The sequence below is a fragment of the Idiotropiscis lumnitzeri genome, chromosome 10, assembly GCF_059441095.1.
Source record: "Idiotropiscis lumnitzeri isolate Australia: NSW breed Sydney's pygmy pipehorse chromosome 10, RoL_Ilum_1.0, whole genome shotgun sequence".
Taxonomy (NCBI): domain Eukaryota; kingdom Metazoa; phylum Chordata; class Actinopteri; order Syngnathiformes; family Syngnathidae; genus Idiotropiscis; species Idiotropiscis lumnitzeri.
The window spans coordinates 3,251,394-3,323,482 of NC_142400.1; the positions used below are offsets into that span (position 1 = coordinate 3,251,394).

General features: G+C 44.2%; 1 protein-coding gene and 1 long non-coding RNA gene across 2 annotated transcripts; one reads left to right on the forward strand and one right to left on the reverse strand.

Moving 5' to 3' along the window:
* Positions 1-5,882: 5,882 nt before the first annotated feature.
* pou3f1 (POU class 3 homeobox 1) lies at positions 5,883-8,574 on the reverse strand. The gene has a single exon (XM_088306797.1). The coding sequence runs from the start codon at positions 8,535-8,537 to the stop codon at positions 7,353-7,355; it is 1,185 nt and encodes a 394-aa protein (XP_088162923.1). The 5' UTR covers positions 8,538-8,574; the 3' UTR covers positions 5,883-7,352.
* A 1,738-nt stretch (positions 8,575-10,312) lies between these two features.
* LOC148328635 (uncharacterized) lies at positions 10,313-37,764 on the forward strand. Its single transcript, XR_015845548.1, has 3 exons — positions 10,313-10,568; positions 17,568-17,622; positions 37,573-37,764. It is a non-coding gene; the product is annotated as an uncharacterized LOC148328635 (long non-coding RNA).
* Positions 37,765-72,089: the final 34,325 nt, after the last annotated feature.

A 72,089-nucleotide genomic window follows, 5' to 3' on the forward strand; every position in this document is an offset into this window, starting at 1 on the left:
ACAATTTCAACCTCATGACATTTGAATTGACCCCTTTTGTTTCCCCAAAAAATGAACAAAATTCAAATGACAAATGTAGATCACAATTTTGTTCAATTTACACAAAATTTTCCACCCCAAAATGTCAAACCTCTCCTGCCTTTTTTTTTTTTTTTAATTGATGATGTTATGCCAATGAGTCCAAGACCCAAATCCCAAGAAATCCTCTGAACTGATATCTTGGCCCATTTTAAGGTCATCGGAAGAAAAAGTCCAAAGCTTGAGTCAACACACGAGCCCAGAGGTGCTCCAGGCGGGGCAGGGATGTCGACAAAAGCGACAATGCTCTCCAAAGACTTTCGTAATGAGCCGAGCCCAATTAAAAAGAGCCTCCCCTCCTTCACCTCCTCCTCCTCCTCCTTTTATCGTCCCGGCTGAACGTCCTTCTGTCTGCTCTCCTCCAGCGCCTTGTTATTGATCACCTTTAACCCGCGTGTCAAAACTAGCATTTAGGCTCATCCCTGGGGCTGAGCGTGTGTCGATGGCACCCTGCCCCATAAATCATTACTGGGAGGGGCCGGCCTGACTTTCACACACACACGGAGCCCAACCCCACACCCGGCGGGGTCGAGGGTCATCGACGGTCTCATGGATTAACGCCCAGACAACCCCCCCCGCTTAGCCCCTCACCCTGCGTCCAACCTGCTTCTAATCCCTCGTGGGCCCCGCCGGTGGGACCTTTTTGATTTTTAAACAAGACAAAAGGTCGATTTCTTCTGTTAAAGTACGTGACTGTTCTTGGTCTTTTCACCGAACATTGGAAATATGTCTTGTCGCGAATTAATGTGAAGTTCTAGATCCAAATTGTCGGCAGGTTTGGGTTTAGCGCAGGGGTTTGCGATTGGGGGTGTACGAGAGGAAGGTGAAGCCATTTGTCTCTACACACCAATCCGATCTCGGCACAAAACGACGGAAGAACACACCGCAAAAGCCGACGGAGACGCCAACCACTCCAGACCTTCTGCGCATGTGTGAGATGTAGTTCTCCCTCCCTGCCATCGGGGGCGCTAGTCACTGCGTCGCCTTCGACGGTGATGTCCAAAACTGGTGGTCTTTCGGCATGAGAGTGATTAATTCGTCTTTGCTCTCTTCTCTCCAGGGGCCGTAATGTCCCCCCAAAAAATAAAAAAAATAATTTAAATAAAAATAAATAAATAAAATAAATAAATAAAATAAAATTAAATAAATAAAATAAAAATAAATAAATAAATAAATATATATATTCTGCCATGTTCTTTTCGACGCACCAATTAACTCTGCAACCTTGTGCAGGCAAGTCCGAAACGCTTTGTCAGCTGCGCCGTGTGGTTGTCGAAGTCTTAAAAGGTCCTAATGCGACGGCGACTAATCATAAAGCAATCCTTATTATGTTTCGACTTTGTTGACGTGACGTATTCTGTCTGAGGTGGCAAAAGTATTCACATTTAAGGACTTTCCATAAAGTGGAATTTTTATTTAAAAATAAAAAAAATAAATAAAAAATGTCGCAGCCACGTCAGACTTGCTCATCCGGACGCTAAGCGCTAAGCTAACTTGCGCTGCAGCGACAAGTCAGTCCACCCAACCGCAAGCAGCTACGGGCTCTCCTCTAAGTCACTAATCCTCGTCTCGGAAGCGGCAAATACAGCGCTATCGCTAAAGGCGGACAAGTAGCTCAGCATATGCAAACCCACCGAGCACCTGACGAGAACATGCGAAGCTAGAGAAGCTAATGCTAATCATGAAATGCAGAGTGGCAAAAGAGCAGCTACATAATAAGCACGCTTGAAAACCGGAAATGAATCGGCTACAGCTGACGTCAGCCTTTTAAGGTCAAACGTAATTGACATTTATTTTAGCAACTATTATACACATAGGAGGGAAACATGCAGGATGGTTGCCCTCGAGGACTGGCGTTTAAAACGGAGATATTCTCACCAGCATATATTCTTTATCCTCTGCAAAAAAAAAAGACTAACATTACTGCAGTTGTGAAACTCTTCATTTATGCATGACTGCGCAACACCACCCCCTGGTGGCTGAGGTGCGCGCACCAGAAGAGCGCAATAACAATCAACACTAAAAAAATGAAAAGTGCAATTTTTCTCACAAAAAATGCATCCATGAATTCAATTTAAAAAAAAATGTCTTTCCTGGAAATATTTATAGATTTTTTTTTTTTCCCATTGCAAATCTAACGGGTGTCAATTATTCACGAATTTTCACGATTTCACTGGTTGGTCTGATTCATATTGCAAAAAAAAAAAAAAGGTTGATTATTATATTAGTTTGTTGTTTATTACGTCATCATCGCTCTGCAAGCCGAACGATAACCTCCACGAGCAATGCGATCTAAAACGTGGTCAGCGCTCTTGCTTAGCCGGCCCGAACTGCGTCTATTTCCCCGACACTAGAATGTCCCGTAAAAGTAAAAGTGTGTGCAGCTGCCGGGAGGCAAGACGGCGAGATATAACCGTTAGTCACTCTTGACAGACACCTGAGGCGGTATAAAATGTCCCTCAAAGGCGTGGAAGAGGCAGACGGGAGCGCCTCTTCTTCAAACAAGAGGGGGGGGGGCAACTTTGTGAAGATGCACTTGTGTGTCCCCCCCCCCAACCCTCCTTGCGCTCTTACAGGAGGCCCGTGCACATGAAGGCGAGAGAAGGGGCGGGGCAGGCCCACACGGCTACAAGGCCCGCTATCATAAATAACACAAGAGCGTTCGGGTCTCCATTCTCGCCGTCTCCTCCGGTTCACCGCCGGAGTGTTTCATATGGTAACGAGGTGTTTCTCCGTGTGGCCACATTGTTGCCCACCTTTTCAAGTGGCTCCGAGGAGGAAAACCTTGAGGTAGGGGGAAGACAGGGAATTTTTGATGAAAAAAAAAATGGCATTATTCCACTTTTCTTTCTTTTTTTTCCTGGAAGCCTCTTACCTTCCTTGCTGTGGGACTTGAACATTTATGACATAAATGGTAAAAAGGAGAACTTAGGGAGGGATCTTTCCCCACTCCTTTCAGTTGAGATCACATCAATCGTGTTCCAGAAGTCACCCGTGCAATCGATCACCATCGATTCAGCGGCATCGTTTCAGAACGTCTGACTCACAGTTTCGGGTTCGAATTCTCACTCAGGCCCCCCTGTGCCGATTTTCCACCTTCTCCACGGGCCTGCAACGGGTTTTTGCGACGGTGGTTTTACGGTGTAACGTCAACTGTCACCACTAGATGGCAGACTGGTCTTTATTGTGCGTAAATTGGGTCTTTTACTAGCCTATAATATTTTTTTGGTCATTTTCCATTTTTATATGTATGAAAAACATAGTACCTGGATAATATTCCGATTTTGAGTGAGTTGATTTTTGCAACTCTCCCATGTTATAAAGTGGGGACTTTTAATGCGGAGCAGCACATGCACGTAATAACGTGAATGTGTGTATAACGTATATCAGATTTTAAGACTTTAATAAACGTTAGGCATGACACGCAACGAATCGAGCAAGGCGACTGAAAAAAATAATACGGTGTGACGCGCTGAAAAGGGGAAGACGGTGAGCCCGGATTAGGTTTCGAGGCTTCACATGCAATTTACTGTTTTGTATTTGGGTTGAATGAACCACAAAACATGGCGCAATTGTCACGAAAAAAGTAGCTTGCCATCAAGAGAGGAAACGGACGAGGATAAAATCACGTTACGGCTGTTGGGAATTTTTGTATGTTCATGATTGCCTTGGTTTCAAAATCAGAACAAATTGGTTTCTGTGTAACTGTTCAAACTTGAACAATTTCAAAGCTGTAAATGTTGACGTCTAAAACTCGTACAGTACGCTTTGACCGACTCTGAATACATAAACACGGCCTTAAAACGCGAGGATGATTTGGAATCATGCGAATCCCAAGCAGGTAGCGGCGCTCCCCATTTTTCTCCATATTTCCATAATTGCCGGCATTGTCGCGTCATTAATAGGAGGCAATGGCGCGTAATACGCTTAATGTTATTTATCTGTCGGCGGATAGCTGGATGCTGCTAATCCTCGTTCATTTGCTGTGGATCAATGCAAATCCGCCAGTGTGAGTGAAATAACACCCCCCCCCACCCCCCCACCCCTTCTGCACAGCCAATGGTTCCTGATGTATTTTCCCACCATTAACCAGTCATAATCCCCGCTAATCATCACTAATCCACATCTCCTCTGCATACGAGATGACAATGCTTCCCCAGGCCCAAGGGTGGCGCTCGTGAGCAGCTTGACTGCACTCATGCGATGGAGGAAGGGGGGGGGGCGGCTGGTCAGCAAGCAGTTTGCTGTTGTGTGATGAGTTGTAGTCTTGTCAAATTCATTTCATTGTTTCGTGGAAGTTGCGTCGCAGGTACAGAACAGAAATTGCATAATGTCACTATCTTTTTCTCTCTCTATCGTAACACATGACTCGCTGTGTCCCTGATGGGACAAGATGAGAAGTTGCAACAACATGGGTATAAAATATTTAACAAGATGTTTTATCTGATATTTTGTCCTTCACACTTAGTTGCTTTCAATTAAGCCAACGCCATATTTTGTCCAAATATAATTATGAAATATTCAAGCAATCATACAAACAGCAATGTTAAATATTTTGCCCGAATTAGGCAACCATTAGAAATTTATATATATTCTTTTACAATTTACATATTAAATCGTGATATATATCCTCCCTGTGTATTTATAAAACTAACTATAAAAAAGTAAAACATTTTCCGACTGACTTTTCTCTCATTTTGTAGCGCAAGCACACGAACATGTCCAGCATTTGAAATGCTTCCAAAAGATTGTGGCGTCGTAAGCGTGCAGTAACAAAGTCCTACCAGTTGGGGTCGCCTGTGGTTCACTCTTGAGAGTTTGGCCTGCTGCTCCCTGGTCGAGTTTGGACCACTTGAGCTTCTGCAAAAAAAAAAAAAAACACACACACACACTAAAACCCTCCTTTTCCATTTTGACGCTTTACAATCACTGTGTAATAAAGAAAAACTAACTAGTATATATTTTTGTTCCACGTTTACGAACAGAAACGATACAGAAAACGGGGCAAAAATGATTCATAAAAAAAAAGCTTTGAGAAGCTGTTGGCGCGATGAACACGGGAAATATAAAGAAGAAATCCCTCTCTCGTTTTTTTTAAAATAATAATAATAATCTGCTACAAGCGCGTGTGTGTCTTCCGAGAAACATAAACCTGAAAATAAAACGCATATGCCAAGATGAAATATGCTTTTGTTTTATTTGCAGCCAAACGCTAAACCGAAAAAAAAAATGCATTTTTGACAGGGAGCGTTTTTGTGCAATATTTGACCAAGTCAAATTGTGAGTCACAAATTTTAATTTTGATTGTATGCAACGATTGTATTCGGAAGTTTTCTTAATGCAGAATGAATTGCATCCAGGTTTGTGGAAGTCGCAGTGCAGCGCTTTAAGAAGCATTTCGAGCAAGGATTGAAATTCATTGAAGGGCAAATAATAGCACTGAAAGGCCGAGATTTGTTTCAACCTTTAAGGCCTTATTTTAAGGCTTGTAGAAAAGAACAAAAAAAAAACTCGATTCGGGTTTTCCTGTCTTTTGAAGACATTTCTGCAGAGACTTTTACGTCAGATTATAAAACACAATTACACACAAATGTGAAATATTTTATGCACTTTTAAAAAGCGCCTAGTTGTACTACTCGATACGAGAAAAACGAAAATTCGATATCATGATCGCAAAAGTTCAGACTGGATGGCTGACGTCAAATCAGAATCATGACAACACATTATTTTGAAAAGACTCGATCGTGTCGTTGAAATGCGGCCTGCAGACAAAAGAAAAGACAGCGACACCAACAGAGCACTTTTCTTGTATATACGTTTTTATGTAAGTAATAAAATATTACTATAACATAAATAGAAATGCGACTTTGCAGTCTACATTTTCAGAGCAATCAACGTACAACCAATGAAGAAAGGAGAGTGAAATCATCCACTGCAACAAATATATAAAAAAAGAAAACAACAACAGAGCTAAAACAAACAAACAAAATAACACGTTGAAGAAATAATAAATATATATTTATAAATGAGTCATCAATAAATCAAAAATCATATTAAAATATCTTCTGGGATATTATTAGTAAGTGTACAAAACTGCCCGGAAAAGAAAGAAACAAAAACATATTTCAGAACAAATACAAGTTTTACATATTGGACATATTTACACATTTTCTCTAAAATCACCTTTTTTTTTTTAAACATTTTTTTCATTTTTTTTTAAATAATTGTCATGTTTTTTCTTGGGGGGGAAAAATCCCTCAACTGTCTGGTGAATAGAACTGCTATTTTTTTTGTTTTTGTTTTGCTTTTGGGACTGCTTTATGACACACAAAGACGTCAAATAAATATGATTTTAAAAGTAGAACAACAACAAACCCAAAAAAATCCATTGGCCGCGTTGCCTTCAGGGCCCCGCGGCTTTTTAAGTTTCACAGAAAGTCATGTTTTGATATTGGGGGGCACTGAAAGTTACCTGAGTTGCTCCAACTTCGCGTGGTGGTGGTTGGGGGGGGGGTCAATATCAGTGGAAGTGTTGCATAAACAACAAAAAAAAGTAAGTGCTCCATGCAAAGAAAGAGAAAAAAAATCGAGGGCAAAAAATCCACAATAAAAGGGGTGAAATGCTTTCTTTTAGCGTCTGCATTAGAAATTGCGACGTGTGGTTTAAAAAATAAAAATAAGGCGTGCAAGCAGAACATGTTCGTCCTGGTGCATTTGGAATAATTAATTGGCCACCGTTTTCCGCCCAAATTTGGACCCCGATGAGCTCCCGTCACGACTGCAAATTTCCGAAGCCCCCACAAAAAACACGACAGTGCACACTCGGGTTAAAAGGTTTGAAAAATTAAAAGAAAAATGACAAAACAAATAACAACAATGAAAAAAATGTTCATTCAGTGCTGACTTTTCATCTCCAGTGTTTTTTTTTCGTTTGTTTTTGCAGGCGTGTGGTGCGTTCACGGTCCCAAAAAAGGGGGAGGAGATGCTGATTCTCCTTACATCTCCTCCGTTATAATTTTGGTAAATAAATCTTTGTCTCGCTTTAAATTGAATATTTGTCACTAGATGTGTGTGTGTGTTTTTTTTAAACATTTGTCCCCAATGCTAAGTTAAAAAAACTGCACACCACGTCCCTCCCCCCCAAAAGTCTCGTCGAGGAAACATAAATAGTGTAAACTCCACGAAGTCCCTTTTATTTGTCTACAAAGGAGCCTGGTGGCGGGGTCGCAGGGGTGTTGGGGGGCCGGGAAGGGGGGGGGGGTCTGTCAAATGAGTCACTGCACGGGGCTGTGTAGCGAGCGGTGCAGCGGGGGGGTCTCCGCTTGGGAATATACGTCCTCCATGTTGGGGTGCGGGACCCCCACGGGCGTCATGCGCTTCTCCTTCTGTCTCCGGTTGCAAAACCAAACGCGCACCACCTCCTTCTCCAGCTGCAGCGTGCTGGCTAAAGTGCTGATCTCGTGCGCCGACGGCTTGGGGCACTTGAGGAAGTGGTTCTCCAGCGCCCCCTTGACGCCCACCTCGATGGAGGTGCGCTTCTTGCGCTTGCGGCCCTGCGCGGCGATCTTGTCCAGGTTGGTGGGGCTGCCCGTGTTGGAGTCGGTCTCCTCCAGCCACTTGTTCAGCAGCGGCTTCAGTTTGCACATGTTCTTGAAGCTCAGCTGCAGCGCCTCGAACCGGCAGATGGTGGTCTGCGAGAACACGTTGCCGTACAGGGTCCCCAGGGCCAGGCCCACGTCCGCCTGCGTGAAGCCCAACTTGATCCGCCGCTGCTTGAACTGCTTGGCGAACTGCTCCAGGTCGTCGGAGCTGGGCGCGTCCTCGTCCGAGTGGTCCTGGTGGTGGCCGAACGCCTGCTGCGGGGACTCCATGTGGCCGTCGTGCACCCCCGCCGCCGCCGCGTCGTCATGGAGCGGCTCGCGCATGCCGTGGTGCAGGGCGCCCGGCTGGGGGCTGCCCAGCATGGCGTTCAGGTTCGTGTATCCCGGCTGCGAGTAGACCAGAGCCTGGTGGCCGCCGCCGCCGCCCCCGCCGCCGCCTCCGCCGCCACCGCCGCCCGACGCGGGCGACAGCGGGGACAGGTGGTGCGCGCTGGCCGGAGCCCAGGCGCCGTGATGCGCGCCCGGCGTCTGCTGGTGCACCAGGTGGGATCTGTGGTGGAAGCCGGCGGCCGCCAGGTCCTCGCGGCTCGCCCCCACCACGCCGCCTTTGTGCTCCTGCTGGCCGAGGTGCGTGCCGCTGGACCAGTCGCTGTTAGACGTGGGCAGCCACTGGTGGTGCGTCAGGCTCATCGGGTGTCCCGTGTTGGTGGCCGCCAGCCCCTGCAGGTACTCGTGGTGCATCATTTTCTGCACCTCCCGGTAGGTTGTCCCCTGGTGCATGCGGTCCGAGTCCGGGTGCATGAGCGGGTTGGACGGCAAGGAGTTATTCCGCGGGATGTACTGAGCTGTTGTCGCCATGGCTCCGACTCGGAGAAGTGACGGGCGCCTTGGAGGTCTGTGGGCTTTAGAGCCCCGGACGGCGTCGGCGGAGGCTCTGGGAGGTCTTGGGCCGGCGCGAGGACACGCCTCCAAGAGGAGAGCATTGGCTCCGCTCCGACGGAGGCCCGCGGGGACGCGCTCGATAGGCGGAGGAGAAGAGGGGGACGCGCTCGCTCGCGCGCGCGCGCGCTTTTCTCTCGCGTTCGTGTGCCGGCGTGCGTGCGCGTGTCTTCACCTTAAAAGTCCAAACGTTTTTGTTTTAACGACATTAATTTTAATAACGCTACAGAGAGCGCCATTGATGCTTTATGTACACATCACGTGCACCTTAGCGAGTTCATTATAATGCCACTTTGCACATTATTTATCCATTTATTTTTTTTTTTTCCACAATACGTGCACATTCTCCCAACTCTAAGAGTATTTCCCTTACACCAATAATTCTTCAAGCCTGGTCTCATGCTTCAGAGTCGAGATGAATCCTTTCATTTGATTTTTATTCACATCAAAAGAGATTATGAGCAAAGCAGAAGGCTTCTTATATTGAAATACAATTAAATACGACAAATATGGAGCAGAGGGGAACACACACACACACACACACACACACCCACACACACATTTCATCTTTACCTTAAAAGTCCAGTGGTGTTTATTCCATTAATTGTTCAGATTGAATACCTCTGACTTTTGACACATTTTCACATTTGCAAGCATCTTAACGGCATTGTCTTCTGTTGATTTCAATGCTGCTAAAGCGTAAAGATAAAAACAAATGTATTGTGTTGCTGTGCAAATTCCATCCAAGCAACCATCCCATCCATTCATGTGTGTTACATCGCATCGCTCTGCCTCACACCCGGAAGACTGTCACTTTTTCCCCTCTCCCGAGGTAACAATGTGTTCAAATATATTCAATATTTTTCGTAGAAATCTATTTGGACCCTCTGGTGTTGCTAAATTAGGCAAAGCACAAACAAACATTTTCTAGGTAGTTTTGAAAACAAACCTATGATTTTTAAATTTTTATAGTAAAATAAAATCTCTGTACTGTCCCACTGTCATCCTCCACCAATGACGACATCCAAAGTGTTTGTAAAAAAAATAAATAAATAAATATTGAGCAGAACACGAGTTCCACTGGCACACTGTAATGAACATAACGCCCGCCCACCTTTCAGTGACACTGCCAGTTTGTTGAGGTTGCGCAACATCATACTAAGCTGTTCCGATAACATTCCGACGCTTGATTCGATCACTCGAGGCCTTCATTTCGAATATCTCGCTCATGATTTCCAGTCTTATGTCATCTCGACATCTGCTTGAATTTAACATCCTGGAGTACAACAATTAAATTAAATATTTTTGGTGTGTGTGTGTGTTTTAGCATCATACACACACCTTGACCTCAATGTACACACAGCTATCTTGACAACACACACATACAGCCATTTCACACACACACTCAGTGGCCCTCTCACACACACACACACACACACACACACACACACACACACACGCATTTCTCGTCTCCTTCCCCTGCTTGATCTGATTATTTTTCCCTTCACGTTTTGTCCCAATAGCAAATTACCAATTCTATGAATTGCAAAGCAGCCTCCGAGACGCTGAGGGGGTACACACACACACCCACACACACACGCACACGCACATATAGAGAGAGAGAGCAAGTGAGAGAGTGAGTGAGGGGGCTGTGTGAGGGTGGGGGGGCTGCAAAGATTGAAAGGGATCTTTTGCAAACACAATCACGTTCTTAAATGGAAATGCGGGGCTTTAAACAAATCTTACATCTCTGGCGTTGCATTCGCCTTAAAAGTCGGCAATGGGCCGCATGTTTCCCTCCTCGCGCTCCTCCTTCCGGACGCCTAAGTGCTGCCATTTAAATCTCTTCTTTTTTTTTCTTCTTCTTTACGTACGTCCACGTTCGGGTGTTGTCGATTTATTTACAGCAGCGATGAAGAGCGCCCGCGTCATTTTTGGAGACTTTGAAAGGTAAGACTGAGGTTGTTCGTCTGGTGAGTCCACATGTGGGAGAAAGTGGGTGGGTTGGGGGGGCGAACAAGGAGGGGAGGGGGGTGGGGGTGTGATGGTCACAGGTGCTCGGCGTCATCGTTTGGCAAAAGGCGTGGTTTATGGCCACCCTGTCGTGAGCTTGCGGTGAAGTTTGTAAAATGACAATTTGCACATTTGAAATGTTAGGGTTGGCGATGTTTTGAGTTTTTTTTGTGCAAATATTTGTAAAGTGCTCGCCGTCATCATCTGCTGAACGGCGTGATTTTTGGCCACCCGTCCGTCTCGCATGAGAGACATTTTCATTCCTGTTTGCGCACCGAATTCCAATTATGTTGAAGTTTTTCATTGAAACTATTTTTTATTTTTTTTCATGAATTCAATTTTTAGCGTCTATACCCGTCAATGGCAGTGAATGAGTTAAGTATTTTTATTTTTTTTAAACTCATTATGAATTCAATTTTTAGCGTCTATACCCGTCAATGGCAGTGAATGAGTTAAGTATTTTTTTTTTTTAAATTTAATTGAACTATTTTGTCTTTCTTGCATCTCCCCGTCTGAAGTCACTCCGTGTTGTTGCGCGAATTCAGGATAATTTTTGGGGAAACGAGTGCTTGAGTAGTTGGTAGTTGCGCTTTTTTCAGAATTTTTTCTAACTTGACTGAAATTTGTAAATTATATATGGATTAAATGTGTTAAGTAAAACCATTGAAAAAATATTATTAATTATTCAAAAATATTTTACAAATGTAACCGTATTTTTAAAGACATTTTAATTCAATTTAATTGATCTGTCACAGCGAGTACAACGATGAAGCTCTTGCATGCCATTTTCATGAGCTTGTGGAGTTTATGGTCTGGCGAATGGCGTGATTTATGGCCACCGCATCCTTCCTGACAGTACATTTTGCACAGTGCTGATTGACAATGTTGCGTCTCTCTCGCACATTCGACTCACTTTTTCTTTTTTAACTCCCTTTTGAATTTACATAATGTAATTTTTCACAGCTTTTTAGGATTTTTCAATTATTTATTCATTTTGTGAGCTTCTGTGTTTTTTCTGGGGGGGGGGGGTCATTTGTCGCCCCCACCCTTGCGGACCGTCTATAAAAAGCACGCCACACAGAGTCACTCTTGTGTGTGGAAGGAAAAGCCACATCCAGATGCTCAGCAGAGGGGTGGGGTGGTGGTGGTAGGGGGGGGGGGGTCGTGAGGTTGGGGTGTTTTGTGGAGGAATGATGGCCCCCCCAGTACCCTGCGTGCATTTTTGCCGTGTCCAACTACGTCTCCATGGTGCGCGCCATGAAAGGGAGCCCACAGAAGTGGATGACAGGCCATGTGCATCGTGGATGTGGGATGAATCTGGGAGATGATGAGCAGAAAAAAAAGGAGAGGGGAGGGGGGGCTTGGGGGGGGGCTTCTGTTCTTGGGGAGTGACTAGTCGACCCCCACACACACAATATGAAGCTCTTCTTTGTTGGGTCAAATTCTCCACAGTGTCAATTTATCAATTTATAGTTTCTTGCATGACATGACTTGACATCAGGTCAACATGCAGGATGTGAGCAAAACAGAAGGGGAGGGAAATGGCGGAGTCACTGACCGGACAGCGTCAAAGTTCTCCACCCTCCACCTACGAGTGTTTCGGGATACAAGCCATAGTTTGAGTTGTGAGCAAGAATTTGACAATCACGGTGGTGGCAGTGAACTTTGCAACAAGCAGGAGCTCGTCAACAATTACATTTGCAGTTGAAGATTCAATGCAAAAAAAAAAAAAAATTAAAGAGGGAGTCAAGTCAAAAACGGATTTGACCAAAATCTATTCTACGCATCCTAGCAAGTCTAAACACAATATTCTAAGCAATTTTGCATTTATGAAATATGAATTGAGCAGTAAAAGTCCATTTTCAGTTGACAGACGTGACAAAATGGCCGCTTGCTGAGATGGATAAAATCAAGTCGATTTTGCTGCTTAATTTATATTCCACAAAGGCAATATCAATCAGTGGGCCTGCATAAAACAGATTACTGACAAGAAAAGTCGTGACATAAAACTTATGAAAGTCCATTAGCGTAATGCTAACGCACAATGCAAACTTCCACGGACGAGCATAAAAAACTAGCATCAGTGTTTTGGTCGTTCCAAACCTTTGAGCTTGTGTTTCCTAACCAGAGGTACACAAGCACATTGCACGGGGTACGTGGAAATAATTATGTTTTTTTTCCCCAAGATGATAAGTAAATATTCTCAGTCATTTCATAAAATGGCGTTCAACTTGATTCCCGATTGATTTATAAAACTAAGGCATGGTTTTTTTTCTTTTTAATCTTTTGATTTCTTTTTAAAACGCGTATCTATTATATATTAATTTTCAAGGCAACATAGTTATTCATATTTATTTAATTGGAGTTAAAAATAAGGCCATGATGAGAAATAAATGTTAACATTTTCAGATAATCCAGCTGTTGTGTTTTACTTTTTAAGTCTAAGTGAGGATTTACAAAAGACAATAAATGGTTGGGAAATGCTGCTTTAAGCAACGGATTTTTGAACACAAATGCTACAGCAACAAATGTAGACAGGCAATGTCACAATACTCACAGGCATATCCTCTTTATCCTCTGCGAGAAAGAATCACTCGAAAAACAGTCGAGTCAAAACTTTCCGGTCGTTCTGCACAAACAACACATTTTTTTTTTAAAACACAAAATTGCATGATTTTTTTTTTTGCACATTTTGTAAAAATTAAACAATAAACTGGAGGTTGCAATTTTATTTTATTTTATTTTTATGAATGTAAGTCAAGGCACAACAATGAAAATAATCCCAAAACACCAATATATTTGATTTCGTAATGTTCAGGTTTATTTGCGACACAAAAATAGCAATAAAAAGTGTTTTCAATGCCCAAATTAATCATTTAATGCCAGCCGTTTTCACTGGAGGAAACCCCTCGATCCCAGCGTTTTTCTGGATTTTGACTGATTTTGCATGGCCAACAGAATATTGTGTTCTAATGCTATAAAAACACGGCGCTAAGTTGGAAAAAAAAAAAGAAAAAGAAAAAAAAAGGGCTTAAACGTGTAAATACGTCTTTGGGAGGCGGGCACTACGTTTTTGGAAATTGTATGTTTTATGGATTGAATGAGTTAAAAAAAAACAAAAAAAAACGTTTTTGACTTATTCCACCCTCACCTCAAGGACAAAAATAGGCAAACATGATCGGAAGTGATTTTTTTTTTTCCTCAATACTTTCCACAGGTAAATCCAAAGTATTACTTTTGTTCAAAGGCTCTCATTAGATATTTAACGTGAAGCGCCCACCCCCTCCCAAACCACCCAATCCCACAGGGGACGTTTCCGTTCCATGTTTACATTTTTTAAATTCTCCAATAGATAATTGCGTGTGCCTGTTCTTTGATAGACATGCATAATAGGCCCCCAAATATGCAAAAAAAAAAAAAGTCTGTTTGCACGTCCACTTTTTTGAAGACCAAATATGCGCTTTTCAGGTAACTTTTCTTTCCTCTCTCTTTTTTTTTTTTTTTTTGACTAATGAACTCCGGCTACTCTGCCAGCATTCCCTCGAGAGCTGCATAGTGGGAGAAGGGGGAGCACATTGAGGTGGTGTTGGTGTGTGTGTGTGTGTGTGTGTGCTTCCCTCGTGGTGGGTATGCAAGGTGCGAGTTTTCTTCCTCTAACTCTCCACTAATTAGACGGGGTCTGAACACACCACCATGAATATTCATGCCAGGCACCGGCGCGCAATTAGTCGTCAGAGTTCCCAACTTGAAGCTCCAAACAAGGAGGCGGCCGACTCGCAACGGAACAGGCACCCGTGATGACTAAACCGCCCGCCCCCCCTTCAACCAAGCCCGTGCTCCAGAACTCTTTGAGCTGCACTGCCACTCGGAATGCTTATGTCTGCGACTCCCCTTCTCGACGCGACCACCCACCCGAGTCCACTTCATGTAAACCAACATGTTGGGAATAGGGCTAATCCAATTAAGCACCTCCAAATGGGGCCAAATTCCTATTTGGACATTCAGATGTATTTATCGCAATATTTAATGCGACACACTCCTGTTTGAAATCTTGAATAACGATAAGCCCTTATATTACAGTTATGAATGCAGAATGAGTGCGCTTAATTAATAGCCGAGTGGTTCCCCATTGAAGACTTGGTCTGTCGCTGAGAAGGCCGTTGCTGACCAAAACAGCAGCACCTACAAGAAGCTCAAACGTGTGTGAAATGTTGCAAACAACGTATGAACTGACGTATGAACACATGTACAGCAAATAATTAAATGCCGAGTCCATGGAAACTCAGCGTACAGTGGATGGAAAAAGTCTACACACCCCTGTTCAAAGGCCAGGTTTTTGTAATGAGGATAAATCTTTTCAAAACTTTTTTTCAACTACTTGTGTGAAATGGGAGGCAACATACACCTGCCAGCATTTGAAGCATCTCGGATTCAACAGAAAGTTTAGTTGTTCTAGTAGGCTTTTTTTTGCTTTTGATTAAATAATCCCCCCAAATGAGGTAAACCTACAATAAACTCCACAAAACTACATATTTTTTCAAAATGGTTCTAAATGATATTTCCTCTTTTCTAGGAAATCTAAAAACGAAAATTCACAGAAAATTTCGACTTTAAACCCGTGATTCGTTTTGACTATTTTTTTTTTCCAGAATCATTCTACTAAATCCCCCCTGATAATGCAGGCCAATAAATTCCTACAAAGCCTCACTCTCCACACTCTCTAAAGCCCCCCCCACCCCGTCCCCGTCCCCGTCCCCCCGAAGCCTTCCCGAGGTCCACTTGTGACGCGGCTTGCATGTCCATCCTCTCTGTGCCGTGAAGGCGCAATCCTCTACTTTGAATTCAAGGTGATTCTTATCCTCGACCCCCTCCTGGCCCGACGTGCTCGCCTCTTGCCTCCATAAAGACATGTTTATGTATGTGTGCGCGCGTGTGTTTGTGTGTGCGCAGAGGGGAACATGCAAAGTTTTTTTTTTTTTTTTAAGGGTCGGGTGAAGATAAGCAGAGGAATTTCAGGCCGGTGAATATGGATTGGGTCTCTACTTATAGAGAACAGCACTGATAGAGAGGTAAACAGCTCCTGGCCAAGGAAGTGGGAAGACAAGTGTGTGTGTTCGCGCTTGCGTGTGTCCGTGCGTGTGTGCCGTGTGTGTACGTGAAACACTTTGAGGCCAAACTTAACATCCATTGCTCTCTTTCTTGTTCATTTGCCGGCTTTATTTTTTTTCACGAAAGCACCGAAGGCTAGAGGTACTTGTGGGTTAGTTTGTGAGTAGGACTGCGGAAAACACATTTCCAATCAACTGCCTCGATGGGCTGCTGTCGAAGAGCATAGGGCAAGTAAACAGTACAAGGAAAAGTTTATGTGGGACTATTCTGAACCTGGAAAAAAAAATAAATAAATCATAAATATTGGGATCGTCCGTACTATCCTCCAAATAATGAATGCCCAATCTGTTTGCTGGCTAGACGGGCTGCTGTACCAATTGTAACAGGAAGAAATTCAGAATCAGAATCAGAAATCCCTTTATTGTCCAAAATTGGTAAGTTTGGCATTCGGAACAAAATATATAGCAAAAATCTGCACTTGTTGGTAATCGGTAGGGACTCGCTATCTCGTTTAGCCCCAAATTGTTTGTCGCCTAAACAGGCAGCTGGACGAACTGAAAATACACAAGACAACAGATACGGTTGGGTTGGGACTATTTTGAACCATAAGAATAACAAATACATTCAAACTAAATATTGAACTCATCTCTACGTGACAGTGACGAGGAAAGCCCCCCCCCCCCCACCCCCCATCTTGTCCCAAATTGTTTGCAGGCTAAACAGGCTGCCGAATAACTTGAATGAAATGTCGACTGGAAATGAGGAAAGTTTGGAAAGATGCTATTCAGGAAAAGAAAAGAGAAACAAAACTAAACTCATAAGTATTGCAATAGTCCGAACTTGCTGGTGACCAAGGAAGACCAGGAACCCAAATAATTGGGCTGCCTAGACGGCCTGCTGTACGAATTGAATGGGAACATAGACAGGCTAGGAGAAAAGTTACAATTAATATTTGAAACATCTCAACTTGGCAGTGACCGTAACCCCACAAACTGATTAGGCTGTAGATTTTGTGTTGCCTAGACGGGCTACACTAGGAATTAAATCGGAAAAGTAAACTGGAAAAGGGAAAAGTTTTCTGCTGGAATATTCTTAACGACAAAAAAACAAGAGACTTTGTAAGTATAAGAATATTCCACACGTGGAAGTTACCAGGAGAGGCAACCCAACTAATTAAGACACAAATTGTCTACTGCCTAGATGGGCTGGTGTAGACATTGAAAAAGGAAGTGAATTGAACAAGGGAAAAATTAGCGTAGTACTATTCTGAAGGAAAAAAAATGAAATGATTAAAAAAAAAAAACAAAAAAAACAACATTTTTTATGCATTGAAAGTGCAACGCTACCAAATTATGAGCTGCATAGATGGGTTGCTATATAAATCGAAAGAGGAGTTATGACTTTCACAACATAAAAAAGAAGAACAAAACACCTTGTTATTGCAATATTTTCGACTTGTCTGAGGCCTCGCCTGCGACCGAATTACGTTTAACATTGATTGCTGCTTAGAAAGGCTGCTGTAGAAATTGAAATCAGAAGTAAACAGGGCAAGAGACAAGCTGGGTGTGGGATCATTTTGAACCAAAAACTAACAAAGCTTGTCATAAATATCCCAATAACAATAATCAGAACAATAATATTATCTCTCACGCAAACGGGTTGTGCTACCTAGACAGGTCTGGTCCTGGGTTGTAGCGTGTTGTCTAGCATGTACGCATTGGCCTTTAGAGCTCACCATCTGTTTTTTGTCATCTTCATTCAACTTTCTCGCTCCACTGATGTAACCCGGTGTCCATTTTTCTCGCTCTCCCTCTTTCCCGCTGACAGATCCCGCCAGGCGGATCCACTGACATGTCGAAAACCACGACAGGACACAACGGGAGTGAGTCGACGCCCATCACGTATCTTGTCAAAATATGCGTGCTGGCACCGCGCCTGCAGCTCCATCGCAAACATTCACCCATTTCCTTTTCGGACGTGTGCGTTTGCTTGGTGTATTCTCATGTTGCAAATGTAGAGTCGTTAACTATTTACTTGATTCCTCAAAGCGGCGAGTCGCCACGCGGACGCATTTTCTTTTTCTCGGAGCCCAGAAAAATTTAAATGGGAAGCAAAAAGGACGTCAGAAACGTTCACTCCAAAGAATAAAAAACTAAATAAAATAAAATAAAGCTACTGGATTGTGTTAAAATGGTCTCCACTTGGCAGCGACCATAAATTAAAAAAAAACCCAAAAAACAACTGATTTCCATTTTACTGCCTAGACGGGCCGCTGTAGAACTTGAAACAGGAAGTTGACAGTACAAGAGACGAGGACTCAAGTTATATTGCAATGTGCCACTTCTGGCAGTAACTAGGAGAGGCCTTCCATTTCATTAAACTTGGAATTATTTGCTGCCTAAACGGGCTGCAGTAGAAACACAAAATCCACAGGAAAAATCACTTTCTATGGCATGGGACTATTCAGAATTTTAACAAAAAACTTGTAACTATGGCAGCAGTATGTCGTCGCCAATGACCCAGGAGGACCCCCAACGAAAAGAGAAATCTTTTTTTTCTTTTTTTGAAGTAAAACAAATATTGCAGTAGTCTATGCTTGTCAGGCCGCTGCAAAGGCCTCAACTGAATATGCACCAACATGCTTAAACGGGTTGCTGTAGAAATTGAAACAGGACGTAAACAGGAAAAAAGTTTGATAAGAGACGATGTTACACACACAAAAAAACTAAAGAAAAACTCCGCGATTTGGAAAAATTCTTTGCTGCATAGACAGGCTGCTGTTGAAATTGAAACAGAACAAGAGAAAAAACATTTTTAATTCAAATCAATAAAGCAAGTTCCGCTAGTCTCGACTTGACACTAAGATTCAGACAACTGCTGACCACGGGAGGTTAACCAACCAATCAAGACCTAAAATATTTGCCACCTAAACGGGCCGCACTGAAAGTGAACAAAACCACAAGGCAATTCTGAAAAATAGAACAAAACTCACTATTGTAAAAGTCTTTACTCGGCAGTGACCGGAAGAGCTTGACGCCCCCCCCCCACACACACACAATTAAATCAGCCCCAAATTGTTTGCTGCCTAAACGGGCTACTGTAGAATTATGAAGAATACACATTTAAACATTTATTATTATTGCATTTATTTAGTTTATTATTATTATTATTATTTTTTTTTTTATAAATATACAAGCCGGGTTTTTAGATGTTTTCAGTTGAAAACTTTAGTGGCGTAAAAAGTTAGCCTAGCGACGTGTTTGGCCGCCCAGGTGAGCGTCTCATCTCCAAAGACCCTCAGACCCTCCCGTGGAGCAGCTGCTGGCTTTTATCCCACTTGATTGCTCTCTTGGCCCGCCGCACAACATAACACAACACACACACACACACACACACACACACACACGCAAACTCACTCGAGAGGACTTCCACGCTAAGGCCCCTGCCGCAAAGTTATTAATGAGCTGTTTAATTTTAATTAGATAGTAATTCATGTTAATGCCTGCTTAATGGAGCCAAATAATTCCCCTCGGTCACTCGGGGTCTTTATGCTTCGTTTAGCAGCCCCTGCAGTTATCCGCTGGCTTTTGTTTTTTTTTTTTGGAATATCACCCCCCTCAAGAGTGATGAAACGGAAACAACGGGAAACATACTGAGGCCAGTTTTGCGTGCATATGTTCTTCGCCCCGTTTCTCATCGAGTCATTTTCCGAGCGCTCAGACTGTAAATTCCAGAAATGAAAGGTCGAACCCGGGACTGAATGCTAATGGGGAGGTGAAAGCCGTCAGGTCTGAAGTGCGGGCAACAAGGCTGAGGTTAAGACCTTTTGTCCAACTGCCCCCCCCCCCCCCCCACACACACACACACATCACCTTGCGGAACACAGCGCAGCTCACCTTGGGTTGGACCCCGTAACTGTGTGTGTTGGTCATTCGTGCAGTGGGGCCAGTTAGTGGCTCCAGACGGGCTTTTCGTTGAGGACTGACCAGTCTGAGTGCTTCCTGAGCCCGAGCAGGCGGCGAGGCCCCCCCCCCCTCCTATCGAGGTCAAAACACATGAACGCTAGTTATGGGCATGATGAGTTCATGTATCTATTTTCTGGGGGGTGGGGGCTAGTTGTTGAATGAGAATGAATGAAGGCTAAAACTGATTGGACTCGTTAGCAGGCACAATTTTTTTGCTGCCTTGACGGGCTGTTTTCAAACGTCAAGACAATTTACAATTTTTACAAGAAAAATGAAGTGGAGACACACACTGTAATTTGCCATCGCTGCCCTCAAAGTGACATGACGGCCCGGATTTGGCCCCCGGGCCTTGAGTTTGACACCCGTGATCTAGGCAATTATGCGATCAGGCTTATAAAAATATCAGTGTTAATGTTGATGTTCTGCTGGACAGAAGCAAAATTTGAATCCAATTTTTAAAAATTTTATCGGAAACCATCGTTTTCAGTGAAACCAACCGAAGTTCTGATGATGATTACCGAAGAGTTGAAAAGCCGAGAAATCATTTTTTTTCTTGTTAAATAACTCTGAAATAATTAATAAATAAATTAAATTTAAATAAATAAAAATATATAAATAAATAAATAAAAATAAATAAATATAAATATAAATAAAAAAATAAATATAAATTAATAAATATAAATTGTATTATAACAGAACACAATATTCCGTGGGGCTTGAAAGATCCGTCAAAATTCTCAAAAAGGGCCAGCAATATGAGAAACTCTGCTTCAAAACTGTCCGACAGTGAATTAGTTGAAAACCAATTCATTTCAATGAAAAAAAAAAAAAAATGGAATGAATATATCAAAGTCCCGACTGAACTACGTTATTCCCTCCCCCCCCAATGATTGATCAAGTCCATGTCGAGATGCGTTCGGAGCACGCTCGTCCGATTAGGCGCTCTGCTCCGACCTCCAGCAATCTCACGAGACCAGATTTATTTTGCGCCATCTCCTTCTTCTTTGTCCCCCCCGCCGCCCCACGACTTCCTTACGCTGCTGTTTTAGCGGGCTCTCTCCTCTTGCTCCCTCCACCTCCTTCGGCTCACAGCAGGTGCCCGTCCTCGGCTAACATTTGTTATCTCTAATCCTGCAGGTTGGCCGCACAAAAAGAGCGTAGTAAACTGTCTCTCAGACCTAATCCCACTACTTTTTTTTTTTTTGATGCCCCCCCCCCCCCAAACCCCCTCGTCCTCCCGCCACTATCTTTCTTTTTGGGGGACTGCTTGGGGTGGAGAGGCACTTCACTTGTGATTGCCGCTTTTTTTTTTTTCAGGGGGGGTGTCGTCCTTCTTTTCCTTGTTCTTCATACCTCACATTTTCCCCTTCTCGGCCTTCTCCCCGTATCATTTACAGTCATTTTCTGGCAATTAAAACAGGAGCGCCCGCCGCTGCAGGATTTTCGCCCGCAGTGCCAACGCGCGCCTGGCGCTGATGAATAATTCGCCCGCTAAAAAAAAAAAAATGGAGAGAGCTAGCCTTTCTTTCATGTGAGCCCTTTGTTGATTTACCATTAAAAGGCGCAATGTGGGAGGGAGGGGAGGGAATGGGGGGAGTATGAGAAGTGAGGAGGGGGGGCAGAAAGCACAAAATGAGGATGGGGCAGATAAAGTGCACACACACACACACACTCGCTTCAGGGTCAAAAATATTTCAATCTCTTGTCACTTTGTACATTTTTTTTTTCAGGTTTCGATTCATGTTGCGCAGGATCGACTTCATTTCCCTTACCGATCGTCATCTTTTTACCATGAACTAAATGTGTATTTCCTCGTCATCTCTTGCCCTCGTGATATTTGCTAAACGATAAAAAAAAAAAAAAATAATCTATGAGGCCACAGGAGCTACTTAAGTTTCTGCGCGCTAAATTTCGGAGAGATCATTTTACGCTAAAATTATTATATTTGGAACAAAATAATCACATTTGAGAGTCAAATATTCAGCATGGAATACATTTATTGTGAGAATTTTTTCGCTGAATATTTGACTCTCAAATTTTTATTATTGCAAGTATTGAGGGACCAAAAAAAAAAAAAAAAAAAAAACCTTCTCATGTACCTTTTGCGACCGAATCTCCCTCCCGCACCCCAAAAACATTTGTTCAGTTCATGAAAGACTCAACATTGTCATTTCGTAGGAACGTGAGTCGAAAATGCGTCTTTGGAAAGAATTGCCCTGTGATTGGCTGGGAGGGTGGACCCCGCTTCTCTCACCAAGGTGTCCCTAATTTTATGACTGCAGATTTACTGTCAATTTTTTTAACCACACTTTGTAAGCAGCTGCGGTTGTTTTTCAAGTGCTCACAACCGAGTTGCGCGGTCTCGTGCGATAAACTGAAAACGATCCCCGGTGGAAGCCGCTTCTCTCGCCGAGCTGTCCCTGAAGTTGTCTCTGGCGAGTTATGACTCACGGGCCTCTTCCAGGCGCTGCACTGACGCGACTTTTGCCCCCGCCAACTTATGTATGTGTCTCTCACTTGTATGAGCGTGAGCATATTGACGATTGAACTGACACACACACACACACGCACACACACATTTGTGAGTAAACACTAGTTTGTCACACTGTCACACTCGCACAAGCACACAGTCACGCACCGAGGGGATAATGGTGGCCGGAGGCGGTCGTAAGGCTCGCTTTTGCCCCCCCCACCCTCGGCCAATGTCTCTGAGGCAGAAAGTGCACTCGGGTCCTCGCTGTCTGTTACATTTGATCACCGTCACCCAGCTGAGACGGACAGTGCACGGCTCAGCTGACGGCAAACGCACACACACACGTGCACGTTCATACACACACACACACACACACGCGCGCACGCACATTCAGAAACTGTGCCAGAGGATATTACACACGGCGTCTGACACCTCTAAATAAGTGTTTACTCTGTGTAGGTCAGAGTGTTTGGCTTCACAGCTTAGGCGGAACTGCGTGCGCGTGCGTGTGTGTGCGCGTGCGTGTGTGCAGCCGTATGAAACGCATCCAAAATCATCATCATCCGTGTTCATGCCTGTCTTCCTCATTAACTTTTGAGTAAAAATAGCGCTCCCTTTAAATCCATGTCGTCACTGTTTGTTGACGTAGACTATATTGACGCCCCCCCCCACCATGCCGCGCGCACCCCCGCACCACCTCACAGTGTTATGAAGGCTAAAAGTTCGAAATAAATGAAAAAAAAAAAATAAATTGAATGACCTTCACTTATCTCGTAATATTGGTTGCATTCATTTAGACATTTTTCTCAGTGAAGTTCATTCAAATATATTTGTGGATTTATTTGATTTATTAGTTTTTTTTATGAAATATTTGCTTAATTTGTTGAAAATTTACAAATTCATTAAAAGGATGAAAATTAATTGGTTCATTAATAATCAAATTAAATATAAAGGATGGATTTTAAACATGACAATTAGTTTCTAATCAGAATTTTTTTTTAATACACATTTGAAAATTTTTTTTTCTTCTATGAATGACCGGGCCCATCCGCCCATTTGCACGTTTGCAAAGTTTGCAACGCCTTGCAAAGACTAAATAATTCTCATGCACGACAAGGCATTAGCTGCGAAGGGTGCAAAAGGAGGGTCAACTCATAATGTGGCAAACCGCCATTCCCCTGACCTCAACCCTATTGAGAAGGCAAATTCTTGCATCGTCAAATGAGTAAATTTTTTTTTTGTTGTTGAATTATCTGTATTGCGTGGACATAAAAAAAAAAACAACAAAAAAAACATTTGCGTCGTTCAGAGCACATTGTACTTTGTACGTGCGTGTTTGCCCGACATGCATGTTAAACGTCGGGACGCGTGCTGTCGCTCAGTGGCGTCTGCGAGGAGCTTTTTAATAAGCCGGGGCGGGGGGAAAAAAAAAAAAAAAAAAAAAAAGGAGACGAGGGGGTACAGTAAATCCTCAAATCTGAGCACGTCCATCTCGGGGACCCGAGGGTGCCGCGCTATGATTGACAGGCCCCCTTTCACCGGCGCAGTAGGACGGATGGGGGGGGACGGGGGGACGGATTAGGACCGTCTCGCCCTAAAGGGCCATTGTGGCTGCACGTCTCTCAGCTGCTTTGCCGTGCAGGAGGGGCCTCGTGTGTGTGTGTGTGTGTGTGTGTGTGTGTGTGTCTTAATTCCTAATTCTCGTGAAATTAATTTTTTTTTTTTATTTGACTCAATTTTACTTACAGGGCCCTTTAAAATAAAACAAGCGCATCTGAAACAAAGTGCTTTAGATTACATCCAATAAAAATCCCAAATAAAATTTCCAACATGCTGCAATTTCAAAACAATGTTTGCGATTATTGACATCGCAGTGGCATTCGGTGCCTGAGGAGCAGCTGATCAGCTGACCCAAGGTGGCAGGCGGGAGCGTAGGGATGCGGCAGTTCAGAGAGGTAAGGCGAGGAGAGACCAATCTGAGAATGAAAGTGGAGATATCTGAATGGCGCTGGCTGACTCCAAAGTTAGCTGCATTAAAGTTATCCAGCCAAGATGACTCCAAATATAACACTAAAAACGTGAAAGTGTGCTTAAGTCTTGAGGCACGGCTAATTTAGTTAGAATTAAAATAATTTTTAAAAAAAGTTTCGAGGCCACGCTAGCATTTGTATCTCAAATCATGCAAAGGCGTACATCCATTCAAGCCTCCCCCATAAAACCAAAATGTTGCAATCTGTTTTTCGTCTATAACATAAAAAGCAACTAAACTCAGGAAATTCCATGAATATTAATTATTTTTTTCCAACAGCTTAAATCAAGGGTGTGCAAACTTTTTGATTGGCGGGCCACAATGGCTTCTAAAATTTGACAGAGGGGCCGGACGAGTGTTTTGGTAACCTCACCTCATTGGAGAAAAATAAATACATTTAATTCTAAATGAAAGTGAACGAAAGTGCTACAACAATATAAATGTCTTTGACACGCCAGAGTATTTAGAAAATAAAACATGAACAAGGTTTATTCATTTCAATTTTTTTCAAGTTCGGCGGGCCGGATTTAAACGCTTGAAGGGGCCACATGAGGCCCCCGGGCCGTAGTTTGCACACACCTGGCTTAAACGATACTGTACGTGAGTATTTTGCCGGTCTACATGTACTGGTGCACCATTTGTATCCCAATAGCCATCGCTTGAGGGATTACAACATCAGAACGCGGATGCTATTTGTTAGCCTGTCTATGGCAGTTTGCTTTGTTTGTTAGCTTTAACGTAATCGGATTTAACGTCTTAATTTGACGTTTCGTTTGACTGCAACTGGGAGTCGGAATAAATAACTTGAAGCCTTGAAATGAGTTGATTTGAATTTCATACCGCCATGCAGCGCTCACATCTCAAATTTTTGCTCTTAAATCAAACCCCCCAGAAAAGAAAATCTGCCGAATGACAGCCTATATCCTGAAAAAAATTTGAGTTTTGGTTCACTTGTGTGTCTCGTCACGGCGATCAGACGTTAATTTCAATGTCTGGTTGCTAGGCGACGCATGCGAGGGAGTCGCCTCATCACTGAGGTACACGCCGCTCGTATGACCTTTCCACTCGCCCCCCCACCCGGAGCTCAGCATCCGCTTCCAAAAGGTGCGCCCCCTTTGGGGGGGGGCGAGACCCCTGGCTGGCCTCGCGGTGCTGCTGGCACCGAGCGTTGCCAGAGGAGAAGCCTTGCCAGAGGGCTCGCCGGCCTCCCGCTGAGAAGTCTCGCAGGCAATTAGACGTCTGCGGCGAGGAGCGGCAAAAAAAAAAAAAAAACCAGAGCGGGGCATTTGTGTTGACGTGTAAACATGTTTCGGGTTCAAAGCAGCGTATCGTATTTTATCACTGCAGGTAGCTAGAGGAGCCAAAAATTGTACTCAAGTAAAAGTACGGTCACTTTAGAAGAATACAGCTCAAGGAACGAGAGTAAAAAGTCAAGAAGAGAAAACGACTCAAGAACCGAGTAACTGTTTTTTTTTTTTTTTAACTAACTCATTTACTGCCATTGACGGCTAAAGACGTCAAAGATCCATTTGATCAGAGTTAAGTCTGACAATTATCAGGTTAACGGCACTCTTATCGCCGGTGTGTCATTTTGATTTTCCCTCAATGCCAACTGCAGCTGGCCCGCTCTCGTTGGGAGCCATCGTCGACAACACCACCCGACTGTATCGATAACGCGCCCCCCCCCCCACCCCGACGAGTCCTTGGGAGGAAGAGCGTGCCCTCCCGTGTCACTTTTCGGGCCGCCCGCTTGTCTGTCTTTCTTTCTTTCCCTCCTCTGCATCTCCGCGTGATGAAAGGGACGCTCTGATCGCTTCGACAACAAAGAGCACGGCCGCCGCTGTTTGGATGATCCTCTCCTTTCTTCTCTCCGCCTCCATCTTCACCCCCCCCCTCTCTGATCTCACATCCTCTCCCTCACTCTCTCTCTCTTTCTTTTTCCGCCCCTTTCCTCCCCACCCCCCCTTTTTCTTTTTTTTTTTCTTCTTTCCCCTCCTCGTCGCTCTATCTCTGTCCGCCGGATGCCACTCGCCGCTTTCGAGGGCTCCCCGGCTCTTCGTTAAGGGCCCCGGCGATACAATCAGAGGACGGAATTAAAAATCAGAAAGTGTCCTTGTCGCACGGCGCACTTTGATGTCGCCCAAGAAATTTGAAATTCATATGTTGTCACACTTGATTTTATTGCCTCTCCCCGGCTCCTCTTTTGCCACTCCTCCGTCGAGCACGATCATGCACTATTCAGTTGGAGAGCGAGCGAGGAGGGGCAAATGGGTAAAATGCATTGTACAAGTGTTTCTGAAAGCCCTTTCTTGTCTTTCATTTTTCATGTTTTGACTTTGCGGGAAAGCGCCAAAGCTCTGATAAATCATTTAATTTCGTTTTGATTGTACAGTAGGTACGGCGCAGGGGCGGTGCGTGGGATCGGCGGTACGTGTGTGTGTGTGTGGGGGGGGGCGTGCCCCTTTGATGCCATTTCTGAATCGCACGAGAAGGCATTTGACAGCGCGATATTCCCAAGTAAAAGATTTGATGCCAAACAATCGCATGTTTTTCAACAATGCCGCTTCTACAAAGTTAATTGGTGGGACAAATCTTTTTGCGGGGGAGGAACACTCGTTGGGATTTCACGAGAACAAAGACACTTTTTTTTTTTCCAAGACTAACTTGTGCTTTTGAAGAAATTTAAATGCAGTGGACCACCCACTATAGGTGAGGCAAGAGGGACTGGCCTGGCCTGTGAATAGCAAAAATATGTGAAAAATATTGAAAATAAATATATTTTTTTCAAATCTTTCTTTAAATATATATATATATATATATATATATATATATTTCTCTTATTCACATATTCCACAAATGCAATTTGAATCAAAATTCCAAGTTTAGTTTGACTAGTGAAGGAAAATAGAACATTTTATTGCAAAGTTTTTTGTGGTGATCAACATCAATAAAATCTTTTTTTTTTTTTTTTGGATTGGACGCATTTTCCATCTCGTGCTTCGCCCCTCAGGAAATTGAGGCGGGGGGGGGGGGCGTTACGTCAGCGGGTCACTGATGGCCCCTCCCAAGACAGTTACAAATGGGCACCAAGGTGGCCTGGCGAAGGCTCCAGTACAGTCTGAGGATAGTGAAGGGGGTGGTGGTGGTCTGGTGGGGTGGGGGCGGGGGGTTCTCATTTATCACTCCTGCTGAGCCCCCCTCCCTCCCTCCCTGCGCCACTCCCACTCTTGCCTTCAACCTAAAAGACTCCCCAAGGTGACGGCGAAGCGTGAGCGCCACCTGCCCCCTCCAAAAATATGACAACGCTGTTATCTGTCCCAAGAAAGTCATCCTTCTTTGTCTGGACGGCTTGCGACACCGACATCTCTCTCATTTGCGTCTTCTCTGTTCCTCTCACTATTTTCCTTATCAATTCCCCCCCCCCACGCTGTGACGAATGGGTTTTAATAAACGCTGACAGAGCAATGAAATTAAAGGAGCGCACGCCATGGCCCGGCTGTAGCTCGGCGCTCGACACTGACATATTTAAAAGAGCGCCTTAATTCGGAAGGCCTTACATCTCTTCGGCTGTTATTGGACTCATTATTACTGCCTGACACTGTTGTTTGCTGTGGTATATAAAAAAAAAAAAAAAAATCATAAAAGACGCAAGCAGCAATGAATGCCCCCCGAGCACCCTTGTGCCTGGGGGGGGGGGGGGGGGCAGAAAATTTGGGAGGTTTGTGTCACCCGTCTGAAAAATACAACATTCCCCCGGTTTAATGTGAATCACCCCACTAGATCTCGTTTCGTAAAGTCAAAGTTTTTGTTTTTCGTGGATTTTTAAAGAATTACTGGAATGCACTCACAAAAAAAAAAAGCTCACTCCGGTCGGTTTGCTTGGGCCTATCCCAGCTGACTAAGTATACCCCGGACTGGTCGCCAGCCAATCGCAGTGCCACACATCTGTCTGTCAAATTTGGAATTTAATGGACCCTTGAAATGGGCAAAATGACCCAAAAATTTTTTTTTTGGGGGGGGGGGGGGTCAACGCATCAAATTATGTGTTGCTCAGTGAAACTGATTTTGGAAGCCATTTTGAAATAATTTTGTGGAGGCCGATGCCCCAAAATAGTAATTGTTGACTAAAAGAGAAACTTTAACGGCTGAATTAAAAAAACAAACAAAAATAAAAAACAAGTGAAACACACCCCCGAAAAGTGTTGAAAAATTCAAATAAAATTGCCATTTATTTGAGCCCCCCCCAAAAAAAAAATATTAATGGCGCAATCAAACAGGCACTTCCCAACTGCAATACTCGGTCCCGAAAAACCAGACTTGGACCAGACGAGACCAACGTTTATCCGCCAACTTCGTGCCAACACTGACCACCCCCTCGCCCCCCCCCTTCCACGTAAACAGTTTATTCCATTGACCCTATTAGCAGATAGAAGGACTCCCCCCCCCCCTTCTCATCTCCCACATTGCCTCATTACAGCGGCGGCTCATAAAGAGAGGTGGGCGGGGGGGGCGAAGGGTGGTTGGGGTACGGCGAGGAAAGAAGGTGGCGGGCGCGTCTTTTTTTCCGAGAGAACCCTTCCATAAGGAATAACTGACACGGAGGACTTAGCCACGCCTCGGGAGCTGGCACTCGGTGTCGGGGAGCATTGTTTGCTCGGATTACAGCCCGAGCAGGGGAACCTAATCCCCTAATTTTTAATCTCTGCTGATTCCACGGGGATGCAGAGGAGACTTGGGGGAAGGGGAGGGGGGTCTTTACTGGGACGTCTGGGAGGGGGGAGGGGGGAGGGGGGTCAGCCTGCTAACAAAGGGCATCTGATTTTTGAGGGTGTGGTTTTGCCTTGCCACAAATTGAGCGCCGATTTTTGTTTTTTTTTGTGCTTTCGTCTTCACGGGAAGGCGGCGACTTTGGATACGAGTGACCCGATTTTTGAGATACAAGCCGGTGTTTGGAAGTTTTTTTTTTCCTTTGTTTTGACTTGTGAGTAAAAGTTTGAGATTACAAGCGTTATTTCACAACAAAGCAGCAAGTTTGGCAGAGAGTGAACAAAAAAAAAAAAAAGGCTTCAAGGGACCGCCGCTTGAAGTTTGCTGTCAAACTAAACATCAAACAAAGGCACCTTGTGTCTTTAAAACATGGCTTTAAAGTCTGCTAGCTTAATGCTAACATGGTGAGCGCCTAGCTTAGCCGATGCTACACGTCAAATGCGCTTGAAGTAAAGTAGAAAACAGAGTCCAGACTATTTTCTTTTTTTTTTTACGAGCTCATTATGAGGCTCATTGTGAATCTATAGAAGAAAAAAAACTCCCCCCCTCTTCTTTTTTGGGAAAATTAAGCGTTTTCCAACAAGAAACCAGGTGCTGAACCTGTAGCGACTGGTTTAGGTAACCATTTTATTAACTGACTTTATGGCAGTGGTGGGCAGTCAAGGCCTTCAAGGCCTTCTCTGCTGGCCTATCAAAATCAAGAAATCATGATCATATTTTTCACATTGATGTCATGTTATATCCTAGTGTTGAATTTCGAGGTTAGAGTTTTTATCCAATCAGAATTCAGCTCGCTCGTGTTGCCAGGCAGATTTCATGAGACCAGTAGCACGAACGATTTGTCTGAGGCCTTCAGTTACAATCGTGCGGGCGTCTGTTCTGTGTCTCAAGGGGGTTTTGATAGACAGTTGCGAGAGCCAATCAGATCACGAGTTGAGGACAGGAAGGCCTTCTGGCTGGCTTTACGTTGAAGGTGATGAACGCGGTTTGTGATTGGATACTCACTCGAGAGGGGGCAGCGCTAAGCGGAAAGTTGTAATAGGCGACCATTCGAAAATCTAAAAGATATTCTTGCTTTTTTCAACCAAAATGGCTGAAGGAGGGAAAAGTGTGGATTTGATTGCAGATGCACTTGCGAGGCCGTTTTCAAGACGGACCTTTCGAGAGAAGCTAGGTCGTCCATTATTCGTCCAGCCGTTGTGTCGTAAATGACTTATTGAAGTCGGACTAATTAGGTCTTCACTGAAGGCCTTCGTGTGAAATGCACGGGCCCGCCACTGCTTTATGGGTGGTATGAATAGCCACAAAACTCGTAGCCAAGCGAGTGGAGCTTGTTTGAACCACATAAGCTGCAAACATGAATTTCAAATGCGGACATGCCAAATTTACAACAAAAAAAAAAGTGTGAAGGGGAAGAAGTTCAACCAGAGGCCCGCACCGATGCACCCTCGTCTGTGACGGGATGGAAAAAGGCGAGCTGGGAATGAGTGCGGCCATTGACAAAGTCAGCTTGCAGCATGACTGCCAGCCAGCCAGCGACGGACCTCTTTGGACCTTGGCCAAGACCACGGGGCCCTTTTGTGCACATTCCAATCAGCCGTGGGTATTTATACTCTGAGGCCTAATTGAAAGCTTGGCTTGTGAAACATCGGCGCACACATGCTCGCTCCACCCACTTTGGCACGTGTGCATGTGCACACACTCCGGCTAGTGTCGACCCGGCCGTGGAAGGAGCCAGACGTGCCACGTGCGTGACGGCCAGAGACCCCCGATGGGGACCCGGATGCGAAATGTCGAGCCTCTGCCAAAAGATTTATTTCATTCCTTTGATATTGACGTATCCTGCGCACGGTCCTGAGCTGCAGCCTCGTCATCATCGTAATCATAAAGTGCGTTTGGTGACTGAAGAGTTTCATGATGCAGCACGCAAGTCAAATCACTCAAATCGACGTTGCCCATTTAAATCAATGGATACGTCAGTAATCCGTTCCAGACCCCCCAAAATGACATTTTTGATGTGACAAATAACAAAAAGGATGTAACTGTCAATATTAACTCACTACCAATTGAGTAAAAAAAAAAATGGATCTTTGACGTCTTTCGCCGTCAATGGCAGTAAGTGAGTTAACAGTTTGAAAATATTTTCAAAACTTTTTTTAAAAATGTTTGCCCCACCCTTTTTTTTATTTTTACATAATAACACATTGCAACAGGCGACAGAGATAACACCATTCAAGCCCCGCCCCCCGAAGAAAAAAAGGCAGCTTTTCATGAGTTTTTGTTATAAAGTTAAAGATACTAAAGGACAGTGTCATAAAACTGTCAACAGTCAAATGCTCTGCCTGTAATTTTTTTTATCTTTATTGTTGTAAGCCATAAGGGAACCAAAAAGTTAATTTATTCATTTTATTTTCCATTTTTTTAATTATTTGTATTAATTGGCCAATTAATTGGTTTTCTGAATTTGCTTCTGCTAAGTATTAAAACTGGCATAGGAATAAAAAAAAATAAAAAAAATTTTTTTTTTTTTACACAATCAGAGAAGCGAACCCCAAGTGAAACTGGCAAGCTGCAAGCCAAAAAGGCCGATTCCCAAATCAAATCCCGGAATGAGCGCCGCGAAGGCGCTGATTAATGCACAATTAGTCTTGTGTTGTGTCACTTGTAACAGGACGGGCCCGCGGAGTTTGTTCAAATTCTCGGCGCCGTTCCAGCTGGCCCTTCGCTCATCTCGGGGACGTTCGTGCGGGCTTCCCGTGCCAGCTGGCAGCCGAACACACTCCCGCCGCCGCCGCCGCCCGCCCGCCCGTGCACCCCCCTTCCTTCATGACAGGCATCGCCCCCCCCCGCCCCCCAAAAAAATAGAAAAACTTTGGTGGTCCTTGAATGCTCCTTTTCACAAGCGCCAAAAAAAGAAAAACACCTTTTCATGTGTTCCCCGCCAAGGACGTTTGGGGCAAGTCGGAAAAGTTGATTGCAAATGTTGCCCGAAAACATTCCGACTTCCTCCCCGCACAAACGACAACATGGCCGTGTCCTTCCTGTGGACTCGTTCTTTCCGTATTTAGACTATTTTTGCCACCGAAAATGTTTTTGAATCGCTGGACAGGCTAAAATTACGCAAGCGTGAGACGGATGAAAACATTTGTCGCTGGCGAAAACTGAACGCAAAAAGAAATAAACGTGGAAAGTAAAAAAAAAAAAAAAAAAAAAAAAGACTAAGTATTAAGTATTTGCAGTCCTCACCGATACCACGAGTACTTTTGATATATACAATTTTCTTTCACACCTGATGCAGAAGTTTCACCGATTTGTCAATCTGCCGCGTTATAGCGCCAACTACTGACAAGGAGGACTTGGAATTTTTTTTCGCCTTAACCTTGCAAGAATATTTTCTGACATGAGAATAAAGTCTGAATACAATTTTACTTTTTACACTATTAAATTGTTAAAATTGCAAGAGTTAAATTGAAGACAAAAAAGTTTGCATTTTCAAAACTACGTCAGGACATTAAGTCGAAATATTATGAGGAAAACTGACATAAAAGTTGAAGTTGAAATGTTACATGAATAAAATTGGAATGAAAAAAATGAAAGTGATTTCACAAGAGTGAAGCTGGAGTATTTTATGAGGGGGGGAAAGTTGTGAATTTAGGAAAATATAAATTCACTCATTCTTTTAAACTTTAAAAAAAATGTCAATATTATGATCGTAAAATTTTGAAGGAATCGAAGTAATTTTTCGAGAATAAATCTGGTTTTAAGAGAATTGTCAGTTAATACGAAAAAAAAAATATTGACAGAAAAATGTTTTCATTTATTTACAACCTTTTTAAAAATGTTATTTGAATTAATTTTACAGAATTAACAATGGACTGTTATGAGGAAATAAAAGTAATTTCACGAGAATAAATTTGTTGTTCTGGATGAACAAAAATAGTCATTTTAGAGAGTACTTTATTCTCATTTGCAATTTTCGCCCCGCAACATGACTTTATAGTCCATGAAATATTTTTGTACTTAATATCAACTTTTGACTGCATATTTCTATATATCGTTATTCGCTCAAATCTCGGAAAAAATTCTCACAATGCTACAACTTTTTTTTTTTTTACAAACTTTTTTTTTTTGTCTATTAACTCATCCACTACCATTGACGGCTATAGGCGTCCAAAATCATTTTTTTTTACCCGGCTGGTAGTGAATGTGTTAAGAATTACATCTTGCATATTCCCCCCTTCGTAACATTCAATTTTAATTCCTGTAATACGAAAACTTCCTCCTTGAGAAATTGCAATTTTTTTTCAGATTTCATTCTCCTCTTCCCACTCGCCAAAATGAACACTTTTTCAATTCAAGGTTGCCGATTCCCCTTGCAGTGTCACGTTCAAATATCATCTTTCTTCTCCAACTATTGTTTTCCTCCACCCCCCCCCCTCCTTCGCCAGTCAAATAAAATAAAAACACCGCGTGATTGCAAGACGGCCCTCCTGAAATTGGATCAAAGGGCATATTTGAATACGCGCCGTCTCTGCCGCCGCTTTGCGGCCCCTCAGGTGGGCGAGCGCCTGCTTACTCAGCACAAGGCGCCAAAAGAAAAGAAAGCGAGCAATCAGCGCTAATTAAAACTCCAGTCGGTTGAGCGAGACAAGAACGCTTGCGCGGACGTCGTCTCCGCCGTCCAGGTTGACGTGCCGAAGACAACAAACAGAACTTGGCGCTCCCTGGACAACAAAGACGAATGAATATTTCAAGATCATTACGGATGACCCCCCCCCCCCCCCCCCAGTCAAAGACGCACGAGGTAATTAATTGATCCAGTCGGACGCTCCGCAGAGAGATTAGACCGGATGAGTTGTTGTTGAGACCGCGTTTGATTGCTCGGAGCAACTGATTTGCTATTGAATGCAAACAAGGTTGTTGTATATATTTGACCTGCGAGGCGTGTATAGTCGTAGAATCCCGCCGGGGGGGATTACGACGCGTCCCCCGGGTTGCTTTTTCATCGCGAGCGTCGACTGTATTGTGTTTATTGCGATTTGACAAACGGCGACGCGAGGCCTTGGCCGCCGTCCTCCGTCCGTCATCGGGTGTCGGATGTGAATGGAGTGTCAACAGAGTGCTAATTGTCGTCGGGCGCCTTCTGATTTATCGCGGGCGCGCGCGCCAAGTGGGAACAGGGGGGGGGGGGGGAGTGTGGATTTTTGCATTTTGGCAGACGGTGGGCAAACAGCGCAGCTCCGTGCCAAAAGTTCAATTTGTGGCTCAAAAGATTGAATTGAGCGCTTTGCCAGAGGTCCCAAATATCGCCCCCCCCCCTCCTCCATGTTCATAATCGTTCCTAATTAAGTGTCATGTATGCATATTGTGACTCTAATTTCAATTCCACACAAAAAAAAATTAAAATTGCATTAAACGTTTTCAGAAACTATTGGTGAACGTTATACCGCAAAACCTGCGACAAAATTTTTCTTATCTAAAGCCAACAGTCTCAAACTTGGCTTTCAAACTGGACAGTGATTTTAAATCCGATCCGGCTTCTTTCATCTTCGTGGGCTGACTAAAGAGAAAGTGAAGCCCTTTCTTGCCCAGCAGCACTTCAAAACAGTAATTCATGCCTTCGTTACCTCTGGGCTAGATGATTGTAATTTGACTTTATTTTGGAGTCAGCCAGTCCTCCCTCAAGCATCTCCAGTTGCGCCAAAATACTGCTGCTCGACTTTAACTAGATCTCGGAAGACGGATCGCATAACCCCAATCTTGGCCTCTCTTCACTGGCTCCCAGTGCACTTTAGAGTTCGCTTTAAGTTACTTCTGTTCGCCTTTGCTGTTGCCGGTCCGACCCTATGGAACGAGTTCCCATTAAATGTTACGCAAGCCCCGCCCCTCTCTGACCATTTTTAAAACCCATTTGAAGACACCTTTTTCTGTTCTGCTGTTCTTCTAATATCTTATAATATATATATATATATTTATATATATACGCAAGTCCAGAGGAAGCCTCGGGCGGACGGCTTCTCTCTTCATTTAATAATTAAGCCGCTACATTTATTTATCAGACTGAGGCCCAGGTGAGTTGCGCTCATCGCGGGACCGCCGCTCAGGGGACCGAGCGGAAGATTCATCTTCCCTTTTCATATCGCAACATCAATGTTTGGAGCCTCCGGCACAACACGGCAGGAAAAAAATAAAGAAGTACATGAAAACATCCATTTGGCCTTTGTCCGCGTTACCTTGCGAAATCTCCCGCATCAGCATTTTTCTGATGTGATAATGCGCTCTAATTTCCAATATTTCCACGCGAGCTCGCACGCGAATTCCCGGTCTGATTTTTTTCCCTTTTTTTTTTTGTATGTTGAGGAACAGAGGAGAGCGGCTCCTGCAACTGACATTGGCTTCCGATGTGCACCACGCTGCGATGAAAGACCGCTTTCATCTTCATCACGTATCAAAAACTATTTAGTGTGTAAACACGTCTTGCTAGGTTAAAGCGCGAGGAGAGAGGATTTGGGTCAAAAGATGTTCCTCATCGCCTACTTGTTTGTATCCGCCTCGTGAAAGAGGAGCTGCATCAAGATGCCTGTCTGAAATGCTTTCGTCAAATTCTCAGAATGAGAATCGGATGTCGCTTAAACGGCGTTTTCGGTCTCCCATTATGACGCGACGGCTCGAAGGCTAACTTGCTTTTTTTTGCGCCCAAATTGTTTCTCCGTTGCGCCAGCACTAAAGTGAACCGCAATTAAAGTTGGCGATCACGTTCACGAAGGAAAACCTCTCAAAATTAAGCTCCTGAACGGTTTAGCTGGATTTTCAAAAAAAAAAAAAAAAATGGCGGCAACATTACGGCGGGACTGTGAGCGGAAGAATGTTTTGTAAATATTTGATATGAATCATTCACAAAATTATTACAGTATTTTACGGACGAAAAGCCGCTACTTTTTTGCTAGATTTTGAACCCTGTGCCTGTATTTTCTTTTCACCACTAGGGGTGCTCTGTAGTTCAGAAAATGCGCTAAATAAATCTAAATTTTTTTCTCTTGGGTCTGTTCTGAAAAAAAAAAAAAAAAAAAAAGCATTTAAATTGTTTAAAAAAATTAAATGCTGGCCCGCGACGTTGTTCAAGTTTTACTTTTAGTGACGATCTCACGTGACTCGTGAAGTCGCCAAAAATATCGATATATGGTTACGTGAATCAAGACCGGGCTATGAAAATCGATATTTATTACGATTTCACAAAGTAACATTTAACGATATTAGAAGAGCAACTACAATCTGATCATTTGATTTGAAATCGTAACTAATAAACGTAAAAAAATAAAATAAAAAAAAAACGCACGTTGGAGCTATCGGCATCACCGGCGACCAACTCCGGCTTGCTTGCTCAGACCCGCGAAGAAAACTTACTGGAAGAACCCGAAGCGACGCCGCAGAGACGAACGGAGGAGGCCCGCAGGGTGACGAGGAGGGGAAGCAAAAAAAAAAAAAAAAGACGAGCGACGGCGGGTGAAGAATGCGCCCGCCGAGGGAGGAAACGTCGGGTGAAGAATGAAAGCGATAAAGCGGCAGGCGAAGAAGAGGGAAAGAGTACGGGGCTTGATATGATTTCAATGGAATGTTTGTTGACAGGGCTCCGTGGCCCCGGGGCCTGGGGATAAATGATTGAACACCGCGCCTGTCAAAGCCCCGACGTTTCTGTGGGCTCGTGTTTCTCTCCTGCTCCCTTTTCGCTAGAGGGAAGGTAACGGGCCCGCTAATTGACAGAGAATTAAGCATGAAACGCACTGCCAGCGCAGCCGCCTTCTGCCTTGGATGGCCTCCCCGCCAAAAGGAAAGCCAATTGAAGACACACACACACACACACACACACACACATTTCCAAACACATATTGAGTTGACATCAGACACGTGCAAACAGACAAGCGTGAACGCAGCTTCACACACGCGCGCACACAAAAAAACAAGAGGATCAACATCCCGCCAGATGGGCCACTATTCACTTACACCACATCAGGCGTTTAACTTTTTTTTTTTTAACACCCACACGTGCAAAAAAAAAAAAAAAAGAAAAGAAAAACAGCAAGGAGGAGAAAAGAAATGTTCCCACACGAGAAAGTCAGCCTTTCACAAATTCCACTGAAGATGGGATGACGTGTAAAATGTACATAAATACAAAATAGAATGATTTGCAATCTGATGATTTTTTTTTTTTTTTTTTTTTTTTTTTGCAAATACTCATTCTGAATTTCCAACACATTCCCCCAAAAAGTGAGACAGGCGCGTGATTCCCACGGACTTCACTGACGCTCATGAAGCAACTGAAGCAGTCCAGACTTCCCATTGAAAAAGTGGGGCCTATTATGAAGTAGGGCTGCACAATAAATAAATAAATAAATAATAATAATAATAATAAAAAAAAAATAAATAAAATGGGCATTGTTGCATGGCGGTGAAAAATATTTTTGCACTTTTTTTTTTTTTAGATGAATTGTGAGCTGCTCCTGCGGTTCTAGAGCGGTTTTGCACAATCCTAAAAATAATTGGGTCAAAAAAAAAAAAATTGGTCACATCTCAGTTTTCATTTTGTGTTTTTTGTTTCAGTGCCTGGCTGAGTGCTGGTGGGCGGGGCCTCCTGCAGCGCACCTGCCGTGACTTTGACAATCGGCGGTTTTTGAAGGGCAGCTGAGGCAGGTTCTTGTTCTCATTCACATGTGCTTTCTGCTTTCTGCTTTTTTTTTTTTGTTTTTTTTTGATAGACCCCGGTCTACAGTTTTTGTACCGTGTGGCTTTTTACTCCTGTTCCATCCTGGCCTTGTGCAAAATCCACCATGAATTTGCAAAATAAAAGACAATTAGAATATTTATTTTACCTGGTTGATGTGATTTTTGCTCCTGAACCTCAGCGAACAACACACACACACACACACACACACACGAGTGTGAATTTACAATTCCGTTTGACAAAATGGACAAAGTGATTTACAATATTTATTTTCCTAAATCACATAGGTCCGCAAAAAAAATAATTAAATAAATAAACAAATTGGGTCAAATTGACCATTTTTTAAAATTTTTGGATTCTTTTCATTTTTGCCGACCAAGCAGTTTCAAGACGCACAACCCAACATATCAAACAACACGTTCCCGCATGGAAGAAGCATTGCAGCTTGAAGAAAGCGGAACTCCTCCTCAGTGTGAACTAGAACGTGAGGCTGCCGGGTCAAAGGTCAAACTTCAACCTGCTGACTTTGCAACCAATCAGAAGCAGCAGGATGGGCGGGAGGAGCGGAGGCGGCGAGCAAGGGAAGGAAGGCGGATCGCCAGGGTCAATTATCCGCCGAAAAGGAGGTTCTGCATCTCATTTGCAAAGGAGCGGCCAAAAGGTGCGCCTGAGCTCGGCTACCGCTGCGCACACGCGCGCACATGGAGGCAATTAACGTCGCGCTCACCTTGATGCGAGAGAGGGTAGCTGTGCCGGAGTGGGCGGGGCCAGGCGGCTATGAGTGCGTACCGCCTGTCTTCCCACTGAGACTAATTTCACGTAAGGGGGGCTTTGCCTTACACTCGCAGGGCTTTGGGTTCAAACTCGTATGGATCAACGCGAGCCTCCGCGGCCATGTCGCACGCACTCACCTTACAAACGCCTTGATGTGGTTTGCATTCATTTTACACATGAATGACCACCAGCTGAAAAATTACAGCAGAAAAACTTTTCAGAAAACTGCAAAAAAATTGCAACTTTTTTTACGCAGAATGCCAAGGCAAGATGCATAAAGACTGAAAAAATATTTTGAAATTCACACAAAAATTAAAACGGTCCCTTAAAATACGCCGCAACACTAAAGTATGCGGGGTGACCATGGCGACGGCATCGCAATATCTCTTCTCAGTCAGCTTATCATGTCATAATAAAAAAAAACAAAAAAAAAACATCTTTGGGCGGAAAAGTGTGTGTGTGTGCGCATGTGTTGCGTACACACACGAGCACATCCGTGCATTAGCATGTAATCAAGTCGCGACCTTGCCGATGACCTCATTGCCACGGGGCATTTTGCAGCTAGCAAGGCTAACACGGGGCTAATGAGCGCCATTCATTGCGTCTGGCTGCTCACGACACACAAACACACACGCCCCCCCCTCACACACACACACATTTAATGGATCCGTCCTTCCGATCAGTGCGCTTTGCCGCCCCGAAGCTCCACAATGCAAGCCAGTGTCTCCCCTCAGTGGGCAGAACCCCCCCCCCCCCGAGCCGTCCTCAGTCATCCGAGGAGATGGAAATAAACGCGTTTCCGCGCTCATTCCCGGCGAAGTCAACTTGTGGTTTGCGCACACGCACGCACGCAAACACACGCACACACACAGACGCGTACGGGATGAACGACAACTGCCTCCCGCTGAGGTACTGCTCAGTTGTCGTCACCGAGAGGGAAAGGAACTAGTTGAGAGAAGAAGAGTGTGTGCCCGTGTGTGTGCGTGTAGTTGCAGCGCGCACACACACACTGTACACACACACTTAGAGCAAAGCTGGCTGGCTTTTGACAGAGGCAGAATTATTATGGCGAGGTGAATATTACACCCTTGGGACTTCATTTACCTCCAGCATATTCACTGAGTTTCTCCGGGTTTTACTGCGCCCCATAATCTCAGCCTCACACACACACACACACACGCACTATTTTTTATGTCCGCGTGTGTTGTCGGGGGTTATTATTGGGATCATTATGGGATGTGGATAGTGTTAAGATCGCCCCCACCCCACCCCTCTTCTGTTTTTGACACGGTCGCAGCCCACCGAGAGACTTTAAAAAATAAATAAATAAAAATTCAGCCCCCGAGGCCGGTTTAAGTTGGCAACCTGAAATTTGAGCGGCGTGTCGAACAAAAGAAGATCCACGAAAAAGTCTCAAGAGGTCATGCCTGAAACGATTCAGGAAGGCGGCTATTTTGGTTTAAAACTGATCTTCAAGGGTTTATTTTATTTAAATTTTTTTTGGTGGGATTTTGGCCAATTCTTGTGGCAAAGTCGTGATAAGAAATTTTGACTGATTTCTGACAAATTTGATCAAATTATCTGATGGGTGATGCTAAAACTGTACAGATTCAGAGTTTGCGACAAAACATGTCGAGCAACTCAGCTCCAAAACATCAGAGACACTTTTGAAATGAGGAGACCCACAAAAAAAGTTTCAATAAAGTTATTTCTGAAAACAAACAGGACGTCTAATAATTTCATTTATTATCATTCTTTTGGCCATTTCCTGTGGTCCCTCGAAGAGAAGACCCCTCCGAGAGTATTTGCCACCTAATTTGAACAAATTGCCGTGACTAAATTGTGAAGATTTGGAGTTTTTGTCTCTGCATGGTTGCAAAGTTGCTTTTTTCATAAATTTTTTTATTTTTATTATTTATATTTTTTTTGCCACAAAAGGCAAATGTGTAGTTTCTCCCTCCAAAATATGATTGTCAGTTACACTTAATTTTAATTTTTGGAGGCACGTTTATCATGGGTAGACCCACAAAAATTTCTCAAAAAGGAATTTTTTAGGTTTGGAACAGTTTTTTAGTAGTTTTGGCTGTTGGAATTTGTCCAATTGCTACTAAATTTGAGCAAATTATACTGACAGAAAGATGACATGAAACGCTGATAACATTTATTATTATTATTACTATAATTATTATTAATAACAACAATAATAAATAATAATAATAACTATTATTATAATTATAGCATTTATTATTTGTACAGAAGAAAAGATCACAAGCAGATTTTTTTTTTTTTTTCAAGCTCTTTGTGTGAAAACGTCATTAAAAATTGAGTCAAGTAGGCCGGTCAGGAGACGTTGCATATGTTTGGAAGCATTATTATTATTAAATAATCATGTTTATATCTTGAATGGGGAGTGACTCATGCCACTATATCAGTAATTAGATCAATTATTGATGGGTCGGCGTGGGCGCGGGTGAGAGGATGTTGCGACGGTGGAAATGGAATTGCCAAAGCCAATTATCGTCTTTTTCTCCAAGAGTGGCCCCATTTGGGTTGTCACTTAAAGACGGACAAACGGTGGCACTAATAAAACCACAACGAGCACTTAAGCGTCTTAATTAATGGTCCGCTGATTAATATTTTAATTGCTGGCGATTAAATACCGCAGGCGCTCGCGAGGAGAGCGGCGACGGAAGCGTGCCAGCTTTTTCACGACAACCCCCGTGTTCCTGTTTCACACGCTTCGATTGCGGCACTTTATTCAATCGGAATGGATTTTGATAAGGTTGCTATCAAAAAAAAAAAGATTATGTGATAGGGCTGGGTTTAAAAAATGAATAAATAATTTGATATATCGATTTTAATTTTTTTCTTCGCACCCGACATCTTTTGACAGTCTTGCCCCTCCTTGAACAGACATTAAAAAGCAAAGAAAAGTATTCCGAGTGTGCTTTAAACACATGACCAGTCGCGAGCCCGAGTATTAATAATTGGTTGAATGTGCACGGTTGCGAGCCACAAGGGGATGGGGATAATTACCCCCCCCCCCACTCCACTGTACGTTCTAATTAGTTGATATGGCGCCTCTTTCAAAATGCCGTCGGACTAGTCATCAAAAAGGACGACAACATAGTGGCAAAAGTCGCCACTCGACTCAACGCCGGAGGCTTCCGCGCACGACGCGTGCGAGTTTGGCGATGAAAGCAAGCGAGCGTGCTTCATCCCTGAATCCCCATCAAGCCCCTCTCTCAGGAGGCCGCGCCGCGTTCCAACGCCGACATGAATAAAACAAGTTATTCTTTTCTAGATAAACACCCTCCGCGTGCCAGCAAACAAGAGGGGGAAACGGCGCCGAGCTTTGGTTTTCCTCCAGCGATTGCGCAGAAGACGGGCGAAGGGGGGAGGAGGGTGGTGGTGGGGGTGGTGGTGATCCCCCGTTAACCCCCCCCCCGCCGAACGCTCGCCGGGGCCTCCCCCGTGCGCCGGTCCCGCGCGGAACAAAGTGTCGTCGTTGCCCCGAGGCGTCGGATGCAAGTTCTAAGCACAAACAAAAGCTCTTAAATACCTTAGCAGGGCTCGCTCGGCCATTTGAACAAAAAGACGATTATTCATTGGCGTTGTCAATTCTTTATGTACATGATGATAATCATCCAATTCCCCCGCCGAGACTCGCTTTTGTTCATTAGAAATGGCCACGCCGGATACTTAAGTGAATCATTAGGAACGCGACACTCCGGCCCGCGTTTGACAAAGGTGCACATTAGCGGACGGAAAAGGTTAAGCGCGCTAAAAACGAGAGAGTAAATGTGGCGGACAAATTGAGAAATTAGCAATAGGCGGATGGAGGAGGTCTCCGAGGAGGCGAGAGCGCCGAGAGCCATTATGGGATGTGGCACCAGGCAGCTGGGCGGCTAATTAGCATGGCGTCCCGTATGCGACGTGAAGCGCCCACTTAGCCGCGGCACGCGTGGAAGGTATCGCCGGCGTCTTGGTCACGTGACTTTTGGTGGCGGCGTGTTGATCGCGGCGGCGTCCTTGGGGGAGGGCGGGCGAGCTGGCAGGTGACCCAATCAAGACACCGCAGATGTGTGTTGACATAGTGGACGCGTGCGCCGGTGTGTGGGAGAGAGAGAGTCGGAGTGAAACAGCTGGCGGCGAACATCTGCCGCTGTTGTGCACATCTGGGGGGATTCCACGTGTTGCACTTTTTTTTTTTATGAGCAGCAAAAAAAAAAAAAAAAAATGAAGAGGGGCGAAAACGAAGGAGGACGAGCCCTCGCAACTCGTTTCTCATGGCCAAAGCCAAAACTGATCACAATGTTTTCAGGCAATATAACAGTAATAAATAAATAAATAAATAAAATATTTGGTACATTAAGACACATGTGCCAAGCAAATTTTTTTTTTTCAATTTGTTTTCATTTTTAATTCTTAGCGTCACACTAGGGCAGTGAAATTAATCGAAATTTAATAACGATTGCGATTGCTAGACTCAACGATTACAAAATTGGCATAATCGGAAAAACGATTTTTATATCCAGTAAATACTATTATTGACATACACATATATATATATATATATATATATAAAACGTTAAAAATGCTCAAATTAAATTTAAAAAATTTCTATCGCTCAATTAAAATTGTTTATTTAAATGTTGAAGCAGTTCTACATCCATTTTGAAAGTACATAGCAAGTAAAATTCCAACGGACTAACAATCCACGCCCACCCGCCGCCATCCGCCTCCTTCGAGAGGACACGACTTTAGCGTAGCTAAATGTCCAAAATCGCACCAGTCGGGGTTCGTGCGCGCGTTGTCCGCTTCAGCAAGTGGGAAATCGACCCGCACGGTATTTTTAATTTTGTGGAAGTGATCACATGAGCTCACGTTTGATGTCAATTCATCCAAACGATTTTCTACTTCCACAGGTCAAAGTGGACAAGAGGAGTAATGCGCATTTTTATTTAGCTGAAACCTGAAAAAAATAACAAGCCGAGCTTCGAAAAGGGGCGTGCCAATTTGCCGCAAATCTCATCACCAAATTTTTTTTCCATTTTTAGACACAAACCTCTTCCATAAGCGCCAATGTTAACGTCAATCAAGCGTCCCTTTAAGTGGGAACGTGAGTGTGAATTCTTGTCTCCGTACGATTATCTGGCTACCCGTCCAGGCGGCACCCCGAGTCCGCCCGGATAGGCTCCAGTTCACCCGCGACCGTAATGAGGACAAGCGCCATCGGAAACGGGGGAAGGCACGGACGGACAGCTATCGAATCCGGTGGCTGCTCGTTTCTGCAAAAAAGGCAAACATGATGGAATGTCGGCGGCACGTCAGTTTTGGGAAAATGAGAGAGAGGCGCGGTGGGTGGGCTGCTAAAAGGGAGGTTTTAGCATGCTGAAATCCGCCCAAAACAAGTCACATGAGACGCCGCCGCCCGGCTCGGCGGTTAATTAGGCCGCCGATATTACAAGATGAATCAAAGATGGAGGAGGAAGACCGAGGAGGGAGGGTGTTGATTCGACGAGGGCCTAGGGGTAGCCTACAGGGCAGAAACGAAGGGGGGGGGGGCGTTGGGCCAACCGGCGCTGCTTCTCCTCATCAATAGTGCACAAGTGAAGAAGATCTCCCCTCAAAGCGAAAGCAGCATCAACAGACTTTTAGGCCTCATCGCGTATGCGTTTTGATCCGGGCGACGGACGGCGAGCGTCATGGCGGGAGGCGGCCATGAAAAATGACGCCTCCCCAAATCTCCAAATCCAGTCGTGAGTGATCGCGAGGCGCGGCGAGGAGCGCTCTCCGAGAGACGATCGCCTTGCAAGGTCCGACCACGCCCCCCCCACACACACATTATTATCATTATTGTTGTTATTATTTTTTACTCCTTTTTCCCGCTCTCTTCTTTTGACGACAGCGGGATTTTTGTTTTTTTCTTCTTCCTCCTCCTCCCCGACATAAAAGTAAACAATGTTGCCTGCAGGCACAATTTTCCTCGGCAACACAATAAAATGTGCCGTGAATTTATGATGGTCATCCATTAGCTCTTACCAAGGAAACATCACCCGTATCTGTCGTCCATCATTATAATAGAGGGTTAATGCGGCAAATTTACATAAAAAAGTCATATTGTCGCCATGAATTATTTATACCCTCAGCTGTTTTTTCCAATTTTGTGTTGTTGTTTTTTTTTCATGCTCTTGTTTGTAGGAAGAAGGGGAAGAGGAGAAGGTTTGGTCCGGATATTAGCCAAAATAAAAATCGGATGAATTCCTCCATGAAAGCAACACTCAGCTGATGACAAAAAAAAAAAAAAAAACCCTGAAAAGTCTCAGCACCAAAATGAAGTCGTCGCCGTTGATCCGCCAAAATGGATCAAATGACTTTTAAATCATTTTTTTGGCATACCGATATCCGTACGAGCATTCAAATTCTTTGAGTACTCACTGACTCCATCGGCGCATGCAGAAATCTGAAGACAAAAAAATGTCATTCAACATAATTCCCATAATTGGGCGGCGTGTGACCCTGGGAAACATGCGAATTTTCCACCATACTACAATATAGTGTAATTGCACCTCCACTCCACTAGTTGGCAGTGGCGCTCTCCTTGCCCATTGTGTGCAGCGAGTATTAATTCTAAGGTGTCGGTTTGTTTTGCAACAAAAATGCTCGTCCGTCCGGTTGCGCGAATTATATTCCGTGCTTAATGAAAGCCTCCGTTCCATTAAAAGCGTCGGCGTGCGCAGAGCCATCAGTGCCAGTCATGCCATATTGGAAGTGAATTATCCCGATATCACGCCCCTGCCGCGAAGGCTTGCGCAGCACTAACACTTGCCGCTCACACCCCCGCGGGAAAAGGATTGGCAATTGAGCAATTATGACGAGCTCAATTACTGTCATCATATTATGAGAGCTAATCCAAGAGCACGGCGCGGCGGGCGCGCTGCTTCGCCGTCACCAGCCCCCCCCCCACCCGCTGTCAAGAGAGGCGAGAAAGTGCCGTCAGTGACGCCAACGCGGAAAAATGAAGATGTGTCAAATGTGTCAATCCGCTCGGTGTCACGGCGCCGTCTTTCCGCGGGACGTCTCCGGGACGGATGTCTTAATTGTTCGGGGATGCGGCGGCGCTGTGCCGCCGGCGCTACCTCGTCGTTTTTGGGAGCTTCCCTAAAGTGCCGAACAGACTTCGCCGGTAAGTTGCAACGCGACCCCTGACGTGCCGCAGCGGTGAAGAGAAACGCAAAAAATTTGGAGGTTAGGAACACATTTGAGTGATAAATTGCCGAATTGCGACAACTTTACAGACTTTGCGTTTTTTGTTGTTGTTTTTTTTCAAGGCGGTTATCACAAATCATGCGTTTGGACCATTTTATAATGTCTGGAAATGTTTGGGACTTTGAGGTGGCACAAAAGTTGTTTGCGGGGCCAGATATACCTCACAAGTTTTTTATTTTTAAATTAACCCATTGCCAACTTTGGGTGGCATTTATCCAACACGTTTTATTCACAAGATAACTCAAAGTGCTTCGCATCGAAAACTGACGGAAAACAAATTGAAGAACAGAAGATTTTAAGGCATTTAAAAGCAAAGTAGGGACTTAATAATTGTTGATGAAAAAATGCTCAAAAGGACCTTAATCAGGTATGGGGGGGGGGGGGGTTATAAATCTGGATTTAAAAGTATTTACACTCGGGGCTGATCTCATTTCCTTTGGCATCTTATTCCATTAGCGTGCAGCATAACAGCGAAATGCTGATGCACCATGTTTGCTTTGAACTCCACCAATCGAGTGTATCCAGGAACTAAACCAATCAGTTAATTTATAGAACGGTAGCATATTTTTTTTTTTTATTTATTCTACAGCTGACGAGGAGCCGGCCTAAATTAAAGTCTAGAACTGAAGTAATAGGTTCTAATTTCCTTGTTGTGGTCAGAACCCGAGTTGAAGAATTCTGAACGACCTGCAGCTGTTTGATGCTCTTCTGAGGGAGTTCAGTTAAGATTTTCGTTCAGCTCCAACTGGTCGAGGAAATTCTGAAGATAATTTCAGTCAAGAAAGGCCTAATAGAACATCTGAACTTGATTCTCACTCGCCAAGCGAGAGCGAACTTCCGGTGGCAAGTGGGCCTAAGCACATTTTGACGAACAAGACGGCCAGTCAGAACTTTCTGCCGCCGATACAACAACTCTCAGACCAGACACGGCCCGTAGACGAATCCGGTTTCCATTTAGATTGTATTCCAAGCGGTGACGGCGTGATGAGAAATCCCGCGATGAGGCGGCACGCAGGTAAACTACTCAGTCGCTTTGCAGCGAGAAGTGCTGAGAGCGACGCCAGCGGCTCAGCGTACTGCACAAATGGGCTGGCAAACAAATTTGCATGTCAAAATTAAAAATCAATGTCTTCCACCTCCCTTCTCTAATGACCAATCTCCCGAAAAGCAAAAATCACTCGGGTGCTGATGAACATTCCGGGTGGTTTCTTGTGGGGAGGGGGGTGAAAAATGTTGGAGCGAGGCATTCATCTATCTCAGCAAATTAAAAAAAAAAAAAAACAACAAAAAAAAAACAGGCGGGTCAAAGGTGCGATCCAATCGAGCCCGCCATTTCTAAAATGTGCCGACGGGGAGATATTTTGAAATATTAAAAAATGGTGTCAAATGAATTCAAAGATTGGTTTCGAAATACAGGACACGACCTAACCGAGGGGTGTCCAAACTCGTTCCTCAAAAGGCCACTGTCTTCAGAGCTAACTGGAGCTCCTTTAAGCTAGCAGGGCCCGCGGCACTTAGCGTCATTCCCCTTTGACCTTTCAGAGGAAAGCAACGCGCGTCTGGACTCTCTTAAAAAGAAGAAAGAAATAGATAGCTGGGTGATCGTTACCCCAACATGAAAAGCTAGCTAGCTAGCATAAAAGCTAGCTAGCTAGATAGCGTAAAAGCTAGCTGAAAAGCTAGCATAAAAGCTAGCTAGCTAGATAGCGTAAAAGCTAGCTGAAAAGCTAGCATAAAAGCTAGCTGAAAAGCTAGCATAAAAGCTAGCTCTCACGTTTTTCAGTAAGGCTTTAAAGAATCTAAAGAAGCATTTTTGTTCAATGGCCGTCACTTGACTCTCTCGCCCGTTGACTGCGAGGTGTCCCGCATGCTCGCCCGGTTGAGAAATGGATCGCTTACCTCCTGAGCCAAGCGAGTGGAAATAATATGGCTCACACTGAGAGATCACGGTGTCAGGGTCAATTGTCCTGCAAAAGACAGCGTCTGTGGTGGCGGGGACACGTATTGATTTTTCATTTTGTCGGGCTAAGCAAGCATGCCGCCGCTTGGGCGCCGGTGCAATGAGGCAAACGCAACGTGCTCGACTGAGCCGGCAGCTTGTCACCAGTCAGCCGCTGCCGCCGGGAGACACCTTGACAACGGTCGCGGCGCCGCTTCGGTGTTGGGACGAGCCGAAGGAGTTGAGTCGGAATCGGAAAAGATTCCACGGGGTGTTGTTGTACTTTAGCTCTGTGTACTTGGGCTTGATCGTCTTTTTGGATTTTTTTGCGACAAAAAGAAAAAAAATGACTGATAAAAAGCTGTTGACGGCAAAATAAGTCATCATAAGTATTCTCTAGTAGGGAATCATATTTGCAATTTTTCCGGATAACAGAATTTTCTTATGTGGAAAACGACGACGGTATGAACATGCAAGTATTATTTATTTATTTAATTATTATTATTATTTTTTTTTTAGCATTTTCTTCCTCTCACTCACTCAAAGTACTCCATGCCCATAGATGGCGCTACTGAGCTAGCCTTCGCTCTAATTAGCGGTCCAGTGAGTGGCAAGTTTGTTAGCAAGACAACAGTTAAAGCATTCTGGGACAGTTAACTTTTTCACTACCATTGACGGCTAAATGCGTTTTTTCACTCGGCTGATCGTGAATGAGTTGATTAATGAATGTTGGAGGAAACACTTCGCAAATGACAGCAAATCTAATTGACGTCAATGTGAAATGCGGGCGGTCGAAATGGCACCACACTCCCAAAAAAAGAAAAAAAAAAAAAAGTATCTGTCGCAAAGACATCTTGTGAGACCGCTCGCGAACTTTCTTTTTCCATTTGAAGCCACGGATCACATGCGCCTCGCCGGCTGCGACTCCAAACAATGAAGGAATGCTAAATCTCACAACCCTTGTGAACCTTGCCAGGAGAGCGCTCCGCCGGAGCCGTCTAAAGTAGTTCATCACGACGCGACCGATGCGGTTTGATAAAAAGTGCGAAGCGATTCATATCAACTCCCCCGCGCTTGCTTTCGTCTCTCCGGGAGAACACCTCGCTTTGGGTCGTAACCTCCTACGCATCCTTTGGAAGACTTTGGATTCCACGTGTCCGTAGATTCTCTTTTGGACACGGCGTCGACGCTTGAATATACATGACCCGCTCGGTGGGTTCTTCTTCTTCGGACACGCCGCGGCATGAATTTTGCCCATCGCCTCAAGATTTACAAAGGATAGCATCTGAGGCGTGAGGTGTGACAGACGCATGAGGTGAAGAATAGAGCACCCCCCCCCCCCCCCGCCGTGTTATTCCACTCCTCCGCATGGGTCAAAGTTGAAGGCTGACAATATAAGCTCATCGGCACGGGCAACACTTCCCGTTGAGGCGCTCGGCCAGCTTCTAAATATTAATGCGGCCCACCCTCATTTTGTAATGACGTAGAAAATAAGCGTTGTGTGACGGGAGCGGAGTGACTGTCCTTTGTGTGGGTCAATGACAAATAAAAGTGGCTGAGGAGCTGCCGGGCGTGCTCAGAGCCAAATGCGCTTTTGGACTGCACAGCAGCACATTTTAGGGTCGACGTCTTGAAATATGCGTGGCTCTTGGCTTTTATTTCGATCGATCGATCGATAAGATAGACTTAGGAATGTTTGTATTTTCTACAATGCATGTGGCGCATGCAGCGGACAGATGGCCTCTCACACAAAGATGTCAAATGATCGCTGTTTACTTGTATTGATAGAAGCTGAAATTGATTGGTGACGGCTAGGCTTAAGGTATTTCGAACTTTTCCAATTCAGGTATGGAAAGAATGAATTTCGTTTGAAATTACTCATTGGTGTTCAGAGAATGATCGGAGGAACTTGAATTGGAAGCGGGTGTGTGCTGACCCCAATTTAACAACTTTGACTGGGATTGGTTCACTCTGAACACAGTCACATTGACAAGAGGGTGTGCACACTTGTGCAACCACATTATCGCTTTTTCAAATCCCATTTTGAAATGTTTTTTTGTTTTTTTTTTATTGACTTGTGCAGGTTATAGGTTACATTAATGGTGGGAAAAGTTTTCAAATGATTAATTTGGGGATTTTTTTTTATGTAACAGGGGTGTGTAGACTTTTTATTGACATTGCATGTGTCATAAAATTAATGTAATCTTTCTTATGTACAGAGATTTTTAAGACAGCTAGAAATAATCTATAATAAACAAATGAATATATGCAACGACACTGTAATAACTGTGTAATTACAATATTTACCATGATAGACACTACCAATAAACACAACTGGACTAAAACTAACCCACAGAGTCCCACTCCCCCCAAAAAAATGCTCAAGCACACACCCTCGAATTTTGTTCTCAAAAAGACAACCAAATCCAACACGTGAATTCATTTCTCCTCGACGCAAGCAGTATTTCATGGCCAAGACCCACCAGTGTATCATACATGACACCATTTGAGGGAAATCGTATTTCTGAGAATAAAAATACATTTCATAGTGTATTTCATAGACAAAACTGGAGGGATTTTGCTTTGAAAAAAAAAAGTAGTTCAGCTCCAAAGCTCAGCGTAGCGAGTATTTGAGGCTCAATTTGTCAAGTTCACTTTCTGCAGAGTGACAGCGAATATTACCCTGGTGAGCAGCCAGCCTCGACGCACAGACAAGCCGGAACGGCTGCAAGCTCGCGTGCGTGTGTGTGTGAGTGTGTGTTCCAAAAGCGGTGAGTGTATTTATGGGAAAGTGGGAACCTCCGCAGAAGGTCTGCTCGCACAAAGTAGCCCGGTTCTGGAGAGTATTTTCAAAACTTTGTGAGTGGTAGACCAGCAATGCGAGACAATATTTTGGAAATTGATTGACACTCAAGAGTGTAAGTATTGACTAAAAAAAGTGTTGAAAAAAAAAAAATCATGTTATGATGTAAAAATCACATATTTAAAATTCATAGCTGGTTTCACATGCACACACTTCAAGGTGAAAACGTGTTTTTTTTTAATTTTTTTTTTCAGTGTTATATTTATGTACAGCAATGTTTGAGATGTGTTTTTTTGTTTTTTTTTTACTTTTTCTTTGGCTTATGAGAAGTAAGCTTATGCACACATACAGATAAAAAAAAATCTGAAAAGTAAAACAAAAAAACCAGCAGTACATATTCCATGAAAAAAACCTCTCAGATATTGATGCACATTTCTATATTTACGAATATCAGCATTGTATTCAAAATATACATGCAGATTTATGATTTAGCTGCTAGGCTCTGCACCAAAGTCCATTATAGGGGAAGCCAGCCCGACTTAATTGACTGCATTTCCAGAAGTGTATGCCCTCTTTCACCTGCAGTGTGTAAGTCGGCGTGCGTGTGTGTGTGTGTGTGTGTGTGTACCTGTCCGGCCAAAGCCCTGAAACAAGGCCTGCTTTTTACGGTGCGCGTGTGTGTGTTTAATAATGCATGGCCCCGAGCCAGGACGGGCCCTTTGATAAAGTACAGCTCTGCAGCACATGCATAAGCAGCTAGCAGCCATATGCACAAAGCGGAAATTGATGGTGGAGATAAAGTCTATACTACCGCGTGTGGGCAAGTGTGTGTGGGGGTGTGTGTGTGTGTGTGTGTGTGTGTGTGGGTGTGTAGTAGAGAAGGAGCTTGAGAGGGATTTATGGATCATATCAATGTCCCGTCTTTGATCAGGTGGCCATTTTTACAGGAGAAGTCAGAGCATGTAGCATTGTTTCACCCTCATGTTTGCATGGTCGGCCGCAGAAGAAATTGATACGCTTGAAAAGAGCCCTCGATTTACAAAACGTATCATCATCATCATCAATATGAATATTGTCATATAATTGTTCTCATTATTTTGCTAGCTAAAAGCATGATAGGCTGAAATTAAAATATTTTAATTAAAAAAAATAAAATAAAATAAAATAAAAAACGCCTTTTAATTCCATCATTTAATGGCTAAATGCAGTCATCAACATCTTTCGAAAGTCAAACATTTTTAGAAGACATATATACATACATACAGTATTTTTTAATTAAATGAAAAATTAGTTAAAAACTGGCATTGTAAATGTCCTGTAAATGTGTTGTTTTACAAAAATGTTTAAATATTCCATGTATTTAATTATTTTATTTTATAAATGCCTAAATATCAAGCCATGAAATTAATTTGAAGGAATAAAAATCTGAACCAAAATGAATTTGTGAAAATTATTATTATTATTATTATTAATAATAATAATAATAATTTAATTTATTATTTATTACCTAATATTTTATTTTCCTCCTCCATTGACATTAACTTTGACATATAAAGACCCTTGAACATTACTATCGGACCAAAGAGGCAAACTTAAAAGGTAAATTAGCTGAAAGTGAATCTAACTAACCAAATAACTACGGAAACATACGTGTGTGGGTGTGTGTGTGTGTGTGTGTGTGTGTGTGTGTGATGCGCTGGACATGATTATCTCTCGTCAAGTGCAAGCGTGCGTGCGTGTGTGTGTGTTACCTCCATCCTCTCGCTGCGTTGGAGCTGTCAGTCAAATTCAAAGGGGTCACGGGTCATTGTGTTGCGGTTCAAAGGTCGCCACCCTCCTCACACCGTGTGGTTCTGTCAAAGTGGGGAAAAAAACATTTTTTCACCAACAAGCTGAGAGTGAGCAAGCATATGAGCAAAATGACCTTCCCTCGACAATTTTGAATGAAAAGTTCTCATATTCCAACTTTTTTTCCCCTCCCGACACTTCCTGGAGTGTTTTGGAAAATTCAGCAAATGCGGCCAAATTGGAATTTGGTAGAAAGGGTCCACCATGAGCAAAATAAAACAAAAAAAAATTTGGTGGAGATGTCTATCATGAGTAGAAACAAAAAGACGCCTGAAAAAGACACAGGAAAGTTTCAGTTTTGGTTTGGAGAAGACATTCTTGAGTAATCTTGGCGTCCTTGAAAGAAGAACTCCACAAAATTTTCACCCATTTCTCAACTCTTCTTTTAGTTCTAGAGCACTTTAAAAACAACCACAGCTGCATACAAAGCACGGTACGGTCACACAATCGCTGTAAACTCGATCCCCTCGGAGGCTACTCTTAGTCCTCGGCACATCCAGGAGCATCTGTTCTGACGTGAACCGCGAGGAACTGAAGGTGCTCAGAGAGACCATTGCAAGTTTTAAAGACAAACTCTAAAATAGGCCGAGGAACGTGCTCCCTCCTACAAGCTCCAGTTCCGAGGAGAGCGGCACTATTTTGGACCAACTGGAAATGCACGGTGGAGGACTGGATAACGAGTTAACATGTAACAAAAGTCATGGATTATAGTTTCAAATTGAATTTTTTTTCATAGCTTGCAGGCAGAGCATGGTAGAAAAATGTGATGGCTCACAACAAAACACTAAATTCAAATCCATCCTCTCCAAAATTTATCGCCCCAAGCCAGTTTCTCTTTGCGACATTAAATTTGTCAGGTATGTTTAGAAACACAGGAGGTCTTAATTTGGATTTCTACGTGCAGTTTTATGGTTATTCCAGCCTACCTCGAGTACATCCATTCCGTCTCGAAACACGTCATGACCTTTTTCACATCGATTCCAAAAAGTTTCGATAACGTCACCCCTCATTTTTTTCTTCTTAATTATCTGGAGCACCAAACTTTTTTTTTTTTAAGTAGGCTTGCACGTCATTTGTGTTTTCATCTGCCGCCCACCATCCTGACCCCATCTCCTCCCTTCATCCACCCACTCGCTCCTTTGCTCCCTCCCTCTCTTGCATACCCCCCCCCTTCACCCACCCTCCACCGCCTTTCACCCAGTCATAAAGAACAGACATTCAGATATACAGGGGTGCAGAACACAAACCCCCCCCCTCCGCCCGCCCCCCCCCCCATTTCTTTTTGTTGCAGCTTTAATTTACTTTGTACATTAATATTTCAGGGCCCTCTGCAGGCTCGGTGAGGGAGCCGGTGGGAGACGCAGTGCGTGTGCGTCGAGTGTGCATATGTGTGTGTGTGTGTGTGTCACATTCCAGCTGTAGGAAGGGAAGCGAGAGGATTAATATTTTAGCGGGCCTTATTGGAGACCCCCCGTTTCATCTCCACCGAACCGCCGTCGCACCTTAATACTGCAAGCTGGATACTCAAAAATTATTTTTCTAAAACAAAGGCTTTCCGACATCAAATTAGTAATCAAGGCACCGAGAGACAGCCTCTCTCGCCGTGCTATGATGGATGACGCGACTTAAAACAAATGTCAAACGGTCAAGGTTAACAGGAAGCTTAAGTCAGTGGTCGGCCAAGTGATTGATGCCATGTGTGTTCTTCATTCTTCGACGCGTCATCTGATAAGTTCTTACAAATGGCTTCCGGCGACAAGCGTCGTATGGAAACAATGGGGCGCAATATAATCAATGTATCAACATTCTGATGATCACGCTCCGTTTTGATCGACAGGGTCGGTGAATATTGATAGCGAACAAATGAATGGCGGATGCGTGGCCATTTTGTATCGTTTCCGGTTCGGCCTTTTTTCCGGATTTTGTCATAGCGCAAAACCTGGAATTTGCCCAAAGCAGCGACTTCAAATTAAAATGGTTGCGTTCCCGGCCATTTTTTTTTTTTTGGAGCATCCTGGTACGGTAGAGCAGTCCAAATGATTTAGAGTCTGCCTGTGAAACGAGCTTCAGGGGCTAAATTGCTCGAAGTTTTCAAAATTCTCGAAGTGAGCATGAAGGTGGTACGAGCAAAATAATAAATAAATAAATAAATTTCGTAATAATTTCTAACAAATCTTAAATCAATTATACTCGACGGATGGATGACGCTAAACGGTGAAGAATTTTTGCCATTGCATTTGGGTGGAAAAATCATTCCTCGTCATTGGACACAAATTCAAAGCCATCCTTACAATGTCAGAATTATTTTCACTTGGCAAAATGGAATTCCGCATAAGAAGACAAAAAAAACAAAAAAATATCTTTGCAAAGACAAAAGAATTATTTTAGGGTAATGTCGGCCATTTTTTTTTGGGGGGGGGGTTCTGGAAATGTTATCCTACTGAGACGAGATATCTGGACAACACTAAATTGTGCTTACTTTGTATTATTATTTGTGTTCAAACTTGAGCTCTGAAGATTTCGCAATTTATACAATATATGCTGAAGTTAAATTAACAGTTTTATTTTTTTTATTTATTTATTTATTTTTTTTTTTACTCCCTAATCGAAATATAAAAATTTCGAGCATTTATTTACAGAAACCGAAAAATGGTCCAAAAACTCCAAAAGGTCCCTCCTTCATTTGAAGAAGTCTTCATGCAGCAAAATGCGCGCATGTGCACGTGAAGCTTCCGAGCACGGAAAGACCTATAAGCAATTTGGGATGGCGACGACGGGGGGGTCGCCTGGAATTGGATTTTCAAGTCGGAAAAGAGGCTGGCGAGGATGCAAAATGGGGTGTTTATCACAGACCAGTGGCTCTGCAAAGCGAGGGGTCTCCTGGTCATTGCATCAGGGGCGCGGCGGGAGGCCATATTGAAATGAGCCGCCCCACCCCCCCCACCGCCCCTCGACCTCCTCAAGGCTCCGAGCCACTCCCGTGTTTGTGTTTTTAGTGCACGCTCGCCGATTGCCTCCGCACCCCTGCCACTCGTTTCCCCCGCCCTCGCTCGCCGACGATTGGTCCTCGGCTTCTTGATTTGCCTCTTCGTTTAAAAAGCGCAAAATGCCTACTGAGATCCAATATGGGCTTGAGGCAGGGGGGCGCCAGCGGCCCCCCGGCAGGGGTGGAAAACGCCAGATGAAGACGAGAAGGAGGAGGAGGAGGCGGGAAGAAAGGGAAAGAGATGCAAAACGTCTTCTTTTTGGTGTTGCCCACCCTTGACCCTCGCGGGGGGTGCGTGTGCGCCACTTCCTTTGGATGACCACCAAAGAAACGGCAAGAGGAAGCTCTGAAAAAGACAAAGAGAGGCAACTTCTAAAAGTTGTCCTGCGGGTTTGAAGAGTCCAAAGGGGGGAGAAAAAAAAAAAAACACTTTGTATAAACGCTAAAGGAAAAGTTGACTTGCCTCGAGTACTATGACATGTTTTATGCATGGCTGCTGTGTTTCACATCAACAAAGAGTGGAAAAGGGGGGGGGGGGTAAAAGGTGAGTAGCGCACTGGCAGAGGGCACGGAGGTGGGGAGGGGTGACGACAGTTGAGAGGAACAACAACGCTTTCAGGACGGGAATTATTTGGTGGAGAGCGTGCAGACGTGAAAGAGAGTTAAAAAAAAATTATTTGTCCGCTTTTGTTAAAACTGTCAATCTGGCATGACGGGAGTATATTAAAAAAAAAAAAGTCATATTGCGAGGAAAAACATCCCTCTCTGACCGCATCGTGTCTGCTCAGAAGATATTTAAGAAACCACAGCGCCAGAGGAAAAAAAAAAATGTCAGAGAGCTGACCTTTTAGCTCGACCTTCAGCACCTTTGTCAAATTTAGCGTGCAAAGATCCACCACTAGGGGGGGGATATTTTTTTTTCCATACCTTATTTGCTAATAACTGGTTATGAGAATTGTGAAAAGAAGCCGAGCCGACGGACTTCAGGCAGCTGTGGCGATTCGGATAAAATGAGCAACATTTCAGCATGACAGGTACGTTCATTTTGAGTTTTAAAGGATTAGATATTCCCCCCAAAATAAAATTTGAACCCAATCACTTTTAGTGGATAGGAACACTTCACTACCAGCCAAGTGAAAAAGAATGAATCTTTGACGTGTTTAGCCGTCAATGGTAGTAAACGTGTTCATAGAAATCCACAGCTTGGTGGGAAAAAAAAAATGTGGGGAAAAAAAATAAAATAAAACACTCTCATGCTACACGACGCTAACTGCACAGGCTGTGCAATTTCCTCCAAATAAACCGAATCAAAAGCCGGCGCGACCAACTTTCTCCATAGGCGGCAAAACAATATCAACTAAAAACTCCGATTCAGAATAAAATTCCATTTCCCCTAGAAAGTTAGTGCATTTTCTCTCATTCCTCGCCGGCGACATTCCTCCGCAGATTGCTTATTGCTCGCCTTTACCTCGTCGACTGTTTATTTTCCTTGTGAATATTTAAAGGGCGGACGTATCGAAAAAAGCAGCACGTTTAGAGACGTGTTGTCCCAAAACACGGCAATCAGTGGAGGGCCGTGTATGCAAAGAAGGCGGCGCTGGTGGGGGCGACTTTGCTCGCCGCGTTTGACGGAGTACCTTTCACGCTTGAATACATTAGGTGAACCTGTGGAATGGGAGCAAATGAATGCCCGCTCACTCCCCCGGCAGCCCGCCGCCATGGAAAACAACGATTCATCGCCATTACATTTTTCATTATACGTTGCCGTGTAAGCGCCTTCCCAAGCCCACCGCGCACCAAAAATACCACATATAGTGTTTACGTATGCAATGCATTTGTCAAACACCTTGACCCTAAAGCCAGATATACATGCGGGCCCAAGTGCCAAATTACGATTTAGCGCCGATATCCCGTTTTTTGTCAATTTACATGAGGGTTAAAAAAAAAAAACATTTCCGTTGAGTTATTAGTTTTTATTTATTTATTTTTTTGGGTCATGTTAACCTGTAACCTTTAAAAAGATAACAATAAAGCTAACATGCTAAAGGGTTTGTATGCTAAACTACACAAAAATACCAAAACTGCTACGGAGAATGGATCCTGATTTTAATAAATCATGCCCTGTAGTGAGAAACCAATTAACTAAGAAGTGATAACATGCCAACAATTCGTGTGCTGATGTGGAAACAAAGCAACCTGAAAGGACTAATTGATAAATTGCTAACATGAAGAGTTGGCATGCTAGCATGAAGTAAGCAAGAAAAGTATGAGAAGAGCTCAGGAAATTTAAAAAATAACGTTGAATCAGCATGTAGCCGAATGTTATTTCCACCACTCAATTCTCAGAATGGAGCAACAGTGAAAATGCTAATAGTTTTGGCGACATATAGCAATTTAGCAAACAGAGTACAAAAACACTATCTGAAAAGATTCCTTTTTATTTCCTGCGGTCTGTTGTTGTTCTTTTTGAAGAAGAAAATATAAAACGCTAACAGTTTGTATTCTGACACGTAGGAAGGTAGCAACATGAAAGCGCAACCAGACAAATTGCTAACATTTACAGTCATGAGAAATGATTAAATGTAAACATGCTAACAGGCAATTTAGCAACCAGAGCACAAAAGGATTTAACTTCATGGCCCGTGGTCGGTTGTTCTTTAAAATGAGAAATGCTAAAATGCGTTCATGCTAACACGTCGCATGGTAGCAACCTGAAAACAGTAAATGATAAAATGCTAACATTAACAGTCATGAGAAATGATTAAATGTAAACATGCTAACAGTTGTGAAGCCAACGTAGCAATTTCGCAACCCGAGTTCAAAACCACCGCAGCAAATCAAATACGATTTCCCTGAACCCACTGCGGTCTGTTATTAATCAAAATGATAAAAGCTAAAATGCTAACATGCTAACAGTTGTTATGCTGCCTTAGCAAGCTATCGAGCAGAGTACAGAAAAGAGCAAACGATCTATTCAGATAAACAAAGTGAATAAAGTTAAGAGGTGCGCTAAAGGGGGGCGCAAGAAGGACGTTTATCCTCCCTTAAGCCCGCCTGATTGGGGTGTGGCGACCCGGGACGTTGGGTCACTGCGTAGGCTCCTTATCATAATGTAGGCCGTGTTGTCTTCTCCATTACACCTCGGCCATTCAATTAGCCCCCATTACCATAGTAATAGAGCGCCGCGTCGCCGGGGTCGGGGGCTGACAAGGGGAAGAGGAGAACGGGTCGGAAAGAACGCCAAGCGTCATGATTTAAAGACTGTACTCCCAGAGTTTCACCAGCATGTCAAGTGCCCAACGAGGGGAGACAACACTCTCGACCATGTGTACTCGAACATCAAGCACGCATACAGAGCCCTCCCACTCGCCCCTCTCGGCCAGTCAGACCACCTGTCCTTGCAGCTCGCACCTGCGTACACCCCTCTCAGGCGCAGATTCAGGCCTACCACAAAGACTGTGAAAACCTGGCGTGACGACGCCATGAGTGAATTACAGGACTGCTTTCATGACACAAACTGGGACCTCTTTGATCATCAGGACCTTGATGTCTACACGCATTGTGTACTGGACTACATCAAGTTCTGCATGGAAACTGTGTCCCAACATAAGACTATACGGACCTTTCCAAATGCGAAGCCCTGGATGTCCAGCAGGGTTCGCTCTCTCCTCAAGGCCCGTGACGCTGCCTTCAGGTCAGGCGACAAAGCCCAGTACAGGGTGGCTCGTGCTGACCTGAGCAAAGGCATCAAGCTAGCCAAGGCAACCTACAAGGGGAGGCTGGAGGCCCACCTTGCCAGTAACAGGCCACGGGAGGTGTGGCAGGGTCTACGGAGCATCACCAACTTCCGTGGCAGCAGCACGACCTCTGTAGACCCGAGTGCATCGCTGGCAGAGGAGCTTAACTGCTTCTTCGCTCGCTTTGACTCGCCCCAACCGTCACACCCCCGCACTTCAAGCTCCAACTCCCCCCCACTCATCGTAGAGGAACACGATGTGAGGCGCGCGCTCCTGGCGGTCAACCCCAGGAAAGCTACTGGACCCGACGGAATACCAGGCAAGGTCCTCAAAGCATGTGCCCACCAACTGTCACATGTTTTCTGCAGGATCTTCAACCGCTCCCTGGCTCAGGCAGTCATCCCCTCCTGCTTGAAAACTTCCACCATTATTCCTGTCCCCAAAAAGTCACCAGCCGTCCACCTGAATGACTACCGTCCTGTTGCTCTCACACCAGTCATTATGAAGTGCTTCGAGAGGCTGGTTCTCCAGCACATCAGGGACTGCCTTCCTCCCACTCTGGACCCCTACCAGTTTGCATACCGGGCTAACAGATCCACTGAGGACGCCATCGACACTGCTCTGCATGTTGTGCTGGGCCACCTGGAACGACAGCAGAGCTATGCAAGGATGCTCTTTGTGGACTACAGCTCGGCATTCAACACGATCATCCCAGACATCCTCGTCGCCAAACTGGACACTCTCGGCCTCCCTGCCCTCACACGCATCTGGATTAAGGACTTTCTGACCAACAGACCCCAGACTGTGTTGCTCGGCCCCTACACGTCCTCCACCCTCATGCTGAGCACCGGTTCCCCCCAAGGATGCGTGCTGAGCCCTCTCCTGTACGCCCTCTACACCTACGACTGCAGCCCGGCCCACGGCAACAACACCATCGTCAAGTTTGCTGACGACACGACAGTGGTCGGTCTGATCTCGGAAGGTGACGAGACAGCCTACAGAGAGGAGGTAAAGAGACTGACAACTTGGTGCAAGGACAACAGACTGCACCTTAACTCTGCTAAAACAAAGGAGATTGTCGTCGACTTCAGGAGGAACAAGACGCTGCCGCCCCCCCTCTGCATCGAAGGCGTGTGTGTGGAGAGGGTCCACACGTTCAAGTTCCTGGGAGTACAGATCTCCGATGACCTTTCTTGGAGTCACAACACCACAGCAGTGGTAAAGAAGGTCCGCCAACGTCTGCACTTCCTGAGAGTCCTCAGGAAATTCAACCTGGACAGGAAGCTGCTGCTGGCCTTCTACCACTCGTCCATCGAGAGCCTGCTGACGTACTGTGTCTCCACCTGGTACAGCGGCTGCACTGAGGCCGACAGAGTGAGGCTCCAGAGGACAGTCAAAACAGCGCAAAGGATTATTGGCTGCCCTCTCCCCCCACTGACGGACATCTACACCGCCCGGTGCCTCAGAAGGGCTCTCAACATCGTCAATGACAATACCCACCCAAACTCACACCTGTTCGACCTGTTGCCCTCTGGCAGGCGCTACAGATGCATCAAATCAAGGACCAATAGACTGAGAAACAGTTTCTTTCCGAGAGCCATCTCCATACTGAACTCTCACACACACACGAGACCACCCTAACCTCGCAAAACAGCATTGTGATGTGTTTCTATATGCCCTATTCAGTACTGAATTCCATTGCACTGTCTTCTTTATTTATCTAATTTATATATTTATCTGTATTATTGTTGTATTGCACTGGAGAGGGGAGCCCTCTAATCTCGTTGCACACTTGAGTACAATGACAATAAAGGGATTTCTATTTCTATTTCTATTTCTATGGCCGCGGGCGCGTTTGCGTCGCCAAGGTCAGCCGTGGCGACTTGTGGAAGGTGGAACGGGCGCAAGATGAAGAAGACTTGAAGGACGACGCTCAAAGGCTGACAGCAAACGCCGAGAACTTCAAGGGCTCGCTGCCTCGAAGATGACAAATTTCAAAGTGCATCTTTAATGCCGCCCCAGTACGGCGACAGCGTGATAGATGCGCTGACCTTGCGGGACAAACGCGAGCAATTCATTGTGGAAATTAAAGGTGAAGGCGAAAGACAAACAAGCAAATAAATGCGTGTTTCTTTTTTTTTTTTCTTGCCAGGATATCAGTAGTGACTTATAAGAAGAGACGAATGGCGACGTATGCCGGGGTAAACGAGCAGGTGGTTCTCGGTCTAATTTTGGACAAAAAAATAAATGAATCACTTCAGAGTCAAGAGTAAAATATGAAGAGGAAAAAAAAAATTCTCAAAGCGTTGCTCCTCGGTTTAAATTGTCACGGTACTATTTTCTGGTGACCGTCAAATGCTGGAAATTTTTTTTAATTTTGCCACGATTAAAAGGTGATTAGCGCTTCTGTTCTATTTTTGGACGCAATCCTACTAAATGTGTACGATGAAGCAGAGACAAATAACTTGTATCCCTCCATTTGTTTTATTTTTACTTTCATTTTGGACACAATTTCCATCAGTCCCCCAAAATTAACCGTGTAAAAAAACAAACTTACAAATTTTAATTTTAAATTCTATTAATTTATACGCAAACATTTTTCAGTTAAAACCCTGTTTAAAAATTGCCCTCACTCAGTATTTGTATATGAATCAGCCCTCCCCCCCAAAAAAACATTTTGACTTCATTTGGAAATTGTACACTCCCCGCCCCCCAAAAAAAAAAATAAAAATAAAAAAAAAATAAAAATCATGACTATGTTCCGGTAGCATCCTGTAAAGGCCACCAAGACAATTGTGTATTTGCCGCAGGGTTGACAGATGAGTGAGGAATGATGCGTTTGAGAGCAGAGACAAGGGCTTGATTTTTCAAGCCACGCGTTCTACGCTTCGCCTTTTTTTATTTTTAATCACTCAAATTGTCTCTCTGTGACAAGTGGTCTCATTATAAATAAATATTTGTAACATTTATTAAACATCTCTGATTATAATTTTTTTTTTTGGTCGACAATCCAGCGAAATTCCGACGAGAACGTGTGGAATCAATCGCGAATACTCTGAAGGATGCTGATTGGCCCGTCTCTCGGCGGTCAACAAATTTGACCGCAGCGAATTCTCATGACAACAACAACTTGGATCATTTTCTTCATCCCGATTTTTTTAGTTTTCCTCCTGTCGCCGCCGCCACTTTCTGGCATTGTGGGGGGGGGGGGGGGGGGGGTGATGAGATGGAAAGACGAGGGCCAGGAAGAAGAAAGGCGAGGAAACAAGGGAACGCATGCAGATGCAGACGCCCATCTCGTTTACAAATATGCAAATGATGTTGCCTTTGTGATATGCAAATGAGAGATTACAAAGCACTAATTAGGGTCAAAAGAACTGCTCGCGTCAATTAGGGGAGAATGAAACAACAATCCCCTCCTCCGGTCCATCCAATCCTTGCCATGGATATCCTCGGCTTTTGTTTTTTTTTCCTCCCCGAAACATGAAAAAGACAAATAATGAGCGACGTGTACAAGGGGTGAGGACACCACAAGCAGCGTGCACCCTCCTCAAGGGCACAAGGGTGCGGGTTTGTTTGAGCGGGGGTCCGCATTGTCTTGCTTTAATGGCAACAGAATAGGTTCGAACACTCAAAAAGGTTCAACACGTGTCGTATGCATGCCGGACCACTAGTTGGCGATGTCACAAACTCTTAAAGAAGGAAAATTCACGCGGCCATTTTATCACTTTCTGTCGACCGAAAATGACATCACCGTTGCTCAGGTAACGACCAATCATGGCTCACCGGTTTTCTGAAGCTGATCCATGATTGGTTGTTACCTGAGCAACGGTGATGTCATTTTCAGTCGACAGAAGTGACAAAATGGCCGCCCACTGAGATGGGTAGGAAAAAAAAATGGGAGGATTTTACTGCTTAACTCATATTCCACAAACACAATATTAATCAAAATTCATGTTTGGACTTGTGAAGGCGCATAGAACATATTTAGAACATTTTTTTTTTTTGGGTCGACTTCCCCTTTAAAATTCAGAATGCGTTCCTAAATACATTACACTCATTTGAAGATTACTGAATAAAATTGACTCCGAACAAAACTAAGAAGTAAATATAGCATTTAATTGCGGAGATTTGCCATTTGAAATTGTTCAGAATTCAGAATTTCAGAAAGCTTGCTCCCCCCAAAATGTTTCCCTTTGCATGGTCAGCTAATGTGGCTGCTCTAGAGTGCCTCATTGTTGGTCGTGAGCGCCTGCACGTGACAGAGAATGAAGAGGGGGCGGGGCATTTGTGTTAAGATTTCGGCTTGTCGTGACTCCTTTCGAGCGCCTCGTTGTAGCGAACCGGTGGAAGATATTCCTGCCGCCGAAGACTTTCAGCAGATAACATTCGGTAGACACGCCCACAACATTGGGGATTTTATTTCTTCATTTTATACACTTGGCAATTTGAATTTTATTTTTGAATCTGAAAATATCCCCAGATTTTTTATTCGTTTTTTATTATATTATATATTTATATTTTTATTATATATTTTAATTTATTTTCCAGATTTTCATTGTGCTTGCTGCGCTTTTCCATAAATCCACTCAGACGACAATCCGGGAAAAAAAAAAATTTCGTTATTGTATTCCTGGGCGGCATTCTCTTCTCACCAAAAAAATGAATGTTGAGCTCCATTTTATTATTTTTTATTTTTTTAAATATATATTTCCCTGTCCCACGACGTTCCATCATTCCTTCTTTTGTCAGTGTGTCCGTCTGGTGTGTGTTATATTTGCATTCTAATGACCCCGCCAGTGGCCCCCGAGGCGGGGCCCTCTGCTCTACCCAGAGATCAATTAGGGCCGGGGCCCGGCATCTGCTCGCCTTCCATTGTCACCCCAAGCAACTTTCTCTCCTCCCGCGTGTCCTTCCCCGCCATCGCATCGGCAGACAGCGGTGCACATCCATCCCGAGTCGCACCATCCAACCGTCGCGCATGCAAATGCGCCGCCGCATAGCTGCTGTCGGTCCCTCAACGAGCCTCGGCGGTGCGCCGGAGCGCCGGAGGAAAGGATGGCCGGGATGACGGCGCTCTTTTCTATTGTCTCCGTCGCCTTGTTGCCAGGCAAAAAGCGCACAAAGACAAGGTTGCGAAATGTACATCCTTTTGACACGGGCGCGAGTCTTCATTCAGCTCGGCCCGGCTGTCAATCACGCGCATACAAAAGCGCGGCGAATCAAAAGCGGGATAAAGAACTCGACCAAGGATCAACGGGGCCGCCGTTCATTGTAGCTCGGCATTGCCGAGGAGCTTTCGCCTTCCGACGAGGCTGCGAGTCTGTCTGATTGTTCCGAGAACAGTTCACTTTTTCTCGCCAAACAAACTTTTTCTTGTCGGCTAATACAACGGTGCGGCTTTTTTGTGGATTTTTCTTTCACCACTAGGGGGCGCTCAATAGTTCAGAAAATACGCTGAATCTAAAATCTCGATTATTTTTTTTTTTTCCCTCTTGGGTCTGTTCTGTTTTAATGAGCAAAATTGTTGCTGTGTTAAAAGGCACTGTTTTAACAATCTGTTTTTGTACCTTTATGTGCATTCACAGTATAAAATTGTTCTGAACATGCAGTAAAAAACTCATTTTTTCCAACATAGAAAACTGCGGCTTATAGTCTGATGCAAATTGTATATCGTTTTTTTTTTTTTTAAGTTAATACATTTTTTTAAAAATTATTTTATTTATTTATTTATTTATTTATTTTGTCCAAGAGCTGCTGTGGCTTATATACGGGTGCGCCGTATGGTCCGGAAAATACGCTCACGTAGAAGACTGGCACTATTTGAGGAAATACAGTTGCCGTATGTTGATGATAAATGTGACAAAGCAAAGCTGTCAAGTTTTATAATAAGCGGAAAAATAATATTTAAAAAATAAATAAATAAAATAAAAACTGAAGACAAAAGTAAATTGACTTCAAAATGTTATTCGTCGGACAAAAGAGTTCAAACCTGAATGTCGGATGTTTGTGAAAATCCTGCGGTGAGTGTATTTTGACAATCGTCAGAATGAAATAGAGGCGTGAGCGGGCCGGCTCATCACACGCGATAGCAGAAGGCCGACAGTTCATCAGGTTTCTCCTTGAATCCGAGAGACATGGGAACGCTTTGGGAGAACGCTTGTTGCCGGGAAGGTTACAGAGGCTGCAGGTGGCCAATAAATCTCTTGGCGAGGAAATCAATGCCAACTTGTTTGGGGCTTATTGTTCCTTTTCACTTCCGTCATGAATGAGCCAAAGCGCAGAAATTCAAGTTCGCAGAAGTGATGATGTCCGATGGGGGAGGGGGGCAGCAACATTTACAGAGATTCAAAGTTTGAAAGGGAATCAATCGCGAGTGCCAGAAGCAGAATTATTGGACGATTCCATTTCTGCCGGTTAGGAGGTGGCGCATCGTTCTCAAAGGTGAAACCTTCGTCGTGAGCAAAAATAAATTTTTATTTTTTTTTTACTTTCTTCCCACATGGCCAATCGGCTCCGGGACGTGCTACGTCACACTCAGTGTCATGTACATTTGGCGGCTTGTTAGAAAAGAGAAGGAGAAAATTATCATTGCCGTCCGTCTGTGGGCATCCTAAACTTTAAAACACGGCGAACATAAAAATAAATAAATAAATAAAAATATATATAAATGTGTAAATGAATAAATGAATGAATAAATAATTAAATAAGTAAGTAAATAAATATATAAATAAACCGTAAATAAATATATAAATTAATGAATAAATTAATAAATGAATAAATAATTAAATGAATGAATGAATGAATGAATAAATAAATAAATTAATAAATAAATACATTCTTTTTCTTTGACAGTTTTTGGACTTTACAACGGCAATATTGTTTCCGTTAGCTTTACTTGAATGCGATGTCAAAAACATTTTTTTTTTAATCTTTGTCCGCTTACGGAAACACTGCCGTCACAAAACGAAGCGAGAATGAGCGGCGACGTTGTGCACACTTTCGCAGGGAATCGTCAACGGGTCAACTGGATTTGGTGTGAACGTAGCATAAGCATCGCTAAACGTCGCTATTTACCCAAGCAACCCCCGTGAGTTGGGGCAAAAGCATCGTGTCAAAATTTGGACTGCCCAAAAAAAACATTCGCCCCTTGTGATGCTAGCCATGAAAGTCCTCGCGCTTTCAGACAACACATCCCATCTCGTCTCACGGCGCCGATGACGCCGTTCGTCGCGAGATGAGGGACAGATTTAGTGAGGCAATAATGGGGATATTTTATAGCGAGCGCCTTCCCACCGCCGATACGTCTCATGCAAATGCGCGCCGCGTCCCGCCGTGAGCAGCGACACGACGAGAGACATTTGTATTTATGCGTCTGTCACGGGTTGACTTTAAGCGCTGACGTGTGAAAGGCTCGCAAACAAAGTAGCCCCGCCCCCCCCCGCCATCCCACCATCGGCGAGCCTGCCCGGGATGGAGGTGGAGGAGGCCAGCCGCCGTCCTCGCAACCTCGCCCCCCCCCCACTCCAAACCGGGGGGCCGGGGACTCGACCCCTCGCAGCCTTCGCCTTCTCATCTCTGCGATGCGGCTCCCTTTGCTCTCTTCAGCAGCTGTCAATCAAGAGTCACAGATGGACAGTGGAGGGGAACCACGTTGAGATGTTAATGTGGGAGCAAAGCAATGTGTTTAACCGCGGCCACTCACGTTTTCAACTTCCCTTTTGCCACTTCATTTCAAATGTTTGTTTTTTTTTTTGGGGGGGGGGGGCCTTTCTAATATTTTATGTATGCTCATTTTATTTTTATTTATTTATTTATTTTTAGACGTAATTTTTTAATTTGCCGTCATCCAACGCATCCATTTTTGTCCCGCCTTTTATCGGAGCTGACTTTCTCCAGGCTTCTGATTGGCTGCCACGGCCTGACAGTTCGGTGGTCAGACACCGGAGTAGTGAAGATGTCGCTTTCAATAATTGTGGAATGACGTGAAAATATTGTTTAATTTTTCAAAACAAAGTGACTTCATTCGATTTGTTACTGCACCTTTTCCAGAAATGACTCGCTTCTGGCTTCTGATTGGTGGAAAAGTTGTGTTGTGAATTATTTCATTTTGACGTGTTTGAAACTGGACTGCATTTTTAAAAAAATTTTTTTTTAGGACTCATGAAGTGATTTTTCTTTCCACTTCAATAAAATAGTGCAAAAAATAGTATTACGACTTTTGAGGATGTGACTTGCTTCAGTCATGGCGAAGTCCCATATGAGGCCACGTTTTAATTTAAACGGTAAATAATTGGATAGAAAAGGAAGTTCGGCGTGATGGTCAATTATGGTATGATATTGCTACCATTGATTTATTTTTTTCTTTAATTCCATCATTTCGGGTTTCAATTGGCTAACATGGCATCACATTTCGATGTTACAGCGCCACCTGTTGGTTTGCATGCGCTAAAACAGAAAAGGTGCCTTTTCTTTAGGGCATTTTATTTATTTTAAAAAAATCTTCTGCCTCAGACGTAACATTCCGATTCAAATTCCTCGTAGCTATCTCGGGACCAATCAAACGAGAGCTTCGCAGATCAACATCTGCACCCGCCTTGCTCCCTTCCTCATCGAAGTCAAGTGATCGCGCCTATCACGGGACTTTGGTGCCCTGCTGATCGCGGCGATTGATCCGACGCCTCGGCAGTCAATTGGATCAATGGAGCATCTTGAGGCCTGCTTAGCCATGTGTCAACTGTCACGCCGCCGTCCGCTTCAATTGTACCGCCAGCGCACAGATGGCAAGCACGGACACGGACACAATCATTCGAAAGCGAGCCACAAAAAAAAAAAAAGAGAGGTAGTGAGGGTTGCAAAAGAGTGGCGTTCACGCTTCGGCAATCATGAATTTGTAATAAGGGATTTGTTGCATGGCATAAATGTTTTAAGCGCGTTTTATACTTGCATGGCGACCTTATTTGAAGGTAGATTTGTCCAATTAAACAAATCAAACATTAAAGACAATTGCAGCTTATTAGCATCCACTATTTACCACTTTTGGCCTTATTCTGCTTACGGGTGTAAAAATGTCTTATTTACAAATAACGAGTTTGCCCATAAAACCTTGCGAGGAAGGTTGCCAACGTACTTAAGCAAACATTTTCACTTCATACCTTTTCCAAGATTATTTCCAGAAGGTTTCTCGACTAAAACTGAACGCAATGTTTTTTGTGTCCTTTGGCAAACAAATCAAACTTAAATCAATCTTGAGGCGACATAATGCTGCAGGGCTCCCGCAAAGTGAAAAAGACAAACTTTTAGAATGTTTCTCAAGACGGTGACCGAGAGAGTTTGGAGGAATTTATTCGATGCAAAAGTCATCCGATTCATTTTTCGATTCACTTCGATTGATTTTCGATTCAATCAAGGATTTTTCACGCAATACCAATTTGACTTTGGTATGGAAGGCAATTTGTACAAACTTCTCACTGTAACTTGGTGCAATTAGTAAAATAATTATTATTCACATTAAGAATTGAACTCGATGCAATTCCGTTAATTTATTTAAACAATGAAAACATCTGATTCCGCCATTTTGTTTCGATATGCTACTTTGGCGTAGTAACAAGATCTCGCGTGACGCGCAAAGTCATGTAAATTTATGGGGGGAAAAAAAAGACAATATCAAAAGTATCGAAATATGGTTTTATGAATCGATATCGGCCATTAAAAGCAAAATCGAATTAAATCGATATATAAATTTTTATTATTTTTTTTTTAAACCCAGCCCTAAAATGTACAACTTCAGAAACAAATTTAAAGGCTGATCTGAGGAAAATCAACGATTTCTTCGACGTGTGCGTGTTTGTGCATCCTGCAGCGCGCCGCTCGAGCGTTTATTCGCGCCGCAGCAGGCTGGTGTACACATGCCAACAGTGGCGTCTTGCTACCTTGTGACCTCACATATACACATTTAGAAGCCCCCCCCCCACCCCCCCGACGGCGGCCCATGTCAAGACCCTGGGAGACTGAACCTCCGCACACCTCTTTCCCCTCCCATTGCCCCCCCCCCCTCCTCTCCGCCGTGGACCATTGTTTACTTTCACTCTCCTCCATGGCCCTGCTGGTCCGAGGAGGGGGCCGAATCGTTACATTATTGTCTGGTCCTCCCATGCGTCCCCCCCCCCCATCCCGCCTACCCCGACCCGGCCTGACCCCATTCACAGAGCTCAAAAGAACCATCTGTATCAGCCAACAGTCAGGGAGGGAGGGGCGGGGGCCATGGGGGGGGGGCATGGTTGGAGGGATGACGGAGGTGTTGCGCCGTGAGTCGGAAAGTATCCGTCAGGCACTTTTCGCAAAGTGAAGGCTTCCCTGCTGATTCTCCTCCTTCAAACATTCTGCTTATTGATTTTTTTTTTTTTCGGCAATCTTTTAATCCACTATGCCGTATTTCGCCCGATCTTCAACTTCTGGTTCCCCCTGACCCGTTTCCCTGCTTTTCCACCCCCCCCTCCTTCCTTTTCGGAATACATCCTTCATCACGCTTGTGGTTGTTTTTTGGCGAGAGCATTCCAGGGCCTCTTGTATGGGCGCATGTGTGAGTAAGGCGGATTTTTCCCATGGGGCCGCAGGTGAAAACTGGGACTCGGGCTCAGTCCGCCAAGGGACGCCATCTGTCCCCCGTCTCTGCACTTGCTTGAGGGCCCCCCCCACCCCCCGTTTCTTCCCTCCTACTTTCCCCTCGCATGCATCCATCATCCATCCATCCACGCGGCCCTCCGTCCAGCCACTCGTCATCCCCTCCCCTCCTTGCCCAGCCCAGGAATGCCCCCCCCCCCCTCTCTCCACATCCCCAATAAAAATCAACCACATATGACACCAAGTGGCCAAAAAAAAAAAAAAAAATTAAATTATCATATAATTTGCCAGGGAGAGAAGGAGGCATACCGTTTTAATTGGCCCGGCCGCGACCTCTAATTATGCGTAGCGCAGTGTATGCGTTTGATATTTCGGAGGGGAGGAAGTCAAGCGAGCGTGACATTTTCCAGAAGATAAAGCAGCAATTACTTAGATTTGCTTAACAAATCGCCTCGGCATTAGTGCGACAATAGTGTGTGACGTCACAGCGGCATGACTGGAGGACGTTACACGAGAGGTGGGGAACTTTTTTTGGTTTGATTTTTGTCTACTGTAAGAACAAAAATTTCAAAGCAACAAACTTTTAATTTGGGCAATGTGGCTCCTGTGACTGTTTTAACCCCTAAAAAGTTTTTTTTTTTTTTTTACAGTGTAGTTTTGTATTTGACAATATTTGCATTCAAAACCTTTACTGCTGTGTTTCTTTCTTTTTAATATTTTATTCATATTTTTTATTTATATTTATTTACTTTCATTTCACTCTAATATTTGTCTCCAGTATTTTTAATCAGATTTTTTGATCACTTTTAATATCTTATGAACTATTTTTTATTAATTTTTTTAAAATTTTTAAATTGTAAATTTTTAATGCATATAAATCATGAGAATACATAAATAATAAATAAATATGACAAAACTTTTTTTTCCTGCAGAAATGTTTTACAGATATTTTTTGGGGTGATTAAACCTGGTAAACAAATATCACAAGGTCAGAATTTGGGCCCTCGCATGGGAACAAGAGCCGGCGGGTCTGCGGACCTCCAAGCCCAGCTGTCAGTCTCGGTCGCCGTCCGTCTCGCCTCTGGTCCGAACCGCTGTGGCGGCCAACGGTCGGTGACGGGGGCCGCACTTTCACGTGGGAAACCCTGGTTGAGGCGCGCAGACAAACAAACGGCGAAGGGGGCACGGAGAGGGTGGGTGGAAAACAACCCCCCCCCCCTCCCCTCACACTCTCCAATCCTGCCACTCAAACCTCGATAAAAAAAACTCCCACTCGGAGCGTCCAGACATGCAGACACGCACCTCTTTTAAACGCCCCCCCCAGCCCCCATCTCGTCCCACGCCCACTGTCAATCACAGAGTGTCACGCAGTCACCGCAGACACTCTCTCAAAGACAAGGAAGGCGGGCAAATGGGGAAAAAGTGGCCCATCCGTCACTTTATCAATCGAAGGCGGGACAAAGCAGGACACAACAATGCTAAGATTCCAGCAAACGCAAAGCCAAAAGCCAACGGCCGACTCAAGTGTTGCCATTTTCTCACTGGCCGGCCGCAACAAAAGAAAGCAGGCGGGACCCCGCACGGCACGGCACGGCACCTTTCGCCGGGGCCCCACTTGTGTCGTAGCCCCGCGCTCCCTCCTCGGAGGTCAGCCCCCCTCAGATGACCCCGCCTCGATTGTTTCCCGTCGCTCTGTCAGCTCTGATTGTTGCTGACTGGTTAAATGGCCGAGACCTAAAATGCAGGGAGGGTGGGGGGGCCGTGAAGAGAAGGAGGAGGAGGAGGGTGGGAAAATAAAAAGTGGGAAGGGAAGACGGCGAGGGTGGAAGATACCCCCTCTTTTCTTTTTTTTTTCCTTTCTTGCTGAGATAACTGACTATTTGACCCAAATAAACAATCTCTCACCACCAAAAGAAGTGGCAGCAGCAAAGGGGAGGGGGGGGGGGGATGAGGTCCGAGTTGTTGTTGTTCAGGACGGCGAGACAGCACCGCCTAGGTCATACGAACACGAAGCTTCATTGTGGGCTCAAAGGGTCTAGAAATTAAAATATTGGCAGGAATCACGGAGGACGGGAAACTCAAATGGAACGGGATGAGATGGATGTAAATGAGGAAAGAGAGAGAGAGAGAGAGGTGGATGAGAGGAAAATGGAAAGATCAGTAGTTTGGTTGATTTCTGGATGTACAACTCAACAGTGGCTGGATGGACAGATGAATGATGATATACAGTAGAGGTAGCAATTGGATGGATGACACTGCTGAATAACCGGTTGGATGGAGCTTTGGACGTCTTAATCGTGAATGGATGGATGGATGAGCAGATAAACGATAGCTAGAGAGCGGCTGGATGGATGGATGGATGAACAGATAAACAATTGCTAAAGAGTGGATGATGGATGGATGAGCCGATAAAC

Excerpts from the sequence above, each read along its gene's own strand:
- pou3f1 (XM_088306797.1), bottom strand. The coding sequence starts at position 8,537 with ATGGCGACAACAGCTCAGTACATCCCGCGGAATAACTCCTTGCCGTCC.